Source organism: Rhinolophus sinicus, chromosome 18 (genome assembly GCF_057876585.1).
Source record: "Rhinolophus sinicus isolate RSI-liver-muscle chromosome 18, RSI-T2T, whole genome shotgun sequence".
Classification (NCBI taxonomy): Eukaryota; Metazoa; Chordata; class Mammalia; order Chiroptera; family Rhinolophidae; genus Rhinolophus; species Rhinolophus sinicus.
This window is the reverse complement of record NC_142518.1, coordinates 110,013,257-110,076,358: the sequence shown is the minus strand read 5'-3', so window position 1 is coordinate 110,076,358 and position 63,102 is coordinate 110,013,257. Positions and strand designations below refer to the sequence as shown.

Below are 63,102 nucleotides of genomic sequence, written 5' to 3'. Positions count from 1 at the left end.
AGTCCAGGAACAATGCTGGTAAGGTCTGGGGGCCCCACTCTGGCTTCTGCCCCTCAGCTTGTCTCTCCTGGCCCCTCTCTCCAAAGCGGGCTTCCCTACAGCTCCTGGTCCCCACCCCACTGTCTCGAGTTTTGTATTGCGCCTGTCATGTTTGAAAAGCAGATGACAGCTACCGTGTTTCCCCGAAAATAAGACCTAGCCAGACAATCAGCTCTAATGCATTTTCGGAACAAAAATTAAGACCCAACCTTATATTATATTATGTTAGAGAAGACCTGGTCTTATATTATAGTAAAATAAGACCAGGTCTTATATTAAGTTTTGCTCCAAAAGATGCATTAGAGCTGATTGTCCGGCTAGGTCTTATTTTTGGGAAAACATGGTACGTGCACTTTCCTGCCAAATGATGCACGCTCATAGAGGCCCCAAAGGCTGCATCCAATTTGTGGGGCTCACAGACCTCCTGACCCCACACGTGAATAGCAGGCCCAGAACCTCTGCTCAGACCAGTCCTGCTGGCTACTCCGTCCCCCAGTCCTTGGGTTGTTTCCTTTTGTTGCCACTGTTACTCTAGGATTCCAGGCCAGGCAGGTGGGTACCTGTGTTTCCCCACTCTGTGCTGTAGGGACACTGGTTGGCTCTGTCCTCAAAGAACTCCTGACCTGGTGGGGGTGGGAGAAAGCACACAGAGAGAATATATACAAGGTCTGACAATTAAATTTGCGAACTTGTTGCAACGATGTTGCTAACCTTTTTTGATATCAGAGGGATTATTCATTATGAATTTGTACCAACTGGACAGTTAACCATGTGGAAGTGCTGAAAAGGCTGCGTGAAAGTTAGATGACCTGAACTTTTCACCAACAATGCATGGCTCTTGCATCACCACAATGTACCAGCTCACAGGGCTCTGTCTGTGAAGGAGTTTTTAGCCAGTAAACACAAACTGTATTGGAACACCCTCCCTACTCACCTGTCCTGGCTCCCAGTGACTTTTTTCTTTATCCAAAGGTAAAGGAAATATTGAAAGGAAGACATTTTGATGACATTCAGGACATCAACGGTAATGGGACGACAGCTCTGATGGCCATTCCAGAAAAAGAGTTCCAACAGTGCTTTGAAGGGTGGACAGGGCGCTGGGGTCAGTGCATAGCTTCCCAAGGGGAGTACTTCGAAGGTGACCATAGTGATATTCAGCAGTGAGGGATGTAGCACTTTTTCTAGGATGACTTTGGGAACTTAATTGTCTGACCCATAGTAAATGAGGCAAAAATCAAGACCCCCCAGGCTGGGAGCCCAGAGAACAGACAGTTTCCTATTGGGAGGATTAAGGTAGGCTTTTTGGGAGGAAAGAGAGCTGGCCCTTCTGGACCTGGGGACATATTGGGGAGAGTACATGGCAGGAAGCTGGGACAACCAGGGCAAGGGGATGTAAGACAAGGTGTGAGTGGTTTGGCTGGAGCACAGCAGGTGTGAAGCCCAGTGGAAGAAGCTGGAAAGGTGAGCTGGACACAGGCCTTGATGGACTGGCCATGGAATGTGTTCAGGACAAAATGAGGCCCCACTGAGTGTTTCTGGTAGAGGAGGCGCAGGATGCAGGTCTTTTGAGGAAGGATGCCCTGGATGTGCATAGAGGCTTGATCGGAGGCGGACACATCAGCTCGGCTGTCCCAGTACACCTGACCCAGGTGCGGCTGGGGCCAGGAGCTGAACTAGGTCAGCACTGATGGGGAGGGAGGAGGGACTGAAATGAGAGATCTCCCCAATGGATGTGCAGAACTGGGCATGGACTTTTAGCTGTCCCCTTCCGTCCGCCCTGATTCTACAGATGGATATGCCGTAGGAGAGGCACAGGCCTGGGGTCGATCTGCAGGGACTCATTTTAGGGAGGTGTGCTGCAAGACTCTCGGCCATCAGGAAAAGGACAGGGTGGGGTGGCCGAGGGACTTGGTGGCGCCTGTGAACAGGGTGCCAGTCCCACCCCCAGGGACTCAGTTCAGTAGGTGTGGGGTGGGGCCCCTGTTTCTAACAAGTTCCCAAGAGGTGTGGAGGTCAGACTTTCTCCAAACAAGTGGGCGAGTGACATAGGTTCAGGTCAGAATTGCAGTGCAGAGCAAGGTAGGGTAGGGTGCGTGGCCCTCTGCTCACTTGGGGCTCAGCGTCTGTCTGGAGGACCGCCCCACCCAACCACCTAATGAACTCAGTCTCACCTTTCTGATCTTCATGGACACTGCTTCCTGGGGAAGCCTCTGGTGGCTGTTCTGCCCCATATCCAACTGAGCTAGGTTCATTCGCAGCCTGCTCTAGCTCCGGTATCAGCCCACACGTTTCCTTCTCGCAACTTTCAAGTTTCCAATTATGTATGATTTGCATGGCCCCACTAGAATGTCAGCTGCAGGCTGCCTGTTTCATTCACTGAAGTCTGGGGAGTGCCCAACAAACATGTGGAAATGGACAGTCCGGAGTTTGACGAGGGACATCTTTGGTCAAGGCAGCTGCTAGCATTTTCTCAAGAAAGCTGGGAGGGCAAAGCTGAGGGCACTTTGGCACTTGGTGCTCCTCAGTGAGGTCTGCCAGCCTGTCTTCCAAGCGGAGACCCTCCTCCTGGCAGCTCTGAAAGCGGAGTCCTGTGTTAGGCCCTGGCTTCCTCCCTTCCTCTCACCCCCTTAGGCAATCAGGCAGCGAGCTCTGACTCCTTTCCAGGTGCTTCCACTAAGGCTTCATTTCTATTTCCATGGCTGCATCGCTGCTCATCTTTGTCGCTTTCTAGCTGGTCTCTCACGCTCCAGGCACAGTGGCTGGAATGAGTTTCTTGATTTTTGTCCTCTATTGCTTAAACTACCAGTGGATTCAAACCCCTGACTATAGGATCAAGTTCAGCCCCTTGGCATCTGCAGCCCTGCACCTCTTCAGCCTGACCGACCTCCCACGGCTCCATACCCACCCCCGCACCCCAAGCCAGGCTGGTCACTTCTGTACTTCACTGAATCTGAGAAAGACAACACACTGCTAATGAAACTATGACACGCCATTGACTGTGAACCTGACCTTTTAGCCTCAAATGCCACCACGGAGCCTGCCCCTACTGAGTCTCTGCATCCTTCAAGGTCCAACCCAATGCTGTCACCTCCTCCATGGAGGCTTTTTTGACAGTCTTGGCTGGAAGCCATGTCTCCTTCCTCTGAACGTATGCCACTTTGTCTGAAACGTGTGTATCATTTCCTGCCTGGTATTACAAGGACTTGTGGATGTACTTTTCAGTCCTCTATTCTAAGTGCCTTAAGACAAAGACCATTTATTTCTGTTGCTATTCCCATTACACCATCAGCGTAACAGTCTCCCCGCAGGTGGGGGGTCATGGTCATATCACGCAAACTGATTGGTGTGTGCAATATCTTTACTTTATTCGTCTACCCAGGAGCCTCCCCAATCCTTGGACAAAGGCAGAGAAGAAAACTAAAGGCTTTCAAATTACATGTCAATTAGCCTAAGAAGAGACCAGATCCTGTAAGCAGAACATCACCAGAAAATAGAGGATACCGAATCAGCACTTGTGCTAGGCCTTCTGGAAATTGGCTAGAAGGATTCTGTGAGCGTGAAGGCGCCCTTGCTGCACCAGCTCGTGGAGTTTCTGCTGTCATTTCAAGTAGATAAAGGAGGGTCTCTTCTGTCCCACCTTTCCAATGGCTCACTGTCAAGGTGCCAGATGTCCTATGTTAGGAGAGGAGCTAAACAGCAGAAATCGCACGCCACTGGCACAGACCACCACTGTGCCACTTAGGACAATGGCTGTGTTGATAAAGAGAAATGTGTCCAAGACAGAATGTTTTATGAAAACACAGTATAGGCAGGTACTGCAGGGGGGAGAACTTGGAAGCATGTAAGGAGGGAAAGAACCAGGGACTAGGGTGTGGGGGGCACTGTTGTTTAAGCTTTTAAAAAGTGTTTGCTCTAAACTGTCTAAAACCATCTATTTGAAATGTACACTTGAAGTCTCACCATGTGTTTATAACTCCTGCTTTTCTTCTAGGATATTTTTAATATGTGGCTCCTTGAACAGTCTGTGGCTTCTACTCTAGTACTGGTTTGCATGGAAATAAATCTAATTCCCCATCGTCAATTAGCAAAGGGGTTGTTTCTCCCCTACAGCTTCCTCGATTATGTACAAGGACACTGGGATGATAAGGAACCCGGGGAGAGGGGGCATGGTGGAAAGAGAACACAAAACGTGTGTTTGAAGCTGCCTGGTATAAGAAGTCCAAATCCGATCCTACAAAGAGAAATGGCTGCTGTTCTCTCCCCCCTTGCGGTCACAGAAGGGCTGCTTGTGCTCCCATCTAACTGGCGGTAAGGACCCAAGCTCAGAAGAAACTCACTTGAAGGAGGACAGTTTATTGGTCCACAGACAGCTGTCGGCGGGGAGACATGGAGTGAGGGCCCAGTCTCCAGGGCCTCACTTGACTCTCCGCAGGTGGTGGAAGCTCTGCACCGTTCTTTCCACGGCGTCATCCATGGTGACCAATGGCTGGTAACCCATGAGCTTTTTGGCTTTCTCGCAGCTGTAGTAGTGAAACGTGCCGGCCAGCGCGACCCGCATCGGTGTGAACGTGGGGTGGAGCTGGATGACAGGAGTGATCACCATGACCAGGAAGGACAGCAGGAGGGCCAGGTAGTAGGCCACCCAGTAGGGGATGTGGTACTTGGGGGCCTCGTAATTGAGGCCTGTCAGGATGCGGGACAGGAACATCCAGAAAGGGATGGGTTCGTCGTTGGTGATGTGGAATGCCTGCAGAGAGAACGAGAAGCTAGAGACCGCTCCCCAGCTGGAGGGATGAGCAGGCCACGCTCGGAACTCGGAGCTCGGCCACAGCTGCTGGCTCAGCCCAGGACCAATGTTTTGGGAAACCAGTGGTTACTCCCTGCCTGTGCGCTCCAGCCCCTTTGCAGGGCAGCTCAAAAGTGAGGCAGATATTAAGCCCACGCAGATCGCAGCATCTCTAACCCACAAGTGTCAGCCACTGTAGAGAGCATCTTTCGATTTGCAGCGATGGGCAGGTTTAGGGGTAGAGAGGGAGGGTAGTGAAAGTTTTATCTATATGCCAGGGTTTTAAGTGAAGCTTAGATTGCACTCGGGAAGGTACATTTGTTAACTTAATTTAGTAATTGTGTTAATCGTGGTAAAACTCATCTTCAGATGCAATGAACGGGTCATATTACATTTCTCAAATGTGCTGTTTGGGCTAAACCAAAAGCCATACCCACCCTAAATTATATCAGAGGGAACATGGCAGAGGTCCAGGAGGAAAACATGAGGCCCAAATAGGGAGGGATTCCAAAGGCAGGAGTGAAAAACAAGGAAGACGGGGGCCCTTGGAGTGGTAGGAAAGGACGAGGGGCCCATACATTTTCTCCCGTCTCTGCCTGAGCGCTTACCTCCCCCACATGCCCACCCTGCCTACTGGCTGCCAAAGGCCAGGAGATTCAGATACATCTGCTCCACCGGAGGGGTCAGAGGCGTGAGCATGGCAGGGCAACAGGGGAAAAAGAGACTTCTGGAATGAGTGGGAGAAAGGGTGAGTAGCAAGCACCCGCCCAACGTATGAAGGACCCTCCCTGGAGTAGCCAGGTCCATGGCGGGCAGCCAGGTCATGTTCACAGAGAACCAGGTCCTGAATCTGTTCAGTCCCAGCTCATTCCTCCGGATGTGGGTTGCCCTGTGTGATGTGGCATTGCCATGACACCACACTCCCCACCAGAGGGACTCAACTTTGGCCCAATGGGATCCTAAACCAGGTCCGCCAGGATCCAGGACCGCGGTGGCAATATGCCAGTGAATCCAATCCCAGGAAGAAGAAATGTAAAGACAGGCAGATGTGCAGGGGCAGGATGTGGCGAGCCAGCCGCTGCCCAGCCCGGAGAAGCAGGCGCCTTACCTTCCCACCCAAGGCCGTGTCTTGGGAGAGTTGCTCAGCAGCCAAAATGTGTCCATGGACCACGTTCTCCACGAAGGTGAAGTCCACCAAGTTCTCCCCATTTCTGCAGGTGTATAGGAGTGGTGGCACTGGGCTGGCAGCGCTCAGCTGCATGCCCAGTGGAGCCCCTGCACGTGGACCCTGGGCTGTTCCCGAGTGTTAGCATTTGAAAGACTGCCACCCACACAATAGCTGCTACCTGCTTTGGCAATGCCAGCCCTGGCACACCTGGACATCGTAACAGCCAAGGATGTACAGGAGGCCAGGGCTTCTGGGGTCCTCAGGGGCAACCAATGAATCTGAAAGCCCGGTGCCCTGCCTGCCCCACCCCGGCGTGGCCAACACTGGTGTTGTTTGCTCTGAGCTCCAATTTGGCCAGCAGCTCTGAACATCTTACAGGACATTCTGAGCGAATGCCTTGCTCTGGCCTCACACGTTTCTGTATAATCCCTGAAAGCAGTAAGACAGGGCAGCCAAGGGGGAGGCAGGGAGGCAAGGCGGTAAGACACAGGGAGAACAGGGAAAGAAGGAAGGAAAAGCAAATGTACTGGGGAGACAGCCATACTGTCGCCACCTGCAGAGGCCCTTCCACCTGCACTTTCCTCCAGGATGAATGCTAATGCCTCCACCTGCCTTCATAGATTCAAGGAGAGACGAGGACCTGGCCCTTGACCCTGGACCGGTCTTCCCCTCTAAGCCTGCTTCCTCAATTTCCAAACAGGGGCACAGATATTTTCCCAGCATGCCTGAGAAGGTGAACTGGGTTGAAGAGTGTCCTCCCCAAATTCATGGCCCCCTGGCATTTGTGGATGTGACCTTATTTGGAAATAGGGTCTCTGCAGATGTAATCAAGGTTAAATGAGATCATGTTGGTGTGGAGTGGGCCCTACGTCCAATGGCTGCTGTCCCTACAAGATGAGGGACATGTTGGACACAGACACACAGAGAAAAGGAGGTCAGGTGAGGGTGAGGATGGAGGCAGGGACTGCAGTGATGCATCTACAAACCAAGGGACACCGAGGACTGCTGGCCACCATCATAAACTGGAAGAGAGGCCTGGAAGACACTGGCCATCAGTCTCCTGAAGGAACCAACCCTGTCTACAGCTGGACGTTGGACTTCTGGCCTCCAGAAGTGGGAGAACTCATTTCTGTTGTTTTAAGCCCCCCCCCCCCCCCCAGTGTGTGGTCATTTGCTGTGGCAGCCCTAGGAAATGAACAGACAGCAGTAGAGAAGGCCACAGAAGAAGAGAGCTGAAAGTGTCTGATTCCTGTTACAGCGGGGTCAGAGGGTCATGGAGAAGAGCAACCTTGGGCCGACTTACCCGATTATAAACTTCATCTTGCCTTTCCTGGCTGCCTCAACGAGGATGGGGACCAGCTGGGGGTCCCTTGGGCCGAAAATGCCATGGGGGCGGATGGCGATGGTTAAGAAATTCCTCTCAGGATCGTTGGCGATCAGAACTTCCTGGAGGAGAGCAGAAAGAGCGTGTCCATGGTGGACGTGCCACACCAAGTAAGCAGCACCTCCCACAGGGGACACAGATGGCACCCAATGCCCTGGGCTGAAGACCTACATCAGCAACTGGTATAATTCCGGCGACGTACCTGTCCCATCCACCGTCACCACCCAAATCAGAAAACACAGGAGAAAGCTGGGTCAAAAGCAGTAAGATCAAACAGAAAGCCTGGGTTTGGGGTCCAGACTAAAATGCACAAATGCAGCCAGGGGAAGGCGAGCCTTGGCAGCAATGTATGGAAAAGATCCGAGGGTTCCGGTGAGTGACTTAGCTGTGAGCCCAGCCTCCCACGAGGCTGCCGCCACCAAAGGGGCTCTTGCCTTAAGCTCCATGTGCCAACTGCACGTTTCCACTAGTCTTGGGCTGTTCCGGTCAGTTCTGAATACCACCTCACTGGTGGGGACTCTGGTGAACCCAAGAGAGCCAGGAAGAAGGGACTGAGAAGGTGAAGGGGCTGGGAGAAACAGGGCAGCCAATACAGGCAAAGTCCTCAGAGCAGTGCCTGGTACCTAGTAAGTGTTCAAGAAGGAGCGGCTGCTATTCGGTCATCCACCGTCAGGAAGAGAAAAAAAGCTGTGCTCTGTGTGGCTCAGTGGACAAACCCGAACTTAAGGGCTTAAAGTACAGAGGAACAGGTTTTGCCTCAAAAGTAACAAAACTTCCTCCGTGATTTGTTACGTTAATGGTAAAAATGGGGAGCATGACAGTGCCTAGCTTGATGGGGCTGTGTGCTGATTCAACACGATGGCCCACGCCAACTGCTGCAGTAAGGGTACGCTTCAGGAGTAGAGATGTCATAGCACCTCACCTAGGATTTCTACTCTATGGTGGCAAAATGTTCGTGCATGTCTGGGTCCCAGCGAGTTTAAGTTCCTTGTTGACTGAGTTGATAACCTTTGGAGCTACCCAACAGTGGAGAAGCAGTCTAGCGACAGATTCCCACAGCTGCTCCTCTTCCTGCCAGGCCCCTGGTCCCATAGGGCAATGGGGGAAATGACTAAATAAGCCTTCAAATACCCTCCACCGAGGCTCATCTCTGTTACTAAAAAGAGGAGAGGTGAAGAGGTCTTAGATGAACACCACATTCCGTTTTTCATATCAGAAGGTCTGAAAGCCAACAGAGAGTTGTGTGCCAACAATGGCTGACAGGAGGCTCCAGGGGGAGGTTACTGCAGGAGGCCTTGACAGGCTTTGCTTATTTTTAGTTGAGTACCCAAAGCCCATGCAAGTGGGACACCAACGGTCTGAGCCACGGCTGGGAGGCCCAGGCGCCTTGGAGAGGCTTCAGTGCTTTGTGCGTTGCATCCGAGCAGGGGCAGAACTATGAGTCTCTCTGTGCTCCAAGGAGGGGGGTGGCAGAGACAGGACTCCAGCTTGCAAAAGGCCGGGCCTCCAACCCCTGGATTGGGGAGGACCTTGTGTCTCCCTGCAGATGAGTTCTTCTGGAGCTTTCTGAGCTGGAGTAATGGCAAACAGGCAGCTGGCTCTCAGGCAGTGCTGGGAGGGGGCTCATGCCGATTCAATGTTAAGCTCTGGTATGAAATGCACTGGCTGTGAAAGAACCCTCAGTGGGAGAGGTAAGCCTACAGCTATCCAGCTAAGGCGAGCTGTCTGTGGCCAGTGAGCACGCACAGCCTTGAGTGGTAGCTGTCCTCAGGGTCATGTCCTCCCTGGACATTAATCCCGGAGCTGGCTGCTGTCAGGGTCCCTGGAGCCCAGGAGTCGGAAGGCTTCATGTCCGTTACTCAACCCAGGCTTCTGCTAAAACCAGGTGCTCCCAGGCCAAGCTGGTTTACCAAGCAGAAAAGTGTTTTTCCTTAAAATCAAGCAAGATCCTTCCATTGTTTAATCAAAAAAGGGAGGGGGGCATGAGTGCCACTAGGAAGGTGTTTCAAGTGAAAACACACTCCTTGTGTGTTAAGGCCGAGTTCTGCCTGCACGCTTTGGATCCTCATACATTCCCTGATTTCTGAGTTCTATAGCAACTGAGTAACCCTGCATGGTGCGAGTTCAAGGGCAGGCTCTGGAGCTAAACTGCCTTGATTCAGCCACCTACTAGCTGCATGGCCTCAGGATGGTTCTGAATCCGGGCATTCACTGTCCTCATCCATAATCTGGTGACGATAATAGTACCCACTTTATGGGGTCATTGTGAAGTTTAAATGAGGCAGTTCGTGTAAAAGAGTCAGAGCAGTGTCTGGCTACATCAAGCTATTCTGTTATGATATTTAAAACAGAACCTCACCCATAAGTTTTCCTTCCCAAGTTAGGTACTTGGACCTCAGGGAACTAGCTTCCTACGTTCACAAACATTTTTCTTAAGAATCTAAGCCCTTTAGATATTCACTCACTCAACCAGTTCACAGGTACGTACTCTCTCCTGTAAGATCTTCGTCTCCGTGTAGTAGTCAATGGGTTTCATGGCGTAAGGGAGGTCCTCGGTTCCATTCTTGATGTCAACGCCCTCAAAGACGACACTAGCACTGCTGGTTAAAATGAGTTTCTGGCAGAGGAGAAAGGAAGATTGAAAAAAAAAGTCAGGAATGAGCACTGTTTAAACACTCCAACGGTCATGTATGAAAGAATCAAATGGCACCTGTCCACGATGCTCGCGTGCAAGGCACTGTGCAAATGATTTATGGCAATGCCTTCACTTTTCAGGCCTTAAAATAATCCAAAGGTTACCATCTTTTCCAACAATGTGGATTCAAGACACATTATGGTCGAACAAACAAAACAGAAACAGACTCATAGATACATAGATCAAACTGATAGTTGGCAGAGGGGAGGAGTATGGGGGGGGATCGGTGAACAAGGGGACGGGATTAAGAAGTACAAATTGGTAGTTACAAAACCGTCAGGGGGATGTAAAGTACAGCATAGACAATATAGTCAGTAATGTTGCAACAACTACGTGTAGTGCCAGGTGGGTACCTGAGTAATTGGGGGGATCACTTTGTGAATTATGTAAGTGTCTAACCACTATGCTGTACACCTGAGACTAATATAAATAATATTGAATGTCAACGGTAACCGAAAAAAGAAAATGTAAAGACACATTATGGTATTGCATTCTAAAACACTGATTTCACATTTCTTTCCTCTCCTATCACAACTGAGGGATAGAACAGACTTCCATTATTCATGGTATCTCACTATGGGAGCGACTGTCCATGGGGGAAGGATAGCCCACAAACTTCGAGGGAGATATCTATCTGAAAAAGACCCCGGTGATTCTGACACCAGACTTGGCTTGTCAGCACACACATGCACACGCACGCACACGCACGCACACGCCCACTTGAGAAATACCTTTCAAAAGGGAGATGCTCTCTTACAAGGGTCCCCAGCTCCCAGCCCTCTGGTTAAGGGCAACTCATCCCACACCGAACATCATTACCTCGAATCATATCTTTATCCCTTTTATTCAACACTGCCCTGGAGTATTAGCCAGCTCGGTAGGATAGGACAAACGAGGTATAGTGAATTGAAAAGAAACAAAACTCTCACCATTCACAGATATTGGAAATGTGTATACAGAAAACACTATGAATGTACAGAAAATATTAGAGTTCAGCAAAGCTGCTGAGTACAAAATCAATACACAAAAACTAACTGTGTTCCTATGCGTTACAACTTAAAAATATGATATAAAAGATATTTCAATAACCAGAAATGAGGTACATAGGAATAAATTTGACTAAAGATGTGCAAAACCATTATGAAGCAAAGTGTAAAACCCTACTGAGAGGCATCAGAGAGCTAAACAGAGAGCTTTTGTGTTTATGGATAGGAAGACTCAATACTGGAAAGATGTCAGTTCTTTCCCGAATGACCTTTAAGTCTGATGCAATTACAATAACAATTCCAACAGGCTTTCTCAATGAACTCGACAAGCTGATCCTAAAATGTATATGGACGAGCAAAGGGCTAAGGACAGCCAAGCGAATTCTAAAGAACATGGTTGGGGGTGACTTGTCCCACCGGACACTGAGATTCATTCTGAGGCTTGCTGAATTTCGGCAGAGCGCAGTGCCCTGGGCACAGACAGAGGCCAACAGAGTGGAAGAGAGAGATGGGCACAGACCCATGCTGGGCACCAACACGTGAGGTGTGCTGGATGGGGCGATGGCCGTGGGGACAGGATGGATCACACAAGAAATGGTGCTGAACAACAAAACATGCAGTTTCTACCTCAAACCGTAAACAAACATAAATTCCTGATGGATGAAAGCTTTAAATGTACGAAGTAACTCTTTAAACCTTTGATGAAAAGAAAAAAACACATTCCACAATCTTTCGATCTCAGTGCTGTGAAACGTTCCCTAAATACAACACAAAAAATCCTTTCCTACCCTGTTACCTACTATGCAATTGTGCCACTTCAGTGAATACTGGAGCTATATCTATCAACATGGATAAATCTCAAGAACGTAACGTTGAGGGTAAAAAGAACAAGTTACAAGAGATCTTCTCAATATGGTATCTTTTAATGAAGTGTTATAACATGCAAACCAATACCGTATATTGATTGCACCTGGAGCAAATAAATGGTAAACCCAAATTCACAACAGTGGTTCCCCATGGTGGGCAAGGACAGGAATGGCGTGGAGAGTGGGTACACACAGGGCTTCACCTCTACCAGTAACAGTGTTTGGCAAACGCTGTGATGAGTGCATGGCTGCTACATGACTCTCAAATCTTTTTTGGATGCCTGGGATGTTCCGTTTCAAACCAGCAGGAGCAGCACGCTTCGCAGCGCTCCGTTATACAAGCAGGGAGACTAAGGAGTCTGGGCTTTGGCACTGGAGGGTCTAATTTAAATCCCACCTCTTTCATTTACTAGCAAAGAGACAACACTTAGCCCTCCAAATCTGCTTCCTCCCCTGTTAAGTCACATTAGTAGCTCCTGGTTACCTAACGAGGAGCAAATGAGGTTGACACTTGCAGGGTGAAGTTTCTTGGCATTTTCCAAGTGTAAGGGGTCACTATGGCTATAACTGATTCCTCCCAGGGAGCGAGTCCAGAAGAGTTCCTGGTGTTGCCAGGCCGGCTGGTGGTGTCGGGGGCCGACAGCCCCAGGACTCTTGGGAGAGAACCCCTACTCACTTCAGTCTTTTCTGTCGTTTACACAGCTTCTGAGGCATATGTCATCACTGTGAGTGTGGGGAGCTTGGCCGACAGGGAGCTGTTCTGTCCAGTGGGTGGTGCCCCTTAAAGGTGATCCTGAGAACCAGGATTGATAGCAATGCAACAAGCTACGACATGGTGGATATCCATATCCTGTTGGGTCTGTTATAACAGGTTTCTATTGGGTAAAAGTAAATAGATTTTCTGTTTTACTTTGAAAAGAGAGGCAAACAGTATGGTAGTTCCTTAAAGGCTAAACATAGAATTACTGTATGATCCAGGAATTCCACTCCTGGGTATTTACCCCAAAGAAATGAAAGCCGAGACAGGAGCAGTTATTTGCACACCCATGTTCACAACAGCATGATTCACAGTAGCCAGAAGGTGGGAACGATCCAAGTGTGCACTGACAGATTAATGGAGAAACAAAATGTGGTCCATCCATACAATGGAATGTCACTCAGCCTGAAAGAGGAAGGAAATCCTGACACGTGCCACAACATGGATGGACCTTGAGGACACGATGCTAAGTGAAGTAAGCCAGTCACAAAAGGACAAATACGGTGTGAGTCCGTTTATATGAAGTCCCTAGAGGAGTCAGATTCATAGAGACAGAGTAAAAGAGTAGGAGCCAGGGTGGAGGGAGGCGGAAGAGAGAGCTGTTGTTTGATGGGGACAGATTTGAGTTTGGGAAGATGAAAAAGTTCAGGAGACGGATGGTGGGGACGCTGTACAGCAGTGTGAATGTCCTTAATGCCGCCAAACTGCATACTTACAAATGGTTCAGATGGTAACTTTTATTTTACCTACACACACACACACACACACACACACACACACACGTGCATGTACATATGTATATTATAACCACAATAAAAGCTATAAGCAATATCTACATTTTGTAGCTCTTTAACCAAAGACATAAGCTTTAAGGTCCTCCGAAGGTCTATTCCGATGCAGTTCAAATATTACAACTCAAATCGGCCCAGCCGCTCCAGGGCTTAATTTCTAGGATCTTCCCAACACTTTCGGAAGCAAGCCTGGCTAGGCCCAGAAGGAGAGCAAGAACCCTGGCCCACACACATTTAGAAATGTGCGAAAGCACTCCGGCCTTTCCCTTACCTGAACCCCAGCCTCTTTGCAAGTCTTAATGACGTTCTTGGTGCCAATGTAATTCACTCTGTAAAAGAGTTCCTTGTTGTTACTGGACGGTGGGGGTGATGCACAGTGGAAGACTGTGCTTACACCTTTCAGAGCTGGGTACAGGTCCTGGAAAAGCAAACAAAGACACAACGAATCACTCCTGCCTTACACAAGTAAACAGCCTCCTCACATTCTCCCTCTCCCATCTGCGGCACATAGATGTCCTTCCTTCCCTTTTATAATTCTACAATGAACACGGAAATACATTCTCATTGTGAAAGATTCAAACAATACAGAAGCACATGTCCCTGTAATCGCCCCCTCCTCATTAACTAGGCCCCAATAAAAACTAGTGGGGGGTATGAGAAGCCTGGGGGATCCAGCCAGAGGGGACATCTGTGCCACTGTGCCCCATGGGGTGGGGCACGATTCAGGGAACCTGGGGGGTAAAACTCCTGGGGAAGATGAGCTCATAGACACAAATTATGAATCATATGAAAAAGTCCCAAACCATGAAAGACAGTGTAAACAGCCAATACACAGGAGTATTCCTTTCTGTGAAACGAGACATAAAACAGCAACCTGAACGGGATTGAAAACAGGTGTATTTAATTTACTGCTAAGAGGAACCAGAGCTCCCCCAGAGCAATGGCTGATTGCAGATCTGGGGCAGGAAATAGACGAGATGAGCCAGGAATACCTTGTCATACCAGAAAGTAAGGAAGCTAGCCAAGGCTCCTGGGGTCCTGCTAAAAGGACTTAAGAGCCAACTTACAGAGGCTCCCACTGGCCAAAGGGAGAATTGGATCACCAGTGAGAATAAGAATTCTTTCTGCAAACTGGTAACTAAAGGGAAGGAGCCAAGCATTTAATCTGCATAAGGTACAAAGATTTGAGGTAAGAAACAAAGAGAGGACGATAGCATGTTACCATTTGGTAAAACGTTAATTAATAATAAGATCTAGGAATGATTATCAAGAGATGCTAACATCACCAAAAGAAGGACACCCATAAATAACATGCCTAATCATCACTGATTATTAATATTTTGTGACAATTCTCTCTATGTAGATACATAGACATATGATTTTTTGTTGTGAAACCATTAGAGAGTTAAGTCACACACATCATGCCACTTTGCCTCTTCACCGGGTATCTCCTAAGAACTAAGCCATCCTCCCAAATAACCACAAAACAACAATCATACGCAGAAATGGAACAGATCAGACACTCTTATCCAATCAGTCTATATCCACGTTTCCCCAATGTCTCAGTAATGTCCTTTATAGCTGTTTTTATATTTGGATCCAGGATCCAATCATGGATCATATCTCTTCCAACTCTTTGAATCTGGAACAATCTCCCCATCTTTTCTTTTTTGTCTTTTGTAACACTGCCACTTTTCAAGTCAGTTATTTTAGAGTGTCCCTCAATTTGGATTCGTCTGTTTCCTTATGATTAGATACAGGCGTAACACTTTCGGCATGTTGATTTCGATCACTTGGTTAAGGTGATGGTTGCCAGATTCTGGCCATCAAAAAGGCACCTTGCCCTCTCTGTAATTCAAAAGTAATCTTTGGGGTAACCATTTGAGACTGAGTATCTTCCTCCCCAGCAACCTTCTACCAATTGATTTTAGCATACAGTGATGATCTCATTCTCTCTCCCTCCCTCCCTCCCTCTCTCTCTCTAGACACACACACACACGTCTCTCTGGAGAACCCTGACTGATACACGCAACAAAAAGAAAGGGGCCAGAGGGGTGAGGATTACGCAAGAGAACAAGTCAGCCATGGAATCAAAGGCAGTGAGGACACGAATGGGATGAGGAACAGTGGCAAACAGCCGACTGTCTGGTGGGGTCCAATCATTGGTCCAGTGGAGGTCAGATGGGAGGTGGCGCTCAGTGTAGAGTGCCTGTGAGTGAGATCATAGAGAAGACACATTTACTGGTGATGACAAGGCCAGGGGCTCGGGAATGATGACAGGCGTGGAGGCCAGGATGGGTGGGTGAGAGGAACCCAAGGAGATGCGAGGCGAGAGTACTGGCAGGGTCATCTGTGTGAATACGCAACACGCCGACAGTGAGCTGAGGCTGCCTTGGCCAGGAGCTGAAATCACTCCGGAGTGAGGTGCAGTCGCCTGGGAAAGGGAGTGGGTGGCTGTGGATGAGTGCCACAAGAAAGGAGGCTGGGCTGGGGACAGTCTGCTGGTGTCATCTGCAAAGTTGGACGGAGCTGAGGGCAGAGTGATGGAAGCGGCAATGACCAACAGGAAAGACCTCTACCCCATCTCAGGCCCAGAGGTGTGCGTGGTGTGGGAAACAAGACAGCCCGGACTTGGACAGGGCTGCCCGAAAAGCCACGCCCTTAAAATTCAAATGAAACTGGTAAATAAGGCCAAAGCCAAGAAGAAGAGCCCAGTGACTGAGGGAAGCCACCTGGGATATATACAACACGCAAAGGATAGGCATTCCAAAGAGAAAGGAATTACAGACCCCTAAGGAAAACACAGACAGCCCAAAACAGACGGGTGAAGGTCGCGGAAGGCATTTCACACAGAAGCCTGGCCACCTGAACAGGGAGGACACATGACTCTAAGCATCGCGGATGGCAACACCAAGAAGTCTAACTGTACCAAGTGTTGGCAAGGACATGGAGCCATGGGGATCCAACCCCACGCTGCCAGTGGGAACGGAAAAATCAACAGAGCAGTTCTGGGGAGCCATTTGGCAACATCTAATAAAATTCAAAATATTGATACTCTTATGACACGGGTAAAGATTGAAGACATTATGTTCAGTGAAAGGAGCTAATCAGAAAAGGACAGACGCTGTATGATTACACTTCTATGAAATGCTCCGAGTAGGCACACCCACAGAGACAGGGGATGGGTGCGTGCCAGGGCCTGGGAGGGTAGGAGAGGAAATGGGGAGCAACTGCTAACGGGCCTGGGGTTTTCTTTCGAAGTGATGGAAACGTTCTGGAATTAGATAGTGGTGACAGTTGCACAACTTTGGGGATGTACTAACAACCACTGAATTGTGCACTCTTAAAACGTGAAGCTTATAGAATGTGAATTATGTCTCAGTAAAAAAAAAAATAAGAGAAACCCAGCAAGTGCACTTTTGGGTATATATTCTAGAGTAGCAGACGGCACTCTGCAGCCCATAGACAACTTCGTTTGTAAATAAAGTTTTATTAGCACACAGCCACACCCATTCGACCAGGCTGCTTTTGCACTGCCACGGCAGAATGGAGTAGCAGTGACAGAAATGATACTTATTCATTCTGAGTGGTAAGAATCTGGGCGTGTGTTAAATTATTTTCTCTATCTTTAATTTTTTTCAAAATTAAAACAATGTTTTTTGAAACAACAATTTGGCTGGCCTCTGAGCAGGGAAGTCCACTGGTTTCCCTTTGGTGGCCTGTGGGAAATCGGTAAGGCTGGGTGATCCGTTACCTGTTGGCTGCAGAGGTCGCCCAGAAAGAACTGCACCCGAGGATTGTTGAATCCCTGGCGCATATCAAATACATTGACGGTGTAGCCTCTTGCCAGCAACTGCTCCACCATGTGCTGTCCCAGGAACCCAGAGCCTCCAATCACTGTGCACTTCTTGGCCTGTGGAGAGAGGGATGGCAGGGGGCACAGGTGTGGTGAGAGCTGGAACCTAAAAGGAGTCTGGACTCACACATCATGAGCTACTGCGATGGCTTGTCCCTGTCTGTTTGTTTGACATTTCCTGAGCCAGCGGGAAGTTTTAGACAATTCTGGTGTTCTCTCACCAGTGGTAACCTTCTCTTCTGGGCTCACTCAGGACGGAAGAGAGAGCAAATGAGACTGAGAAAGCCTGGCTACACGGGATGACCTGATACCCACTGCATGTTCAGTGAAAGGAAAAAGAGGCATCGCTGAAAGAAACTAAACCACCTATGATCAAAATTGGACAATCTAAAAAACAAGCAAACAAACCAGCAACAACAACAAAAAAACCCCAAAAGTGACATCTTCTTGCTTCTGATAGCTGATCCCTGGGCATTTATAAGACAAAACAAACACCAAAAACAAAACACCACCCACGCAACTGACAGTGTGCACTTCAAACATCAGAAAGAAGAAAGCACAGCGTCCATACTTGCAGGAGAGTCAGGCCCTTTTCCTCTCGACTCTAGGGGGCTGGGCTGGGTGGCTTTGGGCTCATCGCCTTACCCCTGTGGCCTCAGTACATCCAAGACTGTTGCGTCTGATGGGATGTGCTGGCGGGACTGCAATGGGGATGGGTGCTTCCCCTTCTCCGAGCTCTGAGGAGGCTGACGAATCTGGGAGAGCTCTGGTCTTTACATCTTAGCTTCTGCACCACTTTCTTGACCAAATGCCAACTGTGGTCACTGGGGATAATGGAAAACCAGAGTGCCACGGGCAGGCACTTAAATATTCTCACTCCAGGGAGTCAATGCAAAATTGCGACTGCTGCGTGCTGAATAAGCTGGCTACAAGTGTCCCCAAGCGAGGACCTCCTCCTTGGGGTCTGTCTAAAACCACATCTGGACTGCTGTAAGATGACAAAGCCCCCTTTTTCCTAAGCTCAAGTATAGTGAATCAAAAGTGGGGTGTGGAACCTAAAGATCTTAAAAGAATTCTGTTCCCGATGAAAAACAAACGAACAACTCCCCTCCTTATTCCTTAAATACCTATACAATTGAGATATGCAGGAGACTCAGGGGTACCAAAGCCTTCTACAGGTCCACCCCTGCCACCCTGCTGTCCCACCTGGGATGACATTTTTAGTGGAGTCCACTGGACGTCTAGAGATGGTTCTGGGCCTTTAGCATCATTCTACCTTGGTGTGATTTCTGAAGTGTTAGCATTCATTAAAAGTGGATCAAAAAATCTCTAGGAGGCCTGACAATCCCTTAAAGTCCCTTTTGATACTCAAGACGCTAGACCTTAGGAGGCCTTGGTACTGCCCTTGTGGCCCCTGAGAAAGGCGTCTGCCATTCCACCCAGAAGCCCAGTCTAGCCTCCCTAGGCCATATGAAGGCAAACTGAGGCACCCGGCTGACAGCCGGTAGTTACTGCCGGGTGTGTGAAGCCACCTGGAACATACACATCAGGGGATCCCCATGACTGCAGCTGTGGGAGTGAGCCCAGGGGAGATCAGCCACGGACCTCCCAGCTAGGCCCAACTGAACAAAGAAATGGGTGTTGTTTTAAACCACTGTGTTCTGACATTGTTACACAGCAAGAAGTAACATCTTAAATAAAGACATAAATTTTCTATAAAAAAACAATACTCAACATTAATTGATTTAATAAATGTACCGAGTATAATAAAAGAACATCTTTGGCATTGTAGCTTTTCCCATGCACTCACCGAATATAATTTTAACCCACAGCTAACTATCAGTGGCTTGCTGGTATGTATGTGCTCGACTTTCCCCTTACCTGGTTTTGGCTAACCTTTTTTGTGTCGGTACTTACTTTTGGAATGTCTTCTGTCAAATGTGTCGTTGTGACCTGACCTCTCATTGGCTTGCCAACTGCTTGTTCCATTTCAGCTCCAAATATGGTCCTGTAGCGATCGAGCCTTCTCTTCTTAAAGACATATTTAGAGACAAACATTTATGTTGTATCAAGCACAACATGCTTTAGCTGTTAGTGTTTGCTGTGAATGCCATCTCCCTGTCGAGTTTTCACAGAGCTGTACCGTAGCTGTAACCCTTGGATGGAGCCCTCAGCTGCCATTTGTGTGACGCAGGCTGCTGTCTTAGAAAAGGCCAAAATTGGGCCCATATCTCACCGTGTACGTGGATTGGAGGCACAATGGGAGGCCAGTTAAATAACCTCAGTCGTCAGTTACAACAAAAAGAACATCTTGGCATCGTAGCTTTTCCCATGGCACTCGCGTGCTTCAGTTACTCTCTCTTTCTCTTGTGTTGATTAGTAGACTGCGGCAGTGCAGTGGGAAAATGCACAGACCTAGGGAGCCCTGGGGTCCAGTCCTGGCCCGATCACAAACTGTGTAAATCCGCTCTAGTTATGTCTCTTTGCTTCAGCTCAGTTTCCCCACCAATAAAATGAACTAGCTGCTCAATACCAAGATGCCAGGGCCTGGGATACTGGGAGGGACAGAGTGTAACAGAAGGTGGAGCTCTCCTTAGTGAAATTAAAGCCATCCTGACTATGCATGGAAGAACTCGGAGTGTCTGGGGCCATCGGAAACCTCAGGAGACATTCGTGAAGCACACCAAATGACAAAGCCCCACAATGATACCCAACAGGAGAACAGTTTATCATGGATCCCCTAACATCTGGAGACAGCGAAATCCTTGACAAGGCAAACAGTCAAACTGCTCACAAAACGCTAGATTCACAGAACACTCTTCGGTGAGGAGGGGGCAGGCCAGCAGCCAGCACTGGGGTCTCCAACACTCTGGACTGATCCCGTCTGATTCCACACCTTGAGTCACACACACACGGTCATGGTCACGTGTCCCTGTAGGAACTGATTTTGTGGGTGGCTAAAATGACCTTGAAACAGATGTTAGGATCCTCACTCTCTGATGGGGCCATTTTGGGAAAATATATTTCTGAAATCATAACGAAAATTATCTGGAAAATGTATTTCAAACACTTCACTTTTTATAGGTCTTTTCAGAATGTATAAGTTGACCAGCTGTTCTATGCCTATCCTATCCCTCTTTTTATCCCATAATCCTCTTTGTGTGGGCTGGGGGCCCTGTTACCCATTCACCGTAAACAGATATGGCTGGGGAGCTTTGACTCATTTGTCTCAACGTGTATCAGCTGGGGAACCAGCGTTTGGGCCCTTGCACCAAGGCCTAGCAGCGGCCTAGCAGCGTGTTAGTTCCGTCTTATTCACCATGGTATCTCGGCATGAAACCCAGTGCCTGACACAAAGAGTCCACTAGACTCATGAGTACATGAAATGTATACACGCCCATGCAGACCCCCTTCTGCTCTCTACCACATATACATAGACGCTCATCTAAGATGCGAGAGCTTCACAGGGCAAAGGGTTTATTATTTTTCTGTTGGTGCTATCCTCACAAATACCCACCACTGACTTCTTACTCAATTTTCCCAGGTACTCAGGGAAGCATTAGGAAATGACATGGCACATGGCATCCGGAGTGATACAGTCAAAGCTAAGGGACGCCTGGGGCCACCAGAAGCTGAAGAGGCAGGAAGGACCTTCCCCTAGAGCCTCCAGAGGGAGCACGACCGTGCCCACACTTGATTTCAGACTTCTGGTCTCCAGCACTGGGAGAGAAGAAATGTCTGTTGTTTTAAGCCCCCAGTGTGCAGTCATTTGTTGCAGCAGCCCCAGGAGATCAACACAAGTATTTTCCATAGTCCCAAAATCCAAATAGCACAGCTGCCAATTCCATAGCCCACCCAAAGCCTGTGCTCCCTCCATCTCTAGGGGCGGATCTGGGAGGTGAAAGAAGAAATCCGTGCTGCCCCCATGGATCCATGCCATTGAAACAAGGCTCATGCAATTCTCAGCAAACCAGCCTCTCGTGAAAACCCAAACAAAAGCAAATCTCTGTTGTCTCAAATTATATACAAATTAAAGTTTGTAAACACTATGAGCCAGGTAAGGATTTTGGTGGTACTTTAGTTGTTTCTAGGAGCTGGGGTACCCAGGACTAGCCTGGGGAACGAGTCAAATCCTACTTGCAACCTCCTCCCCACCTAAATTCCCATATGATATACACTCAGGTTAAAATAAACACCAAGAATAGCTCTGAATGAATAGATGGACTTTTCTCCAGAAAAGATGAACTTTACAGATGGCCAGTGAGCACATGAAAAGATGCTCACTATCATTAATCATTAGAGAAATGAAAATCAAAATCACAGTGAGACACCACCTCACACCCACTGGGGTGGCTATTATCAGAAACCAGAAAACAACAAGTGTTGATGAGGATGTGGAGAAACTGGAACCCTTGTACACTGCCGGTGGGTATGAGAAATGGTGCAGTCGCTATGGGAAACAGTAGGGAGAGTCATCAAAAAATTACAAATTGAACTACCATATGATCCAGCAATTCCACTTCTGGGCATATACCCAACAGCATTGAAACCAGGATCGTGAACGTATGAGGACTCCTAAGCTCACTGCAGATTATTCGCGATGCCTAAGATGGAAACAACCTAAACATCATGGACAGATGACTGGATGAAGAAAATGTAGTGTGTACACACAATGGCATCCTATTCAGCCATAAACAAGAAGGAAATTCTACAATATGTGACAACATGGGTGAACTTGGAGGACATTGTGCTAAGTGAAAAAAGCCAGTCACAGAAAGATACTTCCTGTATGATTTTACTTATATGAAGTACTATATCTATATCTATAACTTATATATTAGGTTGGTGTAAAAGTAATTGTGATTTTTTGCAATTATTTTTAACCTTTTAAACCGCAATTACTTTTGCACCTACCTAATATTAAAAGAGTTAAAGTCATAGAATCAAAGAATGCTGGTTACCAGGGCGTGGGCAAAGGGGAAATGGGGAGTTACTAATCAATAGGTAGAAAGTTTCAGTTATGCAAGATGAATAAGCTCTTGAGGTCTGCTGTACAGCACTGTACCTGCAGACAGAAGTACTGCCTTGTACATTGATACATTTGTTAAGAGGGTAGGTCTCATGTTCATTGTTCTCACCACAACAAAATACAATACAATGCAATACAACAAAAAGTTCAAAAAAGGAGAAATTCTGATGCACTCCACAACACGGATGATCCTTAGGGACATTACGCTATGGGACACGAGAACCTTGGGAACGTCATGCTAAGTGAACAAGCCAGACACAAAAGGACCAATACTGTATGATGAGTAGTCAAATTCACAGTCACAGAAAGCAGCATGGTGGGTGCCAGTGGCGGGGGGAGCGGGGAATTGGGGCGTGACTGCTTAGTAGCTATAGAGTTTCAGTTCTATAGATGAAAAGAGTTCTGGAGATGGACAGTGGTGATGGTCGCACAGCACTGTGAATCTACTTAATGCCACTGAACTGTACACTTGAAAATGGCTAAAATGGTCAATTTTCAGTTCTGTCTATTTTACCACGCATACACTCAAAAGAACAGCTCTGAATGGAAAAATAAGACCCCAAAGAGCAATGTTCTAGGGACTGGGCTTGTTAAGGTTCACAAATCAGAAGCCTGAAGTCTTTCTCCTTTAAGACGGTAGGTCTTGGAATCCATTAAAAACCAGTATGCATGCCCTCTTACCCACACTGGGACAAAGTCTTAGGCGGAAAGGAATCTAGGAAAAGAGAACCACCTTCCACTGGTGAAATCCGAATGCCTCGCTCAACTTCTGGGCAAGAAGAGGAGGGCCGCTAACAGAATTCGACGAAGAGAGGAGCGAGTGAACTCAATCTCCTCCTTCCTGCTGGGAAAAGTTCCACGTTACTGAGTCCTGGAGATAAAAGGAAGGGATAGTCTGTCCATTTCAAACCAGAGAGAGAAAGACGAGTGTTCCCTCCTTGTCTTTCACAGACCTGAGGTATGTGCAGGTTTCTGTCCATCGTTTGTCTCTCTGCTTCTCTATTCACTTGTACGACAAGTGACTTTGAATTTGTGGTGGCCACTGAGAAACCCACCAGCATGACTGGGAGCTTTAGCGTATGCTGTTCCCTCCCCTCTCTGTGGTACGACCTTTCTCATCCTTCCAGGCCTAGCTCCACTGTCACCTCCGTAAAAGCTCCCCCCCTCCAGGAAAGGTTAGCTGCTTCCTTAGCACCTGTGTCTGCTCCCATTCTAGCACATAGCACAGGATTATACTTTTCCCCCCACATCTGTCTTGGCCCACTAGGCTGTGAGCGTCTGGAGTGCCAGCAAAGAACCGGGAATGGAATCTGGGTTGAACTGTGCTGCTGCAGCTGGTCTAAGAGGCTTCATCTGTAGAGCAGTAATCTCTCCTGCCGCCCTCAGAGCTGCTGTGGGGCACAAACAAGCCCCACGGGTTAAAGCGGAGATGCAGCTTGTGAAAGAGCCTCTGGGTGTCAGCTCGCTCATTCCTACATTCCATCATTCACAGGGCACCATAAACCGGACACCGCCAAGCAGAACCTGCATAACACAGGGAGCTCGCCACCTAGCGTGGGAGACACACCTAGCAGAGCACTGTAGAAGTGCCCTTGAGCTCTGCTGAGGATAAACACAGGTCAGGGAGCCTGTCCCAGAAGGCGATCCCTGAAAGGCCCCAGAGGAGTGAGTTAAGCGGAGAGGGTGGGTGCCCGGAAAACATTCCACAGCCCGGGGTGGGAAGGATGAGGCGATAGAACACAGAGCCAGCATGTTGTGGCAACTACGACAAGCTGTGTCATGGCGAATGTGAAGCAAGATCGGGAGCAAAGTTGGGGAACACACAGGGCTGTTTGTCAGGTTAAGGAGTTACCCAAGGAGGAGATGGGGAGCCCCTGGAAGTTGTAAGCAGCGTGAGTGTTGAGATCAGAAATATCCCTCTGGCTGCAGTGTGAAGGGATTTTAGCCATGTCTAAGCCTCCAGGTATGCCCGGTAGGTGGAATGACAAGAATAAATCAGAGAAGAGAACTGATATTGCCTGAAAACCTGCTGTCAGGCCCTTGTACATATAACTATATTATACCATTAAGATCCAAAAAGTATCTAGTTAGGGAGACAGTAGTGGTCTCATTCAATAGAGGAGAAAGCGTCTCAGAGAGGTCAACCAACTTGCCCAAAGTCACACAGCTCCGATAGGCCAAGATAGAACTTGTGGTGGTTCCTTCTCCTCTGCCATGCTGCCACCTGCAGTCTGACTGGGAAGTAGGGTGTGGAGGGACACGATGTTAGAAGGACTAGCAGGGACAAAACAGGGCAGGCGGCTCGGATGCCAGGCTGAGTCTGGACTTTACTCTGTAGTCATGGGAAGCCACCGAAGGTTTAAAAGCATGGGGTGACCTGGCCAGAGCTGTTCACTGGGAAGATTAACCTGGCAAAGCAGGGAGGACTAGACAGGTGAGAAGCAGGAAATGGGGGGACTACTCACCAGTCTTTCAATTGAGATTTACTGAGCACCTAATATGTGCCCATCACTGTTGCTGGTCCTGGAGTGCTAGCAGTGAACAAAACAAAGGTATCTGCCCTTACTGAGCTTATCTTCTACTGGATGGACAATAAAGAACATAGCAAATAAGTAAAATATACCATAGGTTAGAAGGTGATAAGCCCTACGGGGGGAAAAAGCAGAGCAAGGTGGGTGGCGGCCTTGGGTGTGCTGGGGGCTGCAGTGCTAAATCGGCTGCTTGGGATGGCTCACTGAGCAAGGACCTGGTGCAGGGAAAGAGGTGGAGCAAGCAGGCAGAAAAGGCACAGCCGGAGCAGAAATTCTAAGGTAGGAGTGTGCCTGTGCATTTGAGGCCCAGCAAGGAAGCCAGTGTCCCCGGGCTGGAGGAGCCAGGGGAGACGTGGGGGCATGTCATACCAGGCCTTGCAGACCAAGGGGAGAACTTGAGCTTGAACTAGTTGGGACTGGAGCAACAGAGGTGGAAAAGAAAATAAATGGCAGTTAACGGGGAGAACTGGTAGAACTTGGAGGTTGGTTAATGGGGGAGGGAACAGAAAAAGAAAGGATCAAATATAACCAAAAGGTTTGGGACCTGGTTCGTGTTCGAAGGGGAAGAGGGCAAAGGGCAGAAGATCGGTGAACATTTTCATTTAAGGAATGCTAATAAACCTCAGGCCTTTCTCAGCCTGAGAAACTTACGCTGTGTCCCCTGCCTGCCTAAATACTGCCCCAATGCCCAGAGGGGAAGCAGGTAAGTGCTGAGAGCCACAGAGCGCTCTTAGGCGGGGCGGACCCTGGGCCTTCAGCCCCACTGCTGCAGCTCCATTTCAGCCCAAACCCTTGCACACGCCCCCTTGTAATTCTCCAAGCATGCCTCACACTTCGAAAACTCCTCTGCTACTTTGCTCATGAGGGTATCTCGGCCTGGAATGCCCCTCCTTTTCCGCCTTTGACTGGATGTCAGAGCATTTTGATGACCTCTCCCCCTCATGCTCGCTCATATCTCCTTCACTCCCTTCAAAGTCTATTCACCTTCCTGGGCTGCTTTTAGCCAGGGGAGAACTCAAATGATCCTCTGTTGGAACCTGGTCTGGGGGGCGGATGCTCTCAAAGGGACACCCTCAAAGAGCCACAGCTGGATTCAGCTTCTAAGTTTCAGCTGTCCGAACCTGTGCCACAATGCTTGGCATGTCCCTTTCCTTTTCTGGGTCTCAGTCGCTCTGTGAGTAGCCGGGACTCACCACCGCGGACAGACTCCGCAGCCCATTGTTGCTACAACCGACGTACACACACAACTCAGCGCAGTTCCCACCGACCCGCGCGGGCCGCCCCGCTCTCCATAGGTGACCTGTAAAGTTACGATCTTCTCTGACTCCTCTGAGTCCCTCTGACTCTAACTCAGTTTTAGACCAGAGCAGAAAGCCCCGACCCGGATCGCCCCACCCAGCCCCTTGCCCTCCCGCCAGGCGGCCTCCAGGGGCTCGGAGGCGACACTTACCTGTCCGTAGATGTCCCCCTGGCCGGCCTCAGCGCGCCCGCAGCCAGCACCCGCCGCGCTCCCGCCGCTCGCCGCCCTTTTCTCCCCGCCCGCCTGAGCTGATGATCGGCCGACGGTCCTCCACTACCCCGACTGGCTCGGCTTGGCGCTGGCTCAGCCAATCATCTCTCGCGGTGTGATCCAGCCCAATGAGGCCAGGGCTCGGCTGCCTGAGCGCTGCTCCCCGCCCTGATCCGGGCCTTGTCGGTGTACTCCCACCCCCTCCAGCCCTGCGCCAATGGTGAGCGGCGGCAGCGAGCGGGTCAGTGCGCGCGGGTCGGTGGGAATTGCGCCGAGGCCGTGTGTACGTGTGTTGCCGTAACAACGGGCAGAGCAGGCTGTCGGCGATGGTGAGTGCCAGCTGCCCTGTCGCGCCCCTTGCCCAGAGGCTGAGCCCTTTCTGACCCCGCCACCTCTCCTGCACCGTTCTCGGCTTTGGTGCGCCCCTACTTCTATGATGTGTTTCCCGGAAGGGCTGGGAAGAGATGCCAGCCATCCTGCTGGGCCTGTGATTCGCCACTGCCTCCCCTACACCCACAGCCGGTCCCCACCCGCCCTTCGGGCTCCCCTGGCCTTCCCTGCCCCCTCGATTACAGGTTCCTGGGTGAAGAAGACTCAGGTTCCCCGCAGGGCCTGATCCCTCTCAGACCGTGGTCTCCTGGCCGCCTTGTGCTGCCAAAGTTTCCGTGCAATGCTGGGGGCGGAGGTGGGGGAAGTTTATGACGTTGGATTGTTAACTTGCATTTTAAATTTTAAGTATCAGGTCATTTGGGAGACGCTTTGAGCTTTTTGGGGAAGGCACAGATGGGCCAAGTGGATTGTATTGTATTATTCGATATTGACAGAATATACATCTTAATAACAGTAATATTTGGCTAAATCTAGAAGTAGTCAGAAAGTCAGAATACTTAGAGGGAAGCGGAGTACCGCGACTGGGCATTGTAAGGACATTTCTAGAGTTAGGATCCCCAAATTCAGGGAGAGTTTATTATCTGTCCAGTTATCCGTACTCTGCTCCTTGGCTAGCTAGCTCTCTTTACGGACAATCTTCAATAAGGTATGTCCTTGTTTCTAGAAACAATAGTAAAGAAGAGGAAAGGGATAGAGGTACATAGAAAGATTCTTTGTTTTGCCCAGTAAACCCTACTAGCTCTCCAGTTAAATAAAGCTTTGGGATTGGTTGCTATAAACTATTTTTAAAACAGATATGGTTGTCTCTAACGATTTTATGCAAAATGTGGACTATGGTACATAATATTGTGCTTATGTGTTTGTAAAATGTCTAAAGGCCTCTAACTTTAAGAAGGCAAACATGGCATCAACTACCCAGCGAAAAAGGATGAGTCCTAAGCCAGAGCTTACTGAAGAGCAGACACAGGAAATCCGGGAAGCTTTTGATCTCTTCGATGCTGACGGAACTGGGACTATAGATGTTAAGGAACTTAAGGCAAGCCCTGTACAATCCTACTCTGCTGCCTTGCCTTTCCTCTGCCTCTTTGGTTTTTTTCCCTGTCCCCTTCTGCCCTCTTTTCCCTGAAAAAAGTAACAAGGGAAGAATGTGCTGTGCTCTGTTTTCCTGTCTTTACTTACCCCAAGTGTTATTAAGTAAAATGAGTGCAAATACCAATTTGCTTAATGCTCTAGTGTTTCCCAATTATTTTTACGTGATTGTGTCAGATGCTGGCTTAATGCTGTCAACACTCATTTTTGTTCCTGCTAGGTTTCGATGAGCATATTGAGATGATTCTATTTTCATTGTAGGTGGCAATGAGGGCACTGGGCTTCGAACCCAAGAAAGAAGAGATCAAGAAAATGATAAGTGAAATTGATAAGGAAGGGACAGGAAAAATGAACTTTAGTAAGTTTTTGACTGTGATGACTCAGAAAATGGTAAGTTAGCTAAGATAATCAGCATATTTTCCACCCATAATGGACAAATTTGAATCTCGATATGAAAATGTCTTCATTGAAGAAAAGTTAATACAAACTAGAGAGTTCAGCTGATAAAAGATAGTATTTGTGACTGAGAATTAAGATGTTTCGGTTCTACTTGGCTTTCTTCAAGGCCACAAAGTCACAGGAAAAGTAATTTTACCCTCTGTAAAGTAGTGAACGTATACTGCTGTCACATTTTTGCTATTATCTTTCCCCAACTGAATTGTCAATGTGATAACCACAAGCAGTAAAACCTATAAACGCCAACGCTATTACAGTGTCTCGCATTTTGATAAGACAAAGTTCCTATATTTTAAAGTTTGAAATTCTTTTCTCTCCCATTTGTTATTCTGGGCAGCCTTAGCTTGAGGATCTGTAACTTCAGCAGCCATGCTTTTTGGCTGCGCTGGGGAATTGGTCTTTCAGCACTTCCAAGGTTAAGTTTACCCATTCTCTAGTGTCTCCGGTGTCCCTCTTTTAAAAGGTCCAAAGGGTCAAGACAGACTATAAGATGTCACCCCAGCAGCCCACCTCACTGCCCTGTCATCCCACCCAGGAAGTATGTTCCCATTGGGCCATTGCTCTTTCTTTGGCCTCCTGGCTCTTCCTTAGTGTGGCTCATCTGTGCTCCACTAGTCCATCGAGACAGATACTGAGTAGTAACTCCATCAGTGTCTCAGGTGTGTTTCCCAGGGCACAGATCGGTTCCTACTCTAATAACTCTGTTGCTTTGAAATCATCTAATTATACCTATATTTTTCTTCATGGACTAACTTAAGAGATCAGAAAGCTTAACATTCTGTCGCTACCTAGTAAAGCTGTCCCACATTCAAGGGTGTTCCCGAATTGCTCTTATTAGGGGTTCTCTCTATCTTAAGCTACCTTTCAGGAATATTGGGAGTTTGAGCTTTTAGAGATTTCCCTCTCTTCCTCCGTTAGAGGACTTGGGATCCCAGTAATGCTATATGATCTCATCACAAGTAAAACAGCCTTCTCTTTGCTTCTTGACCCCTCCACCAAGAGGATCCCTCTTCCACCAGCTTAAGGAGTATATTCTCCCTGATGTGAACTCCACCTTCTTCTGTATTTTAAAAACGAATCCAGTTTCTCTTTGGTTTGTACAGAAAGAATGTTTTAAGTGCAGCCCTTTATATTTCATTGTTAGCCTCTAAGTTTGTAATAATGTCATTGAGTTTGTCCTCCTTTTCTCCCCTGGATGATTTTTGATCTCCTGTGACCTAGGACCTCTGTCATAAAGGCCATCACCATGAGCACGTAATGATATAGGGGCAAGGCAGAGAGGCTAGGCGCTGTGGGGCTACAGGACTAGTCACTGCAGTGTTTCCCTACTCATATGTTTTATGTTCTACTTGTTAAGTCTGAGAAAGATACCAAAGAAGAAATCCTGAAAGCTTTCAAGCTCTTTGATGATGATGAAACTGGGACGATATCCTTCAAAAATCTAAAACGTGTAGCCAAGGAGTTGGGCGAGAACCTCACTGACGAGGAGCTGCAGGTTTGTAGTGTGTCAGATTGGAATGCAGAATCCCTGCTTGGAGCCCTGGGTGACTTTTCTGAGTTACACTCTCTTGGATGTGAGTGCCACCTTGAAGGAGAACTAGTGTTTTCTTGTCTCCGTGCTGACCATTTAATTTCTCTTTTGATGGTGTGACACTCCTTATTTGCCCTGCTCCCAGAAAAATGCACACATGGACAGTTTTACTTATAAGTTTAGATTTTAGGAATCCCCCTAGTGAAGATGACCTTTGGGCTCCGTTCTAGGTGATATGCATGACAAACTATGACTTGGATTTCAGATCACTTTCAGGAACCACGCTATTACCAAAAGCAGCACATTTGCATGGGGTGGACTACACTTGTCTATTCATGTAGCATGATAAGAGCCTTTTGCTTAGTCATGTTTGCGTTTCATTTTGAATTGATCTGACCTGAGTCCTTATTGTCACGCAGGAAATGATTGACGAAGCGGATCGAGATGGAGACGGAGAAGTCAATGAGCAAGAGTTCCTGCGCATCATGAAAAAGACCAGCCTTTATTAAGATTGTTCTCTCCTTTTCTATTGCAAGCACACATAACTAGATTTAGTGCCTGCATTGTGTGAAACCTGGTTTTCGAGAATAAAAATTGTTTTCTTTCCCCACTGACCTCCCTGTGTAACCTTAGTAACAACCTCAAATCTCTTTTCGATTTTGGAAAATGTTCTTTGACAGTAAAGTTCTTTGTGAGGTGGCCTGCTGGTCGCTTTAATTCCCCAAAGCAGAGCGCGAGCATATTAGAGTGGAGAAAGGGGTCTTAAAACTTTTGCCCACCCGCTGTTCTGCCTTGTATCTCTTCACTCTTGTCACACATTCCCATGTTTATGCCACCACAGAAGGACTTCTGAGACAAGCACATGTTTTACCTGTGTCACCAGGCAGCCAGCATCTTTTCAATGGTTCTGGTTTTAACTGACACCTGAGTGCCGCTTTCGCTTTTACAAAACTCCAGTGAACTCTCTCACTTGCGTTTGGAAGTGTGTGTGTGTGTGCTATTTGTTTTGTCTTAAAAATAAAGCCTTTTCTTATTTTGAGCTTTTGTTCTCCAAGGATGAGTTCTTTAAACTTGACTATGAGTAGCTCTTCTAAACCATTTTGTTGAAGGCAGTCTGGTAAGTCCCAAACTCCTTACTCCCAACTCCTTTTCAGCCTGTGGCAGAAAAGGAAATAACCCTTTGCTACTGGCATGAATTGGTTCTTGCCTTGGGAACCCGTTGGTGTGTAAAATGAGCAGAATTTCATTTCACGTAAGCCTAAATGATGCCCTAAAAATAGTTTTGGCAAAGTATAAGACCAAAAAAGAGTTATTGGTCATTTATGCTTGGACAGATCAAGGAAAGCAAGGTTATGATGACAGTAGGTTGAATTCAGCCAATATCTGCTCAGTGTCCTTGCTGGATGATGTCTCAGAATCTTGGTGTCAGGTTGGGCTGAGTGGTCAGTTCCTGTGGGGCTGGACCCGAACGATGGAGGGGATAGGAGGGATGGGGAGGGTGCACATGATGCAGAGGGTAGGAGAGTGAGTAAAGGGTGATGGGGAGAGGGGAGCAGAGGGAAGCTCACGTGGGGCTGGACCAAGAGATGTAGGGGAGATAGGAGAACAGAAGTAGAACACGTTAGTTTCTGTGGGGCTAGGTCAGGGAGATGTAGGGGGAGTGGTTGGGTAGGGAGGAAAAGGAAGGGTAGGTTAGCTCAGGAGGATGGTCTACAGAGGTGGAGGGGAATGGGCAGGGAAAGAGGGAACGGGATAGCCCTTATGATTGTGCCAGAGAGATGTAGGGGGAGTAGAATGGGGTGGGGTGGGGGAGGTAGTAGAGATCAGTTCAACTGGGGATGGACCAGCAAGATATTGGGGAGTGAGGTGGGACTGAGAAGTAGAGGGACTAAGGTCAGTGCACGTGGGCAGGAAAGTGATTAGGAGGAGGGGGAGGAAAAGGGGGCAAAGGTTAGTTCATGTGCAGTTGAGCCAGAGCTGTGGGGGCTTGGGGGTGATGGGGAGCAGGACGGAGCAGGTGTTAGTTCATGTTCAGCCCCAGCAGAGAGTGTAGTGGGATCAGGGATAATGGGGAGAGAAAGGGCACAGAGGTCAGTGCATATCGGGCTGGACCAGAGAGGAGTGGGTGTGGGATTTGACACAGAGAGCACTGACATCAGTTTAAGGATGAACCAGAGAGCTCCATGGGAGTTGGGGGGGGGCAGGGAGAGAAAACGGGAGGAGAGGTACTTTCATGTGGGACTTGGCCAGAGATATGAAGGTGAAATCCATGGGGATGGGAGCAGAGGTCAGTTCCTGCAGGTGGGGCAGAGAAAGATAGAGGTATGAGAGGGGTGGAGAGAGGGGGGCAGATTCCGTGTTGGGTTGGGTATTGGGAAAAAGAGGGAGCCAAAGTCAGTTGATGTAAGATGGACCAGAGAGAGTCATAGGGAGGTGGCAGGGATGGAGATGGAGAGGGAGCGGAAGTGCCTTTATATAACGCTTTTGCACAGAGTTGTAGAGGATGAAGGGATGGAGATGGAGAGGGAGCTGGCATCTTCAGTTCCTATGAGGATGCGCAGAGATGCCGGGAGATGGAGGGAATGCAGCTTTAGGGGAGAGAAGGTGGGAGGGATGCGGAGGGAGAAGAAGGTAGTTGCTGTTGGGCCTGTGGTCCTCCCTAGTAACTCAGGGAAGTCCTTGAAAGAACTCTCTGGTGGATTAGTCTTTCCTTTGCTCCAAAGTGTGTCAACTGCTAGGAACAGCTGGATTCATTGGTAGCAATAATCAGGCTTGAGATAAGTCGATTCTAAGGAAGCTGTTTAAAGAACGGAAGTAGCTCAATTCCTGTCCCCTTTTAGACATGGAAGAACTGCTGGAGGAGACTATTGACTGGCTATTGAAGGGTGGGGATACACATTGACTGTCCTAGGGGGCGCTATTGAGGTCCTTTCACTGTCTATCAGATTTTAAATTCTTGTTTTTGTCAAATTTTCAAATGCTAGGATTTTGGGCAGCACACTCAAAGGGAGTAATACACTCCAAATAACACGTTACTAGTTAGTGATTACAAGTCACAGCTCCATAGAAAACAGCCACTGGTCATCCCACTACACACTTAGTCCGTCTTCTGTTTGACTAGAACTGCTTGCTCCCCAGTGGCACTCCCTCACCAAGTTCAAGTTCTCCCCCAGTCCAGGAACTACACCTTTTTAAGCCCCCCAGGGCCATTGTGATAAATGTCTCACAGCAAGTGGCAACCTCTTCCACTCCATGTCTCATGACACGCTCAGCTCAACATCCTATATTCTAGAAGTTGCTGGAATAGTGTGCATCTTCCATTGCAGCAAAAGCAATCAGTCTGTGTCTAAAAGCAATCAGTGTCTAAAATTCTCACCGGGATTCTGGGCCCATTTCAATAAACATCACTACCAGAATTTGATGTGTCTGGAAACCAAGTCACGTCTTTTCTAGTTTCCCCCCCTGCTGACCCCGTCTTCTCTCCTGAGCCTCCCCTTAACCACCACCTTTCCCCTTTTTCTTTCTGGTTGCTAAGTTTAGAGGTTCGTCCTTTTCATTTCTTTTCTCCTCTTTGCCCTGGACTTCTAGGGTGTCATCAAGCTTTCCCTACAGTAGTCACTCTGATCCACTCCTTCCTTTTTCATTTCTGAAGCCACCATCTGAAATCAAATTTGGATCATTGTGATGTCCTCTTAGCTGCTTTCTCTGTCCTGTCTTTTCCCAAGGTGATCTGTGGTACAATTTCCTCATGTCACTATCTTGCTCAAGAAGGAGCCTGGCCTTCAGACTCACTCATACCTGGTTCAAATCCTAACTCTTCTACTCAGCAGCTGTGCTTTGGGGGACATGACTTAACTGTCTTGAGCCTCAGTTTCCTCATCTAGAAAACAGGAGTGCTGTGAGGTCAAAAGAGCTAACAAACGTCAGGTGCTTAGCTTAATGCCGCAAGACACTTTGTGGGCATGCAATGAGTGTGCTCCCGCCACAGCCTCATGTAGAGCCAATCCACCCCTCCTGGCCACCGATGATCACTGTCCATTAGCCTGTTTTTTGCCTTAACTTGGACTGTTCTGTCCTTAGTTAAATGCCTATGAGTTATCCGTGGTATAGAGTTCACTTCTATACCTGTACTTATGCCTCTGCTATTGTTCCTAATTAAATATTACCCCTATCTTTTCCCCAAATCTGCATTCTTCTCTTCTTACGAAACTCCCTCTCAGAGCTCTCTCCTTGTAGAAAAACTTTGGTTTGAGAGTAGACAGGGCTTGTACGCAGCTTCCCAGCTGAAATTCTGAAACAGCAGCCTTGCAGATATGTCTCTTGCCACTAGGTGGAGTGCCAGGACAGAGAGCCTCCAAGGCACAGAATCACCTGGAGTCCAACAATGGTTCAAACTGGAGCTCCTTGGTGCCTTAGGATGGCTGTGGCTCCAACCAACCTTGGAGTGTAAGGGAGAGAATGTCATAGTGGAGAGATTCCTGAAGGGGCTGTGGAGTCCTCAGAAAACCCACCAAGTGTGGACACTGATGGAACGATAGTTTGTCAGGTTGGATGCTCGATTAGGTCTAATTAAAAGAGAATAAATGACATATTTGCATTTCTGAGTGTGTGCAGGGAAATTTGTTTACCTGCTACATGGCCTTACTGAGACTCCTCAACTACACTGAACATTTCTCAAGGGAAGAGCACAGATGTGCCTTTGATTTCTTCATAGCTGTGCTTGGTGCCTCGTAGAACGCTGTGTTTACAAAAGCAGGCTTACTCATTTACCAACCTTGTTGATCCTCTAGCAAGGATTTATTAGCTCATTAGAAAAGTCTAGCATCCTGTGGCTCTTTTTCGTCTGACCATTATCTCTTGTTATGCTTTGAATTGTGTTCCCTTAAAAGATATGTGGGAGTCCTAATCCCCAGAACCTCAGATTGTGACTGTTTTTGAGCACAGGATCTTTACCAAGTTATAATGAGGTCATTAGAGTCCAATATCACTGGTGTCCTTAGAAAAAGGGGCAATTCGGACACAGAGACACACATTGAGGAAAGACAGCGTGAGGACGCAGGGAGAAGATGGCCATCTGCACGCCAAGGAGAGAGGCCTGGAACAGATTCTCCCTCACAGCCTCAGAAGGAACCTGTCCTGCTGACACCTTGATTTTGGCTTTCCAGCCTCCAGAATAAGGAGACAATGCATTTCTGTAGGTTAAGTCACCAGTCGGGATACTCTCTTCCTGTAAAACTTCCTTTGTTCCCCCAAGTGTCCTGACCAGAAGTGCACACGGTGATGTTGAGAAAACAAAGCCCGGCCTTGGAATCCCCGCTGTGGAACTCCTCTCTCCGTGGACACTGGATGTGGCCTGTCCTGAGACATCCATGAGCACATGGGGGTGTGTGGTATCACCACCTGAAAGCTTGTACATGGATGTGAGGCCATCTCCTTGGGAGATGGTGTGTCCTGCAGGGTGTCATGCAGAGTGTCTGGTCCCGCTCCCCACATAAGAACACAGGACATGGTGAGGCCAAAAAGGACCACTCACGGAGCCATAGATAGGGGAGTCATACCGCTATAGTCTCACTGGAGGCTGGGTAGGAGACACAGGAAGCAGGAGCCACACAATCCGCAACCTGCTGTCCACTTCTCTGCCAACCAACCAACCTCACTTGCTAACTGCCATCCACTCTGCTAACTGCAATCTGCGCTGGCTAGCTCAGCTACCATCTTCTTGCTAGCCCCCATTTGCTGCTGGCGTAGCCACAGCGGTTATATTCATGGCCAATGGCTCACTGGTTACAGCTGACGGCCAACTAGCCACAGCTGACGGCCATCCAATCACAGTTGATGGCCATTTACTACCTGAGCCAGCACCTTTCCACGTGAGGGTGAGAGCCTGGAAACTGTACTCCTGGCTCTGTCCCCACATGGTGTGTGTGTGTGTGGGGAAATATTTATGCAATCCCTCATACAAAGAGGTCCAACAGGTATGCTGATGACTACAAACTGAGTCAGAAAAGCATGGGAATGATGAGTGAGTAGAGGCAGGTGACAGAGCCTCAGATGGTGGAGGGGGCTTTGTTTTTTCTAACTGCACTACACGGTTGGAAAGAAATACTTTCAGGATGCACCTGGCTGTCTGAAAGAACTGACACCAGCCTCATGAGGGGCATGAATAGCTGTGAAATGTCTCTGGAGCTGGCGTAGTGAAGTTCCTTTACATGACCTCTGGCAAATTACCTCATTGGTTTCATCTGTCAAAGGGGGCTTATTAATAGAACTCACGTCAAGAGTAGCTGTGAGGTTTAAATAAGCGAATATACCGTGTTTCCCTGAAAATAAGACCTAGCCGGACAAGCAGCTCTAATGTGTTTTTGGAGCAAAAATTAATATAAGACCTGGTTTTATCTTACTATAATATAAGACCTGGTCTTATATAATACAATATAAGACCAGGTCTTATACTAATTTTTGCTCCAAAAGACACATTAGAGCTGTCCAGCTAGGTCTTATTTTCAGGGAAACAGGGTATCTGAAGAGCTTAGATCAGAGCCTGGCACATGGAAGGCATTCAATAAATATTTGTTGAATGAATAAATTCAGAATTTGGCTGCAATCCTCAACTATAGGGTTCAGGGGTTCCATCAGTTATCCCAGTGGTACAATGCAGGGGTATACCAGTAGAATGCGGATTCCTCACCTGGGTCACTTACACTTCCGGGGTCCATAAATTACCCTGAGGTGGTTCTTAAATCTCCTGAAACAACACACACAATTTGTACATATAGGCAGGCAGGCAGTTTTCATCAGATTTGTTCAAAGAGTCCATGAGCTAAAACAGATTCAGACCCACTGCCCTGGAGTTGGACATTGCCATTTGGGACATGGAGAGAATGATGCAAACACATAGCATTATATCATCCAGTGTGTGTGTGTGGGGGGGAAACTTCTGTTGACACTTTCTGTCCTCATAGGCACTCGCTGAGGTCTTCCTGTTTTCCTGGTCCTGCCTGCCATGCCCTAGGGCCTGAAACTGCCGCTTAGCCATTGTTCTGGGGCCTGGGGAGCTCTATGAAGCTGTCGCTGTCCCTGGCCAGGCCTCCTGCAGTCATTCCCTCCTTTGAACTGCCAGGATCCAGCAATATCATCATTGGCCTGGATTTCCTGACATCTCTCCTCCCTCCCCTCCAGCCTTTTTAGCTTGAAAATCAATCCTCGGGAAGGAAAATGCCACTGAAGAAGATTTATTGCCTTCTAAGAAGTTGCTCTTTGCCCTCCTTATACCCACTGAAAGGCCTTTTACTTCCTTGTCTTCAGCAGGGTTTTTTTTGAAAGCCTCAAGCCATTTTCAGCTTTAGCCTCCCCCCGAAATTACTCTTTGGGATCTACAACACTGCTTTTTCTTGAATCCATCATTAGATCTGTTTTCTCCTCCTATATTTTTTACTGTTTATTCATTCATTCATTCAGCAAACACTTAATGAGCACCTGTTCTGACCCAAGCCCTGAAGTGAAGAAATACAGTCCCTGGCCTCATGGGATTTACATTCCCGTGAAGGAGACTGTCATGTGGGGCGGCCTGCGGGGTGGCCTGCGGGGTCTTTGCTCCCGCTCCCCATACAAGAACGCAGGATATGGTGAGGCCAAAAAGGAACACCCACGGAGCCATAGGTAGGGGAGTCATACCACTATATTCTCTCTGGCGGCACTATACTCTCACTGGAGGCTGGATTCACACTGTCCGCAAACCGCCATCCACACTTGCCAGCCCAGCCGCCATCTTCTTGCTAGCCCCCATTCTCTTTCTCTGTCTCTCTGTTAGCGTAGCCACAGCAGTTATATTAGTGGCCAATGGCTCACTGGTTACAGCTGATGGCCAACTAGCCACAGCTGATGGCCATGCAATCACAGTTGGCCATTTACTACCTGAGCCAGCACCTGTCTATGTGAGGCCGAGAGCCTGGAAACTGCTTTCTGGGGCTCTGCCCCCACAGAGACAGAGAAAAACGTCTCAAGAAAATAAAGCAGGATAAGGATATAGAAAAAGATGGAGGGGGTACTACTTTAGACAGAGTAGTCAGGAAAGGTCTCTCTGTGGAGATGGCAATCAAGCAAAGACCCAGAGCTGTGTGGGGGTCTGGGGAAAGAGTACCCAGGCAGAGGGAACAGCAAGTGCAAAGGCCCTGAGGCAGCAATGGGCTTGCCATGAGTGATGAACAATAAGGCAGCCCATGTGACTGGGGCCAAATGAACAAAGTGAAAAATGGCAGGCTGCAGAAGGAGGCAGGGGTAAAGTAAGGCTTCATATTCATAAACCCCATAAATAAGGGTTATGCTCTGTGGGTGACGGAGTATCATCACTGGGATCCGAGCAGGAAAGTAACATGCCTTGTACTGGAGTTCTCGTGCTGGCAGCTGTGTTGAGAATGTTAAGAATTGCCTGTGGGACAATAGTTTAGTGGTTACCAGAGGGTAAGGGGGGCGGGGGGTGGGGGGTGGGAGATGAGGGTAAGGGGGATCAAATATATGGTGATGGAAGGAGAACTGACTCTGGGTGGTGAACACACAGTGGGATTTATAGATGATGTATTACAGAATTGTACACCTGAAATCTATGTAATTTTACTAACAATTGTCACCCCAATAAATTTAATAAAATTAAATTTAAAAAAAAGAGAAAAAAGAATTGCCTGTGGGAGCAAGGGTAGAAGCATATATCTTTTCACATATGAGCTCATTTAGAGAGCTCTCTGCATAGCCACATGGCAGACTTTTTTTTTTAAATCGCATTTGGATTATTTGAGATTGGGAAATTTCTGGAGAAACTTTTGATCTGAAATTTAAAGTGCTAGAGGAAGATTTCCCCTTTTGAGAATCCCCATTTTTCAGCAGCCATCTTCCCTTCTAGAGTCTTGAGCAGTGGGATTACAAATTGTGTTGTGTGCTAGTTGGCTTTCTGCCCCTTTCCTCCCAGAATCTTCCTTCTCAGGTCCTCTAGTCTAAGTTCATGGCTGAGAGCTGGCAGGCTCAAGACCCAGATAAGAGCCCATGTTCTAGTTCGAGTCTATTATTATTATGAACTTCAAAATGTCATGATTATTTTTCCCCAAGTTCTGGTCCTTTCCTCATCCACAGCCACTTCTTCTCTCTTGCTGGCCAGGTATAATAGATCATTCTAGGAACAGTAGCCTGTAATTCCCCATCCCAGGATTCTGCAAACTCTTTATGGTGGAGAAAGGACTTGATTCTTGCATTATCAGTGTTGGGTGGGGGTTATTATGACCCCACTTTACAGATAAAGCAGCTGAGCCTCAGGGAGGGTAAGCATGGAAGCTGAGGCTCAAGCTCAGAGCTTCTGACTCTATGAAGTTCACGCTCTTAGTGCTACTCTACCTCACTGTTCTCTAAGTAGACAATGTACTCCTTGTTTCAATGAGCTTAAATATTTTCAAGTGAAAATTAGATGGCTTATCCTATTCTCTTTCTCTCTGGCTTGGCTTATGATTTCTATTACTAATTTATTTATTTTTAACTTTTTAAAATTTATTTTAAGTGTGTTTTTCCAGGACCCATCAGCTCCAAGTCAAGTAGTTGTTTCCATCTAGTTGTGGAGGGCGCAGCTCACTGGCCCATGTGGGGATTGAACTGGCAACCTTGTTAAGAGCACCACGCTCTAACCAACTGAGCTAACCGGCTGCCCCTCTGTGACTAATTTCTTACTTAGAATTTTGATTGCCTACAACACCCATCAGGGCAATTACTTAAAGGCATCACGGCTTCCCGTTATGGGTTTAGGCCCCCAAAGAAGCTCACGTGACCAGTGCGATGGTTGATTTTATGTGTCAACTGGGCAATGGGGTGTCCAATATTATTCTGGGTGTTTCTGTGAGGGGGTGTTTGGGATGAGACTAACATTTAAATCTGTAAACTGAGAAAAGCAAATTGCCCTCCTTCAAACTGGGACCTGGCTTTTTTCTGCCTTTGAACTTGAACTGAAACGTGGGCTCTTTCTGGGTTTTGAGCCTGCCAGCCTTCAGACTGGAACTACACGGTCCACTGGCCTGGGTCCCCAGCTTGCTGACTCACCCTGCAGATCTTGAACCTTGTCAGGCTCCATAATCCTGTGAGCTGATTCCTTATCATAAATCAATCTCCCCCCACCCTTTTCATCTCCTATTCGTTCTGTTTCTCTGGAGAAGCCCGATTAATAAGGCCAGCAGAGGGCGCTCTCCCACCAAACACGACCCGTTTCTTGTTTGGCACTGCTGGACAGCTGTTTTCTTCAAAAGAGAGAAAATCTTTTTAATTCCTTTTTTCTAGACAAAGGAAGGTAATTTCAGAGAGAAAAAAGGAACATCGCTGTTGGTATATATGATAGAAGAAGTTCATACTGTGTTGGTATATGTGATAGGAGAACAGGCTTGTGACATCCTAGGAAATGCATTCTGCATGAGATGGACACCAAAGCTCTGCTGCTGGTGACAAAATTAACCAACACAGCTAACTCTTCCTGGAAATCACAGACGGCATTATAACCAATGGGATAAGCTAAGGGCAAGGTATCAGAGATGGAACTTCTCTAACAGAAAGAAGGATGGAAACTGACATTACTGGCCTAATGTATGCATATACATTCTGTGTAGTTTTGCATTCATACCTATGTGAGAATGTAAATGCACAAAACAAGGTCTGAAAGGATGGATACCAAACTTTTAACAGTGGCTTTCTCTGGAGAGAGGAAGGCTCTTGGAAGGAGCTATAGTGGCATGGACTTCCTCTTTTTATTCTGTTCTGGGTTTGAATTTCTTAAAACAAGAGTCTATTCATGTATGTTTTTATATTTTTAAGAATTATTAAATAACACTCCACTCATAGTAGGATGGCTGTAATTAAAAAACAATAACAACAGAAAATAACAAGGGTTGGCAAGGACGTGGAGACACTGGAACCCTGTTACACTGCTGGTGGGAATGTAAAATGATGCAGCCACTTTGGGAAACAATTTGACAGTGTCTCAGAAGAATAAGTGTTGAACTACCATATGACCCAACAATTCCACTCTTAGGTATGTCACCGAAGAATTGAAAGTAGGGATTTGAAAAGATATTTGTATACCCATGTTCATAGCAATATAATTCAGACTAGGTGGAAACTCGAGTGTCTGTCAACAGATGAATGACCAAAATGTGGTATACGTACACAATGAAACATTATTCAGCTATGAAAAGGAATTAAATTTTAATATATGCTCTAACATGAATGGACTCTGAAAGCATTATGCTTAGTGAAAAAAGCCAGACACAGAAGGACAAGTATTGTGTGATTCCACTTGTATGATGTACCTAGAATAGGCAAATACATAGAGACAGAAAGTAGAAGTTACCAGGGGCTGCAGGGAAGGGCGAAGGGCAGCTATTATTTACTAACGGGAACAGAGCTTTTGCTGGGGATGATGAAAAAGTGTTGAGTGTAGATAGTGGTGATGGTTATGTAACATTGTGAATATATTTAATATATGAATATTATGTATGTTTTACCACAATAAAAAAACCCAGAAAAATTCTCCAGAGAAAGGGTGTTGTGCTATTAGATCCAGTTGTGCCCTTTTACAAAGAGGAAAATTGTGGCTTCTAAGGACTATAGAGGGGCAGCTTCAGTTTTATGGATGGTGTGTTTGTGTGAAGCAGCAAGTGCTGAGGAAGTTTCAGCTGCAATATAATAAGGAAATGTGAGGATTTGCCGTCATCCAGCTCACGCTACACTCTGTGAGAGCGAGAACTGGGTCTATCTTTGCTCGTCATTGCAATCCTAGAGCCTAGCACAGTGTCTGGTGTACAGTAGGCATTCAATAAATAGTTATTGAAATGCAATAATGAATTTCTGTGACCTGCTAATAATCTACTTAAAAAACATTCTCTAGCTTATCATTTTTGGTCACCATTGTCAATTATTTAATGCACGATATGTACAGGCTTGGAGTCCATATATTTGGTTGTCATTAGCATAGAATCACAAGAGATTCTGGGAAATGTGGTCTAGCTGCAAGTAAAGGAGGAAAAGGAAACGGTGTTTGATGAACATGTAGCATCGTCTATGTCTCTGATATGAAGAGCACGCCTAGGACAACTGTGTAGTGGGTGTGCTAAGAGAAGGCCACCCAGGACCGAAGTCCCAGACGCTTCAGTGTGGAAGAAATGGCAACGGGAGAAGACTTCAAGCAAAAAGAGTGTGAAAATAAGGAAAGTGACTGCAGGAAACCCAGGGGAATGGAATGTCACGAAGGAAGGGGCAAGTGTGTCAAGAGACAGACCTTAGCAAGAGAAATTTCTGTGGAAATCAGATTGTGGTGGCTTGGGGGTGAAATGTGGGTGAGGAAGTAGAGGAATATATGTGGAATATTTTTGAGAAATTTGGCTGTAAAAGGATAAGCAGAGAAGGATAGTAGGTAGTGGTCTGCTGAAGTGACATGGGGAGAACTGGGTTTTGTTTTTCTTTTTTCTTTAATGGGAGAGACTTGAGAATGTTTGAATGTTTAAAAGAGAAAGAAGCACAGTAAATAAAAATGGCGTGGTATAGGGCCAGGAACAAATAAACAACTATTGCAACAGAAGAAATGGTCTCAAAACAGACTTAAGTGCGTGTAGCAGTATGGTTTATTTCAGGGCTGGTGGGAAATGATGGACAGTTTCTGATGCATGTACGTATGTGGTCATCTACGTTTATACTTTTCTTTTTTTCAGAAAGGATCTAAGGTAGCTCAAAAAGGTACATTCTGGTGACAAAACAAATGTTCAAAGAGGAAGAAAATGACATGTTGGAATAATGAAGTGAAATACACGTTTAGGTCTCATAGCATCTCTTTGATTTTGACTGCTTTAAACATCAGTGCTCGGCTGATTGTAGAGACCTGGATCAATTTGTGCTGGGATCTATTAGACAAAAATTCCATTTATGTAACTTGCTCTGCAATGTCACTTTTCAGGCAGAGATTCAAATTTGTTCTAGATGTTGCTATGAGAATCAAGCCGTCTCTGAGCTTTGTCCCATGTATTGTGCAGCAGCCTTTGACCACACGCAATAAAGCCTGACATGACCATCAGACAGGCACTGAGTGTTCTGATCTCAGAAACAGCTCGTAAGTCGGACAAGAAGCTCAGTTTCATTTCTGTATAATCATATCTTGTTCCTGACCCCGACTCGTACCCTGTGAACCATCCTATGCTGTATTTACTCTGAACTTTTGCTCCTAAGCTGTTTGATACCCCTAAGCCTTTACATATCCTTATATCTACAATGTCTCTTCATTGCTCATCTCCCCGCTGAAAGACTCATTCTTATCCTATGATACCCAGCTTACCCGTTGCATGCTCTTGGGGAATCCTTTGTGTCTAGCCCTGGCTAGATCTGTCCACCTCCCTGTGGTCCCCAGCCCCTCTATTCTCTCTTATAGCTCCAGTCCTGCTAAGTTAGCAAGGTCATCTACTCCACTGACCTTGTGCCTCAACTCTCCATCCTTAGGCTCAATACCTGGCCAGAGTTAGTACGCCGCTCATGGAAACCTTCTAGCAGAGAGGTGGGTGTTTCTATTTAAAACCACCACAACCGTTTTGACCTGGATGATCATGTGGGAGTGTAGATTTGTGAAATTTCTCATCGAGCTTTATACTTACAATCTGTGGAATTTATGGTGTGTGCATTATAACTTGAAAAAGCTCTGTTAGCTTTATTTTTTAAAAAAGGTAAAAAGATGCAAACTCCCTTGAACTACCTGCAGTTGCTTTTGCTTTCCAGGGGCGTGACATGGTTTTCTCTGGCTAGATAGATTTGCTTAGGGAGATACTTGGCTGCCTCGGGGATGAAAGTAGGGAGTCAAAGAGAAAGAATGCTGAATTGCTCCCCTGCATGCAAGCAGCAAAATCTGGGATTTCCCGGTGTAGCCACTTTAACCCGAAAAGAAGGTGTCCCCCTAGTGCTGAGGGTTTAGAGACCCCATGCGGCTGCTACTTTGCTTTGTGACACTTTTCGAAGTCCTTTCATATCCATTCTTTTGTTTGGTCGTTAAGTCAGTAAAGGTCAATATGGCCTCAGAGGATCCAGCCAGGGCAATAATCTCAGCCTGGGGCATAGGTGCCAACCACCAGGAAACTTTGAGAAACTGGAATACTGGACAGAAATGTGCTGAGCATGGGCCTCGGGGCAGGAGAGCTGTGCCAGAAATCCCTGGGCCCACAGGACAGCAGAGGTACAGATATGCCCAGGAAAGGGCTTTGGTTGTTCTGAGTTGAGTGAGCTGGGGTGCAACACACCCAGGCTGGCTGAGTAGGAAACACAGGCTTGGGGGTCAAATTAAGCTAAGTCTGTGTCCTGGCATCGCTTTGTGGTAGCTTGTGTGTCCCTAAGCGTGATACTTAACCCCTCAGAGTGCCAGGTACCTCCTCTGTGAGCCAGCCCTAGTCTACCCCACAGGAGTGGGAGCAGTGAAAGCTATTGTGTTAGTCTTCCGGGGCTGCCATTACAAAGTACCACAGACTGGAGGAGCTTACACAATAGCAATGGATTGTCTCCCAGTTCTAGAGGCTAGGAAATCTGAGCTCAAGGTGTCAACAGGGCTGGTTTCTCCCGAGGCCTCTCTTCTTGGCTTGCAAATGGCTGTCTTCTCCCTGTGTCCTCACGTGGTCTTACTTCTGTCTCTGTCCATATGTCCTAATCTTTTCTTAATAAGGACACCAGTCATACTGGATTAGGCCCTACCCTAAGGACCCCGTTTAATTTTAATTACCCCTTTAAATACCCTATTTCCAAATACAGTCACATCCTGAGGTACTGGAGTTGGGACTTCAACATATGAATTTTTTTGTGGGAGATGGGACACAATTCAACCTGGAACAGATATCATCCCAGGTTCGGGCATCAGGAGGTCTCACTAAATATGTGTATAATATTGCATGGGGCTTTTCCTGTTGCCATAGAATTAGTACCTAGGGGACAAAGGGATGAGAAACATCCATTTTCTAAAGGATCCAGGGCAGTAGGAAGCACACATCCTCTTCAGGGTTTTCTAAGACATGAACAGAACCAGTGCTGCTACCACCTGCCATGGACTCAGCGCTGCCTCCGCCCATGCCAATTATGTCTCCTTCATGCTGGCACTCTCCTCGACTAGACCTGGAGTTCCCTGAAGCCTTGCTTTCTCCAGTTCTTTGTTCAACCCTTAGAACAAACGAGGGGGCCATAACTGTGGCCATCCCTATCTTCCTGCATGGGGATCCCAGGAATGCCTTCCCATGTTGAAGGCCTGTTCGGGTCAAGGTCCTCCAGCTGCTGGTTCCTGAAAGCAGCTAAGGGCGAATACAGTGGCCCCTAAGGTGGGCTTTCTGACATGTGAACTTGGGCTAGTTATACCTGCTCCCTATGGGTCAGTTCTCTCCGTTGCAAAATGGGAGTTATAACTAGGACTGGCTGCATAACTTGCAGAGCCCAGTGCAAAATGAAAATGCAGGGCTTCATGTTCAAAAATTGAATTTCAAGATGGTGATAATAGAGCATTAGTATATTAAGCATGGAGAGCCCGTCTAAGCATGGGGTCCTGTGGGACTGCCTGGGGTGCACAGCCGTGAGGCTGGCCTCAGCTCTAACCTTGAGCCTTCTCTTGAAACCAAGCAGGTGTGTGTTACATGATAATCTTGTATGAACAGCCAAGTGCTGGACTTGGAGATTGAAGAGCTTCCCGAAAACCGGTGTCTTCCACTTACTGGCATCTGTTGGGCTCATTTGTACTTTTCTAATTATTTCGCTTACTCCACAGCACTCCTTCCTTATCCCCCTTTCAACTTGTCTATGGGCCAGGGTGCCCTGAAAAGATCAGAGTCCAAAGGGGACCGTCCATCCCAGGGACTCAGACCCACAACTGTGCTCATGCCTCTGTCCAAGGGCTAGAGCAGTCTTGCTCATGCGGCAGCCTAGGAAATCCCAGCGTTCCCTAGCAACAAGGCTGAACCAGAGCCGTTGCTAGGGAAACCCTGGGATTTCCATAGCTACCAGAGCGCAGTGAGCATCTCTGCTCCTACAGCTGAATATATCTGGTGTTAGCAAAAGAGGGGAAAGAGGAGCTGATGCTCTGCTGCCAAGGGGGCAGGGCTGCATCCTCTGAGTCTCATTACCTGCATAAAGAGGGGCAAACAGGTCACCGGGGCAGGACCACTCCTCAAGGCTAATGAGTGGTTGGTACTCCTCCGAGACCTTCAACAAATGGCTGCTCAATTTGGCGTTGCATAGTCTGCTGCTGCCTCTGGCACACAAATCACAATACTATGTTGTCTCTACACATCTGTATGCCCCCCCAGTCCCAGCAGCTGGGATCTTACCAAGGCTGTGTCCCCAGAAACCAACATAGGGCAGGGCTTCTTAACCTTTTCCTTGATCATCTGGGAAAGCCTGTGGGGCCCTTCTCGGAATAATGTTTTTCAATGCGTAAAACAAAATAGGTAGGATTACAAAGGAAAGCTTTTTAATTGAAATATAGTTATCAAAATCTTTTAAAATCACAATTGTGATATTGTAAAATATACGTGCATCTTCATTGATGCATTAAATAATAAGATATAGTGACATGTCTAATAATTACTGTAATTTGTAAGTAGTGACAAGTGTAAAGGATATGTGGAGAGAGCTGCTGCCACAGTAACATGGTATGAAAATATCAGGGATTTCTCTTGGTGAAAAAGTCACAGTTACTGCCAATCTTCCTGTGGTTGGTTCCATAATGCTAAATTTCCATAATGCTAAATTTCAGGTAGAGGTTAGGGAACATAAAGAATATTCTTCCCCCATCCAGTTCCGCGGACCCTCTAAATTCTACATAGGTTGTGAGCTCTGAGTTTGGGAATTGCATGCTGTATGAATGAATGAATGGCAAATGAATGAATGAATGAAAAAATGATGAAAGAGTAAAAGCTGAGTAACTTACGCAGGTTCCTTGAGCAAGTGAGTGGCTCAGGGAGAGGAAAAACCTTGTTCACAGTCATCCAGTCACTTTCAGGCACCCTGTTCCTTGTTACTTCTTCCTTTAAGAGCTGAGGAATTTCAACAAATGGTCTTGGAACAACTGGGTATCTTACGCAAAAGAATGAAGTTGGACCCTCATCATATACCATATACAAAAATTAACTCAAAATGGATCAAAGACCTAAATATAAGGACTAGAACTATAAAACTCTTAGAAAAAACCAGGGGATAAACTTCATGACTTTGGATATGGCAATGATTTCTTGGCTATGATACCAAAAGCACAGGCAACAAAACAACAAATAGATAAATTGGACTAAATCAAAGTTAAAAACTTCTGTGCATCAAAGGAAACAACCAACAGAATGAAAGGCAACCTATGGAATGGGAGAAAATATTTGCAAATCGTATGTCTAAAAAGGGGTTAATATCCAGAATATATAAATACCTTTTATAATTGAACAACAAGGAAACAAACAACCTGATTAAAACATGGGCAAAGGGCATGAATAGACATTCCTCCAAAGAAGATATAGAAACAGCCAATAAACACATGAAAAGATGCTGGACATCACTAATTATTAGGGAAATACAAATCAACACCCCAATGAGATACCACCTCACACCCATCAGGATATACTACTATCAAAAAATAACAATAATAACAGGAAACAGAAAGTAACAAGTGTTGGCAAGAGCTATCATATTGATTCAGGAAATTCCACTTCTGGGTATATATTCAAGAGAATTGAAAGTAGGTTCTTGAACAGATATCTGTTCACCCATGTTCATAGCAGCATTATTCACAATAACCAAAAAGTGGAAACAACCCAAATGCCCATCAAAGCGAATGGATAAACAATGGGTAGGATGACCATATTATGGAAAATTATACAGCCTTAAAAAGGAAAGAAATTCTGACACATGCTACAACATGGATGAACCTTAAGGACATTATGCTAAGCGGAAGAAGCCAAACACAGGACAAATACTGTATGATTCCACTTGTATGAGGTCCCTAGAGGAGTCAGATTCATAGGGAAAGAAGGTAGAATGGTGTTTGGCAGGGGGTGGGGGAAGGGGGTGGGGAGTTAATGGGGACAGTTTCAGTTTTGCAAGATGAAAAGAGTTCTGGAGATAAGTGGTGGTGATGATTACACAACAATGTGAATGCACTTAGAATCACTGAACTGTGACTTAAAAATGGTTCAGATAGCAAAGTTAATGTTATGTATATTTTACCGCAATTAAAAAAATCTGAGGGAAAGGAGGCGGAAGACTCCTGGCTTGAAAACGTCTTGTCAGGGGAAAAGGTGCCCATGAATCCTGGTGGGGGTCTAGCAGGGAATCAACAACTTCCCTGCATGGTCCTGGCACCTGAGAATGAGTGGGCTAGTATTTTGGACAAACGACCTTCGTAATCCAACTGCCTCATGGGATATCGGAAAAGGATGCTTATGACAGGGAATCCTGCTACAAGAAACTTGTTGGAGGGCCCTGAGGCATCTGCCAACAGCTCTCAGTTCTCACTCAGGCCTTCCAGCTTTCTCACTTCGCAGCTTCTCATGTCCTGCAGGCTGGGCTGAGACCCATACAGTCTTAGTGCCTTCTTAGCTAAGCATCTGGGGAAGCGAAGCTAGAGGAGGCATTACCCTACAATCCCATGATTGGGTCCTCAGAGGGGTAGAGGCCTGGTAAGACTGAGCCCTTGCACAGGGTGGCACTCACAGGCCACAGAAGATCAAGGGCAGGAAAGCATGTGCATAGGGGTCCCCAGCATGGCAGGTAAGAGCTTCATTTGAGGGATGGTGGAGCCCTGGGCCTCAGATTGCAGTCAAGTTGGGAGACTGGTAGAAGGCAAGGCTGGGTAGGGGGCCAACATATTCATTGTACAGGACATGTGGGCCGTGGAAAGGGGTTAGGACTTTATTCTGAGGAAAGCAGGGAGCCACTGAAAGGTTTAAGCAGGAGAGAAATGCGATCCAATTGATTTTTTAGTTAAGATCTATCTGATAACTGTGTAGACAGCCAAAAGATACAGGCTGCAGGTGAGGGGCTCTTGCACAGTTCTCCCCACAAGTGGTCATTCCTGGCACCTGCTGAGGCACAGTGGTCACAGGATGGGGCCTGCTGTCCCCTTCCCATGTTGGCTTGGGCTCCTGGATGTGGAAGTCGGGGCTTTGATCCAGAAATCAGTTGCAAACTAGTCTGGTTAGTGAGGGCGCAGGGCCCCCAGTGGGCTCGAGGAAGCAGGGGCAGCTGGGAGGACGGGGGGTGGGGGGGAAGCAATCGGCGTTGGCAGGGGCTCCTTCTAGGGATGCCCTCCCCGGGCAGACTGTTCTAGGGCAGTGGGGGCGGTCAGGCTCTCTGCAGAGGTGAACAGGCGACTAAAAGTGGAGGGGAAGCAGGGGCAGATACAAATGTTGCCATTTCTCTCTGCTAAGCAGAGAGAGGCACCCTCTTCCCAGGACCTTTGCTTTATGTGTCTTCTCAGGCTCCACTATGAGAAACCCTGCTTCCTACCTCCAGCACTGCGGGCACAAATCGCTGTGCAAATAATGCATTTCTAGGGACACCATCTGCCATCATCATTGTCACATTCTGCAGTTACCCAATGAGGAAAGGACTGCAAACTAGCCACAGTATTTAGCAACAGACAGTGGAGATGAGGTTACAGTCATTCATTTCACTAAAATGTGTTGAACATCTGCTATGTGACAGGCACAGTGTTAAGGAAAACGGAAGATAAAGAACAATAACAACCAGGAAGGAGCCAGGTTTCAAAGAAAGGGAGAAGTCTAGGGCCAAACCTGTGTCTCTTCTGTCCCCTCAATTTCTAAAAGAGGCTCTGGCAGCCCTACCAATGGGTCCATATGACCCAGTCTACCCTCCTTCTCAGAGGTAGGCTTTGCCAGGTGGCAGCACCCTGGGAGACCACGGGCCCCAGCAGGCTGAGCCCAGACGTGGGGAGAGGACTGTTCTACTGCCTCCTGCGGGCGGGAGTGGTGTGAGCTTTGCCCAGGGAGAACCCACTGCTCTTTGCCTTCTTTCTGTTTCCATTTATTGTAATTATTAGTATATTTGCATTGATTTCTACCATCTTATTTTGTGCTTTCTGTTTCTATGCTTCTTTTTTCTCCTTTCCTTTCCTGTTACCTATTAAATCAGTCAAGTTTTCTGTTTTTTTTGTTTTCAATTTAGTTCCTTCTTTCCCCCTCTACTGGTTTGGAAGTTATACATTATATATATTTATACATAATACACTTATATATATGTGTGTGTATATATATCTATGGTGGTTTATCCTTGGGTAGTCAAACATGCACAATTGACTAAGCAACATCTAAAATTCATCACCATTTCTACACTCCTCTCAAACTGCACAAAGGTTTCATAACTTTCAAATTCCTGCTGCCTTTTCCTATCTCATATGTTATTGTTGTCCAGTTATTTTGCATTGTTTCTGTTCTTCTCAGATTCAGCATTTTCTTCATCATGATCGTTATTGTCACAGCCATCATTGTTTTTGTTGTTTTATATATATGAATATAAAATAAATTACAAATATATTTAATTTAATTTATAATAGCACAAGTGTGTTTTAAGTAAATTTATAAATATAATGTATAACGTATTATAACCATAATTTGTATAAATATGAATTTATAAATACCGGGGGTGCCAAAAAATGTCTACATATTTTAAGAGATGTTAACACTTTAGTCAAAGTTGCTCAAGCAGTAGTTCACCGTCATCAGAAGTATCTGGACGCTGAAGGTAACCACTTTGAGCACCTCTTGTCATTGCAGAAGTCACATGTGACTTGTATTCATCTTTTGTGATCGGTATATATTAATACGTTTTTTTTTTCTTTCTGAAAATGTGTATACATGTTTTTGGCACCCTCTGTATATAAGCACCTTTGATGAATCCATCATCACTGCTGGGCAGGTAATTACAGGTGGTGGCTGTAGTGAGGAGCTGCCCTCACCAGACTTCCCCGGACACAAAAGTGCACAATGGGAACAGGAATGGCAAAGGAAGAACATACCTTGTGTTCCAGGCTGAGTGTAGGTGAGAGACTTGCTTGCAAGCCCCTGTGCACCACACTCTGGAAATCCCAGAGATCCCTGAGTGAAACTTTGATGTTACTGACAGTTTTGTACTACCAGCTGGAGGCCAATTAAGGGCTATGGACTCAATGTAACAGATCTCTGTGATCCAATTCTGTCTGTCCTGAAATATGTACCAAAATCTGTATGTCAAAACCAAGAAATTGTATAGCACAAATCTACCACATCACAAAACAAAAAGAAGGCTCAGAAATGGGCGGTGGCCTGATCAGAGTCACGTAGGAAAATCAGGTCTATCACTCAGTTTTGTTGCCTTCCACCTCCGTGCTCTTTTCACTACAACATGCCATTCTCCTCCAGTCACTTGCAGCCTTCAGTCCTGCTCTGCCTCCAATGTTCTAGAACATTGAAATCACCAACCACTGAACAGCTCAAACCAGAAATCTCAGAGTCATCCATGACACATCCCTCTCCTTCAGTCCCCACACTTCATCTATCTCCAGGTCTTAGAAATTCCTCAAATCAATTCACTTCTCTCAACCTCCACTCAGTTAAAAAATATTTATTGAGGGCCAACTATTCTGAAGCACCATTCTAGATATCAGGACACAGAAAATGAATAAGACAAAGTCCCTGCCCTCAAGGATCTTATACTCTGGTGTGTGTGTGTGTGTGTGTGTGTGTGTGTGTGTGTGTAAGAGAGAGAGAGAGAGAGAGAGAGAGAGAGAGAGAGAAAGAATAACTAACAAGTAAATAAATACATGACTGGAAACATTGAATTGTACCTTTTAAACGGATGAATTATAAGGTATGCAAATTTTATCTCAATGAAGCTGTTTTAAAATATCTATGGACTATTTGTGTTTCTTTTTATGTGAAACTCCTGTTTATTTTCCCCATTTTTATAATAAGTTGTCTTTTGCTTGTTAGTTTATAGAAGTTCCTTAGATATTCTGGATACCAATCCTTTGTTAAATATATCTGTTTTAAATATATTTTTTATAAATGTGAAATATACATACAGAAAACTGCATATATGAGGTCTGACAATTAAGTTCGTGAACTTGTTGCAACGATGTTGCTAACTTTTTTTTTTATATCAGAGGGATGATTCATTATGAAATTGTACCAACTGGACAAACAGTTCACCAAGATTACTGTTTGGAAGTGCTGAAAAGGCCGCTTGAAAAAGTTAGACAACCAGAACTTTTCGCCAACAGTTCATGGCTCTTGCATCACGACAATGTACCAGCTCACAGGGCACTGTCTGTGAGGGAGTTTTTAGCCAGTAAACAAGTAACTGCATTGGAACACCCTCCCTACTCACCTGACCTGGCCCCCAATGACTTCTTTCTTTACCTGAAGATAAAGGAAATATTGAAAGGAAGATATTTTGATGACATTCAGGACATCAAGGGTAATATGACAGTTCTGATGGCCATTCCAGAAAAAGTTCCAAATTGCTTTGAAGGGTGGACTAGGTTTTGGCGTTAGTGCATAGCTTCCCAAGGGGAGTACTTCGAAGGTGACCGTAGTGATATTCAGCAATGAGGTATGTAGCACTTTTTCTAGGATGAGTTCATGAACTTCATTGTCCGACCTCATACACAGTTTAGCAGTGATTGTGTAATTAATACCCATATAACCACCACACAAGTCTAGATATAGAATATCACCAGCAATGCAGAAGTCCCCCATATGAATCAAAAAGGCCTATGCCTCTCAGCGAATGAGAGCTGGCAAGGGCAAAATGAGAAACCATCATCGTATCCAGCACAGGGGACCTTGCATCATCTGTAATGAGGACAATGGCATCATCAGAGCCTTCAGAAACATCCCTAGAACTATTCTGTGAAACATAAGCAAACTGAACATTTTACAACTTGCTCCTGGTGGCCATGCAGGCCATGTCTGTGTTTGGACTGAAAGTACTTTCCACAAGTTAGATGATCTATATGGCACTTGGCATAAAGCTGCCTCCCTCAAAAGTAACTAAAACCTTCCTATGCACAAGATGCTCCATACAGACCTGAGCAAAGTCTAGAAAAGCCCAGAGATCCAAAGGGCCACCCGAGCACCATGCAAGAAGATTCATCGCAGAGTCCTGAAGAGAATCCACTGAAAAACCTGAGAATCATATTGAAGTTAAACAAATATGCAAAGACCATGCGCCAGAACACCATTCTTCATCAGGCCAAGAACCATAAGCACCGGGTGGATAAAGCAGCAGCAGCGCTAGAAGACAAATCCGATGAGAAGGGGGTTCCAGACAAGCAGCCGGCGGTAGGAAAGACAGGAAAGAAGGCTGTTAGTATTATGAAACAGAAGAAGCCTTTGGTGGGACAAAAGGCTGCAGCTACCAAGAAACCAGCAGCTGAGAAGAAGCCCACAGAAAAGAAACCCACCACAGAAGAAAAGTAGCCTGAGGCATAAACTGAAATTTGTTTCTTCCATGAAGGTCAAATCATTTTGGACAGCTAATTTTGAATAACAACCTGATCAAAGAGGCAGTGAGAAACATGAAAAAAAGAAAGACTTCAGTTAATAAACTTGTTCCTCAGAATATCCTAGTCTTGTTTCAAATCTGGGGATTGTGTTCATCTCCATAGGTGTAGTATCCAGGCTTGGGTTTTAACAGTGTAGGGGGAATGAGGGAGATATTCCCATATGGATGTCATCCTGGATGTTTGCACGTAGGAAACTAAAGCCAAGACTAATGATATCACGGTGTGGGGTGGAGGGGGGAGTTGTTCAACATTTACTTGAAAGTTTGTCTAGTGCAACAAGTGGAAAAAAGACCTCCCAAATGAAAAAGAAGAGTAAGATTGTTTTAATTCGAAGACCACAGGACAGTTTGTGCAGAAAATTCTATTAATCTAAAAAAATATTTCTAGAACTAATCATTGAGTTTAGCAAGGTTACAGAATACAATATCAATATAAAAATCAATCATATTTTTTACATGACAGAAATAAATATTTGGAAATTGAAATAAACAACAGTGCAATTTAAAATAGCCTTAGAAAATATGAAATGTTTAGAGATAAATGTAAAAAATATGTAGACGACCTCTACACTGAACACTAAAAAACATTGCAGAGATAAATTAATTGAGACCTAAATATACAGAAATAGATATCTTATTCAAGGGTTGGAACACAGTATTGTTAAATGCCAATTATTTCCAAATTCATTGATAGGTTTGATGCAATCCCAACCAAAATCCAGAAAACTTTTATATAGATGGCTGTTTGATCCCAGCATTCATGTGAAAATGGATATGACCTATGTAGCTAAAAGAAATATAAAAAAGAAAACGAAGATGGAGGGGTTACATTACTTGATTTTAAGACTCATTAAAAAGTGGAAATAATCAGTACAATGTGATATTGGCATAATGATAGAAATATATGAATGGGACAGAATAGAGAGTGCAGAAATAGACTCAAATATATACCCACATACAGACAACTGATTTTTAAAATAAAGATACAAAGAAAGATTAGAGAAGAAGGGAGAAGTTGTCTTTTCAACAATTGGGTGTGGAACAATTGAATATCCATATGCAAAAAACAAATTTCAATCCATATCTCAAATTATGTAAAAGAGTAACTCAAAACGGATAATAGACCTATATGTAAAACTAAAGGTATAAATCTAGAAAAAACCACAGAAGAACATATTTATTGCCTTTGGTTAGTCAACAATTTCTTGGGATAAAATATTCTAAAATAAGATATCTGATAAATTTCTTATATCCAGAATACATAAAGAATGCTCAATACTCAATAAGAGGGAATAAAGCAATCCAATAAAAAGTGAGCAGAAAATTTAGACACCTCTCCAGAAGACATATAGATGGCAGATATTTACATGAATAGAAGCTCAACATTGTTAGTCATTAGGAAAATGCAAATCAGAACCACAATGAGATACCAGTACAGAACTATTAGAATGTCTAAAATAGTAAAGATTACCCATAGCAAGTGTTGGTGAGGATGTGGAACCCTGAACTCTCATTATAGACCTGGTAAGAATGTAAAATGGTACAACCATTTTTGAAAACAGTTTAGCGGTTTCTTAAAATATTAAACATACATCTACCATGTGATATAGGCATCCCACACCTAAGTAATTATATAAAACTGTTAAAATGCAAAACAATCTATTGTGACAGAAAGCAAAATAGTGGTTACTTGAGAATGTGGGTGCAGGGAAGGGTGGACGGGAAAAATTACAACGGCTATGAGAAAACTTTGGGGACGATAAATATGACTACATTCACTATCTTTTATTGTGGTGATGGTTTTCTGGATATATACATATGTCAAAACTTATCAAATTTACGTATGGAGGTTTTTTTTGTATGCCAAATATACCCCCAATAAAACTTGAAAAAAAAAAATTGTATTCTTTGCAGAAAAAAAACAAGTTTTGAAAAAATAAAGATAAAAGATTTGGTGAGAATGTTTAATCACTGGAATTACTGAGAAATGTGGATATTGTGATGAGTAAACCTGCTTTTTAAAAATAGACTTTATTTTTTAGAGAAGTTTTAGGTTCACAGTAAAATCAAGTGGGAAGTATTGAGAGTTCTGACGCATGCACAAGTTCTCCCACCATTCACATCCCATTGCATAGTATATTTGTTACAAATATTTAACAACCTCCTAAAACAGAAAGCAGCAGGCCCAGAGGGGTTTACTGGTGAATTCTACCAAACATTTAAGGAAGAAATTTTACTAATTCTCTACAATCTCTTTCATATGATTGAATCAAAGGGGATACTTCCTAACTTATTCTATGAGGTCAGCATTACCTTAATACCAATACTAATAGACAAAGACATTACAAGAAAAGAAAACTAAGACCAATATCTCTCATGAACATAGATGTGAAAATTCTCAACAAAACATTGACAAATCAAATCCAACAATGTATGAAAAGAATTATACATCATGACTAAGTGGGACTTATCCCAGGTATACAAGGCTGGTTCAACATTCAGAAATCAATTAATGTAATCCATCACATCAACAGACTAAAGAAAAATCACATGATTAGATCAATAGATACAGAAAAGGCATTTGACAAAATCCAATACCCATTCATGATAAAAAGAAAACAACAACAACAACAAAAAAAAAACTTTTAGTAAAGTAGAACTAGAGGAGAATCTCCACAACTTGACAAAAATTCTACCCAAACCTACCACTAGCATCATATTAAATTGTGAAAATCTCAAAATTTTCCCACTAAGATCAGGAACAGGCAATAATGTCCCCTCTCACCACTACGTTTCAACATTGTACCGGAACTCCCAGCTAATGCAATAAGACAAGAAAAGGAAGTAAAAGATATACAGAATGGGAAGGAATACATAAAACTCTTTGTTCACAGATGAATGATCATCTATGTTGAAAATATGAAAGATTCAACAACAATCCTGGAATTTATAAACAATTTAACAAGGTTGCAAAAGTCATTCACTTTCCTATGTACCAGCAATGAACATGAAGTTAGAAATGAAAAACAATTCCATTTACATCAGCACTACCAAAAATGAAATAGGTAGAAATCTATAAAAAACCACAAAATTCTGACAAATGAAATCAATAGATTTCAAAATAGAGAGGTGTTCCATGTTCATGGATAGGAAGACTAAATATTGTCAAGGTGTAAGTTCTTCCCAACTTGACCTAAGGTCAGACAATTAAGTTTGCAAACTTTCCACCATGGAAGCGTCAATGCAATTCCAATCAAAATCCCAGAAAGTCATTATGTGAATGTGACAAAAACTGATTCTAAAGTTTATATTGAGAGAAAAAAGATCCAGAATAGTCAACACCATATTGAAGGAGAAGCACAAAGCTGGAGACCTGACATTACCTGATTTCAAAATATATAGAGTGACAGCAATTAAGACAGTATGATATTGATGAAAGAATAAGCAAATAGATAAATGGAACAGAATAGAGAGCTCAGAAATAGACCTACATAAATATAATCAATTGATCATTGACAAAGGAGCAAAGGCAATACAATGAAGAAAAGACAATCTCTTCAACAAATGGTGATGGGCAAAATGGACACACACATGCAAAAATAGATCTAGACACAGACCTTACACCCTTCACCACAATTAACTCAAAGTGGATCATAGATCTAAATGTAAATAACAAAAGCATAAAACTCCTAGAAGATAACATAAGAGAAAATCTAGATGACTTTGGATTTGGAGATGACTCTTTAGATACCACACCAAAGGCACCATCCATGACAGAAATCTTTGATAAGCTCTACTTTATTAAAATTAGACATTTCTGCCCTACAAAAGACACTATCAAGAGAACAAAAAGACAAGCCACAGACTGGGAGAAAATCTTTGCAAAGACACATTTGATAAAGGACTGTTATGCAAAATATACAAAGAACTCTTAAAACTCAACAACAAGAAAATGAACAAACTGATTAAAAAATGGATGAGAGAGCTGAACAAATACCTTCTTTTTGCTTCCCCTTCCTTTCTGACCACCCACCTCCCTTCAAAAGCAGTCTTTTCGATTATTTGCTTCATGGATTTAAAAAATTATTTTCTGTCCTACCCTCCCTCCATTCTTCTTTCACTTTTCTGCCTTCCTCCCTTTTTCCCTGTTTTATAAAACAAGGCTACTATTTACTCAGAGAGTGATTTCAACTGGTTCTTTATAGTCTACTGTAATTAAGACCAGACTTCCCCTTCAATCCTCATCATTCCTCAAAGTGCCAGATTCATCGTCTGAGGTTTGCTTTAAGAGCGCCCTAGGCAGTGAGGATTGTAAAGCTGGAAGGGATTGGGAGAAGGTTGTCACACAAGAATGGGGGTGGGAGAGGGTTGGGGCAGTCACCATTCCACATGGGTCTGAGGCTATGCACCTTCTAGCTGGGTGTCTTGGTTTCTTAATCTTTTCCTTTCCTCCTCTCCTCAGTGCTGTTGTGTGTCTTTATATTTAAAGTGGAAAATATGTATTTAAATCATTCTGTCTGGTGCTTGGACTGAAAATCGCTTTTTACTGCCCTCCTTACTAGTCTATCTTGTATTTGCAGCCTTTGTTTCTGATTATTTAGAGGTGACTCATGTCTAGCTGTCGGAATAAGGGAGAGAAGAGGTCTTCAGGAGAAAGTGATGTGGGTAGGGGATGTGGAAAAACTCAGCCATTAATGCCTGAAGCCTTTCCACAGTGTAGATAGTACTAAGGAGGCAAATGGGGTCTCAGGTAAGGATGCGTGCTCTGCCGGATGCTATTGCCCCAACAGTAGTGTTTTCCACAACTTTGGGGACAGTGTCCTCTTCAGGGAACCAGGTCTATGCTGACTGTCCAGTTCTGACTTTCCTGTTATCTCTGTTTGTCAGAGATCCTCAGTTTCCCTTTCATAGCACCCTCAGACCACTTCTAAGTCAAATTTCTGTATTTGAAATAAAATCACAATCAGCTCCAGTAACTTCCTCTTACTCATAAAGGGATCATTCTCCTTCCCTTCCTTCCCCAGGTTGCCCTACCCTGGTGATCCCCCGAGACAAGGCCCCACCCAAATTTTGGGCACACCTAAGCCACTTCCAGTGGCTTTTCTGTACAAACAGCCTATCTTAGCTCATGCTGCAGACTTTCCTAAAATCGCTCAATGGTTCACAAAATCCGAGCAAGCAGCATCTGGCTTCATGTAGTCCATACCGCTGGCTAAGCAGCCCTAAGCCCAACAGCAGCAATAGCTTGCCTCAGTTTGTGGCTTGGCCTCTCTAGGCACCTCCAAGTCCAGAGAGGGCACTAGCCATCTGAAAATTGCTTTGTGACTCATGCCAGGTGGCCCTGGGCAGGGCACAGGCTGCAGTTGAACTTGGCCTGTCACTTACTAGTCATGTGACCTTGAGAAAATTACCAGGCCTGTGAGCATCAGGTTCTTCATCTGTGAAGTAAGTGGGTCTGATGAGCCCTGTCCTGTAGGACTGCAGGAGAGTATGGAGTGTTTGTAAAGCCACTCGCACAGTGCCTGGTGTACGTTGCAACTTTGGTGAGTGGCAGTGATGTCTAGTATTGTATTACCCCCAAGCCCTACTGCTCTCTCCTCTGGAAAATTTGGTTTTTGCTTGTTTGTTTCTCAGATCTCAGAGATTATGCAATGCTAATTTATACAGAATATTAAATTAGACAAAAATACTACTTCACAAATAAAACTCAGGACAATTTCCCTCCTAGAGGACCTATTATTTAATTTGAGTGTAGGGGAGACTTTCCCAGCAGGATACAACTCAAAGCTCCTAGAATTTGAGTCAAAGACCACCCTTTTCCCTCCCGCCCAGCTGCTCTTACCTCCAAAGCACCATTTTCATTCATGCACCCTCACTGACATCTAGCCCTTGCTTAGAGTTGTAGAAATTACACACAAGATAATGTAATTAAAATATCCTCTTTAATGTGTTGTGGCTGGTGTTCCATGGCCGGGGAAAGAGTGTCAGTCTAGAGTCTTCTCAGCATCACTTCAAAGGAACATGACTGTATTTCTGCAGAAATCCTTGCAGGTGATGGGTGTGAAACATCTAGTTTGTACCCTGTATTCACCTGCCCTGGAACAAACGTGTGGGACCCCTTCCCTATCTGCCCCAGGTGAGGATTGCTCTCTGGTTTATCCACTATCCCCCAAATAACTGCTAAGTGCAGTTTTTCTTTCCAGGTTTTCCTCTTGCGTACAAGACACACCATTTGCCCACCGTGGCCGCTGCCACCACCGGCTTCATCACAATCATCTCCCACACAGGGAACCAGTTTCCCAAAGCCCCAAACGACCTGAGTTAAGGCCTTTTACACTTGCGTGCTCCCCCTGGAGCCCCACCGCCTCTCCCCTTCTTTCACTTGTTCTCTAGGACTGAGGGGACCCCTCACCACCTTCCCCATAGGACTGGGGCTCCCACCCTATCATTCAAGGGTGGGTGTGTCCTGCTGATCCTAGTGTCCCCGCTACTAACACAGGGCCTTCCAGAGGACAGAGGCTCAGTGAACGTCTGTGAGATAAGTGAACCACTGAGCAGGGCTCTTCTTTATTCTGATGAAATCTCTCCGACTCTCTTGAATGAACCAAGCAATTCTGGGTATACACATATAATGTTTCACAGAATGACACACAAAAAGGAACAAGAAGCGAGAGTTACCAAGCTTTTACTTTTATTTCTCTGTTTCATGACCCATTCGATTGTACTGCTAAGTTCTTTCACATTTCCAAGGAAATCCTGCTCCAATGCCATGGGATCTCATTCGGGATCACAAACTGGGATGGAAGGGGTGCCAATTTGTGTTACACAATAGCACAACTCTTACTCTCAAACTGCTTAGCACAATGCACGTATGGTCAAAGTTATTCACAAACTTAGATGCTGAACCTTATTAAAACTTGTATTAAAAAAGAACAACATTTGAGAAATTCCTAAAGGAAAATAGATCAATTTCTATGTTATCACAGGAGCCCAAAAACGTTACACGCATGTTCCCCAACTTCCCTGGCCCTCACTACCTAGAACGCTGAGGGCTCTCTACTCAAACACAGAGTGAACAATAGGCCTCACTTCGTGCCCAGCAGGAGAAGCTACTGGGCGTGGGCCTGAAATGTGCCTGGATGCACGTGTGGCTCAGGCCCTCTCTTCCTCAGAGTTCTCAGCCTCTTCGGACAGGGATGGGTATGAGCTGGCATCAGTGGTACTGTGCCTGTGCAAAAACTCCAGGGCTTTCACCTTGGTGGTTTCAGCGTGGGCCCTGGAACCCCACAGGAACTCATAACGAGCAGGCTCAGTGTTGGCCACCTGCCGATACTCCACATACTGTTCCTGCACCAAAACCTTGGTGATAAGCTCCCTGGGTTCCCCATAGATGGAATGCTCCACCCCGTCATACACCCCCATATCATTCAGCGCCTCCCACACTCTCTCCTCAGGGGCACGTTCTCCCTCCACAGCAATAACACACAGGAGCATGACCAGCAGGCTGGTCTTGGGCATGCAGCACCGATCACTCCCCATCCCATCATAGCTGAGGCCCAGGGTGGTGACCATGACATAGGAGTGGTTGCTGGCGTCCACTTCCTTCACATCAATGCCAAAGAGCAGCTGCAGCCACAGCGAAGCCTGTTTGAGGAACTCGGGGAACCGGTCCTCGTGCTCTCGGATGATGCTCAGCATCTCTGCCTGTGTGGTCGGCTCCTTCGCACGGTACTTCAGGAGCAGGTAAGTCAAGAGCTTCTTCATGCTGAAAGGCCGGGTGCTTCTCGGGGAGTAACTGGCCCCTCCCGGGACCTCCGAGGCGCTCGGCTTCTCCTCACCTTGGCTGCTGGAGCCCTCATCGTCTGACTGGCTCCATGGAATGGCTTCCATGGCAGAAGCGGAGCCACAGGCCCCCTGAGAGCTGTGGGGAAGACTCCCTGCCACAGGAGCAGCCACCGGGCTGTGAGGGAACAGGACAGAGGGGGAGGGAGAGCTGGAGGAGGAGGGGGAGGGGTATTCCTCCCCCTCAGCCCCGAAGGGCTGCTCCTCCAACAGGTCCTGCGTCTCTGTTGGGTCCTGATAGTCTTCCCCAAGGTTGCCCAGCTCATTCATCTGGTTCACAGGCATGACAACTCCTGCCAGGAGGCAACAAGAGTGTGGGCAGCAGGTGGGCGATGGGGACCCACACCTGGGGGGGAGGGAGTGTGAGTGGCCTCAGCTGAGAAACACACCCTAGGTGGCTCTGACCAAGGTGACTTACAGGTCTCTTTACAGTTGCTCTCAGGCCTCACAACGTCTCCTCTCCTGGGCAGCCTGTCCACTAAGAACCTAAAGGAGGAAGTGAGACAGCGTCTCAGGTTCAGGTGGCACAGCCCGAGGTTTGGGGGCTGACAGTGGGGTGTCATGGGGTCAGAAACTGTTGGGTCTCCTGTGTACTGGGGTGGATGGTCCCCTCTCTGTTTACTCAGGGTCCTCACCTTTTCCCTGTCAGGGCCTGTTCCCCCACTCTACTGGCCCGAGGCAAAACTCTCAGAACAAGACTATATACCCCTGTGACTAAACAGAAGGAAGTGAGGGGGACCCCACATCTGGCCACACTTGCCCAGGGCCTCCCAGGGATACTAGGATGGGGAAACTGCTGGGTTCCCCCCGGGACCCCTACCAGGGGTCCAGACCCTCAGACCAAGGCCCTCCAGTAGCTGAGCCAACCAATCTGGAAATGAGGAGGGGCACAGCCAGACCCTGGGCTGACAGTAGGGGCAGGCCAGATTTCTGTGTGGCCCCTCTTTATTCCGGGGATTAGGGTACACTTACTCATCCCTCAGGGTACTCACCTTGGCAGGACCTGGTTCTCTTCTCTCTGTTGAGCAGATGTGCTTCCTCAGATGACCGGATATCGTTCTTTCAAACCAAGGTCCTCACCTCCCTGAGAGCATGAAGATAAAAGTGAGGAGGCACCATATCGCAACCCACACCAACCCCTGCCAGTGTCACAAGCCTGGCAGCGAGGACCAGGCCATCTACCCTGAGTTGGTTCAACAGTCCTCCTGTAGGTCATTCATCTTTAGTCCTGCCAGAACCTACCCTTCCTCTTCACACCTGTCCTGGGATAGCTGACCTCTCCCCCTTAGACCAAGACCTCACCTCACTGAGGACTCCCCACTGTCCCGCCCATGGTAGAACTCAGCATGCCACTTAGGGTGACCATTGTTTCTTTCAGAGCTGAAAACAGGTGACAGCCAGACTCTGTGCGGTCCTTTCTTTTCTGAGATGGGGGTGAGGGGGCACATTCTAGCTTCACGAATGGTCCTCAGCTTGACACGTGGCCGATCCTGGGACTTTTCCCTCGATTGACCTCATGTTTCCCCTTAGACCAAGGTCCTTGCATCCCCAAGAAGCCCCTTCCCCAACCACATGGCAGTCGTGGGAGCATGCCACATCAGTCATCCCTGCCCAGATCCTCCCAGGCCTGAGAACAGGGCAAACTGGACTCTAAGGTCCCTTATCTTTTGGGGTGGGGACACCTTCATGCCCTACATCCTCACAAGGGTCCTTATCTTGAGACCTGGCAAATCCTGGGACTCCTTTCTCTGCTGACCAGATGGAGCTGTCTCTGCTGACCAGGAGTTGCCCTTCAGAAGGAGAAGAACCTAAGAGCCCAAGGCAG

The 63,102-nt window shown here is 46.2% G+C and overlaps 3 protein-coding genes across 5 annotated transcripts; 1 reads left to right on the top strand and 2 right to left on the bottom strand.

Annotated features, from left to right (window-relative positions):
* Nucleotides 1–4,372: 4,372 nt before the first annotated feature.
* NSDHL (NAD(P) dependent 3-beta-hydroxysteroid dehydrogenase NSDHL) lies at nucleotides 4,373–26,476 on the bottom strand. 3 transcript variants are annotated; one of them, XM_019711250.3, is made up of 9 exons: nucleotides 26,339–26,449; nucleotides 24,823–24,888; nucleotides 19,246–19,359; nucleotides 17,227–17,385; nucleotides 13,744–13,890; nucleotides 9,866–9,994; nucleotides 7,297–7,439; nucleotides 5,934–6,036; nucleotides 4,373–4,786 (listed from the first exon to the last, which is right to left on the bottom strand). In XM_019711250.3, exons 3-9 carry the CDS (start codon nucleotides 19,315–19,317, stop codon nucleotides 4,454–4,456), a joined length of 1,086 nt encoding a protein of 361 aa, XP_019566809.2. In that variant the 5' UTR covers nucleotides 19,318–19,359; nucleotides 24,823–24,888; nucleotides 26,339–26,449; the 3' UTR covers nucleotides 4,373–4,453. The 3 variants fall into 3 exon arrangements, with proteins under 3 accessions (XP_019566809.2, XP_019566811.2, XP_019566810.2); XM_019711252.2 differs by lacking the exon at nucleotides 24,823–24,888 and having other exon boundaries at nucleotides 26,339–26,476; XM_019711251.2 differs by lacking the exon at nucleotides 24,823–24,888 and having other exon boundaries at nucleotides 19,246–19,356; nucleotides 26,339–26,455.
* Nucleotides 26,477–26,589: 113 nt separating this feature from the next.
* On the top strand, nucleotides 26,590–30,903 carry CETN2 (centrin 2). Its single transcript, XM_019711249.2, has 5 exons — nucleotides 26,590–26,727; nucleotides 27,666–27,824; nucleotides 28,139–28,267; nucleotides 29,691–29,828; nucleotides 30,284–30,903. The coding sequence occupies exons 1-5, from the start codon at nucleotides 26,725–26,727 to the stop codon at nucleotides 30,371–30,373; spliced, it is 519 nt and encodes a 172-aa protein (XP_019566808.1). The 5' UTR covers nucleotides 26,590–26,724; the 3' UTR covers nucleotides 30,374–30,903.
* Nucleotides 30,904–60,587: 29,684 nt separating this feature from the next.
* On the bottom strand, nucleotides 60,588–61,562 carry LOC141569543 (melanoma-associated antigen 10-like). The gene is made up of 2 exons (XM_088794962.1): nucleotides 61,480–61,562; nucleotides 60,588–61,395 (listed from the first exon to the last, which is right to left on the bottom strand). Exons 1-2 carry the CDS (start codon nucleotides 61,560–61,562, stop codon nucleotides 60,588–60,590), a joined length of 891 nt encoding a protein of 296 aa, XP_088651088.1.
* Nucleotides 61,563–63,102: the final 1,540 nt, after the last annotated feature.

Excerpts from the sequence above, each read along its gene's own strand:
- NSDHL (XM_019711252.2), bottom strand. The coding sequence starts at position 19,317 with ATGGAACAAGCAGTTGGCAAGCCAATGAGAGGTCAGGTCACAACGACA. Across the intron at positions 13,891-17,226 it reads GCGACCTCTGCAGCCAACAG|GACCTGTACCCAGCTCTGAA; the intron begins GTAACGGATCAC and ends TTGCTTTTCCAG. Across the intron at positions 7,440-9,865 it reads CGAAGATCTTACAGGAGAGA|GAAGTTCTGATCGCCAACGA; the intron begins GTACGTACCTGT and ends GCTCTCCTCCAG.
- CETN2 (XM_019711249.2), top strand. Across the intron at positions 27,825-28,138 it reads TAGATGTTAAGGAACTTAAG|GTGGCAATGAGGGCACTGGG; the intron begins GCAAGCCCTGTA and ends TTTTCATTGTAG. Across the intron at positions 29,829-30,283 it reads TCACTGACGAGGAGCTGCAG|GAAATGATTGACGAAGCGGA; the intron begins GTTTGTAGTGTG and ends ATTGTCACGCAG.
- LOC141569543 (XM_088794962.1), bottom strand. The coding sequence starts at position 61,562 with ATGCCTGTGAACCAGATGAATGAGCTGGGCAACCTTGGGGAAGACTAT. Across the intron at positions 61,396-61,479 it reads ACGCAGGACCTGTTGGAGGA|CCCGGTGGCTGCTCCTGTGG; the intron begins GCAGCCCTTCGG and ends GTTCCCTCACAG.